Source organism: Xiphias gladius, chromosome 13 (assembly GCF_016859285.1).
Source record: "Xiphias gladius isolate SHS-SW01 ecotype Sanya breed wild chromosome 13, ASM1685928v1, whole genome shotgun sequence".
NCBI classification, from domain to species: Eukaryota; Metazoa; Chordata; class Actinopteri; order Istiophoriformes; family Xiphiidae; genus Xiphias; species Xiphias gladius.
In genome coordinates, this window is record NC_053412.1 from 11,465,355 (window position 1) to 11,537,443 (window position 72,089).

At 40.8% G+C, this 72,089-nt stretch overlaps 2 protein-coding genes across 3 annotated transcripts; both read right to left on the minus strand.

Moving 5' to 3' along the window:
• Positions 1–20,792: 20,792 nt before the first annotated feature.
• Positions 20,793–59,689, minus strand: LOC120798291 (transmembrane protein FAM155A-like). Of its 2 annotated transcripts, none has more exons than XM_040142487.1 (3): positions 58,526–59,689; positions 29,617–29,788; positions 20,793–24,941 (listed from the first exon to the last, which is right to left on the minus strand). In XM_040142487.1, exons 1-3 carry the CDS (start codon positions 59,183–59,185, stop codon positions 24,643–24,645), a joined length of 1,131 nt encoding a protein of 376 aa, XP_039998421.1. In that variant the 5' UTR covers positions 59,186–59,689; the 3' UTR covers positions 20,793–24,642. The 2 variants fall into 2 exon arrangements, with proteins under 2 accessions (XP_039998421.1, XP_039998420.1); XM_040142486.1 differs by having other exon boundaries at positions 58,499–59,689.
• A 1,712-nt stretch (positions 59,690–61,401) lies between these two features.
• lig4 (ligase IV, DNA, ATP-dependent) lies at positions 61,402–68,642 on the minus strand. The gene is made up of 3 exons (XM_040142483.1): positions 68,449–68,642; positions 65,346–67,413; positions 61,402–65,174 (listed from the first exon to the last, which is right to left on the minus strand). Exons 2-3 carry the CDS (start codon positions 67,403–67,405, stop codon positions 64,505–64,507), a joined length of 2,730 nt encoding a protein of 909 aa, XP_039998417.1. The 5' UTR covers positions 67,406–67,413; positions 68,449–68,642; the 3' UTR covers positions 61,402–64,504.
• Positions 68,643–72,089: the final 3,447 nt, after the last annotated feature.

Consider the following 72,089-nt stretch of genomic DNA (forward strand, 5'->3'; position numbering starts at 1 on the left):
TCAGATGATTAAGACCAAAGAAATCAGCAGATCAGACTGATCCTGGCGGTAATAACAGAGACTGTGGCACTTCTCTGTGCTTGCGTCACAGCTGATATCTCTGTTAATGGGAGAGCTGGAAAAACATGCGACTTAGTCATGCTGCCCACAACTCCTACATTTCCTCTGCTTTTTCTGATTTCCTTTCGGGCTCCGTTTGCCAAGGCGCTGCACCTTGGAGTCCAAAATCGAGGAGGAGAGGAGAGATATCATCTGTCATCCTTGCCGACACCTCATTATGAAAAAACGGTGGCATTTCCGAGGCCACATCGCATGGCACGGCGGCACGAGGCTGCCTGCTGCTGGCTCGGTTCACCCGGAGAGTCTGAAACCCAACAGGGGCAGGCAGACGATACTGCTTTGGCTGGGTGAGAAAATGTGTGTGCGATGACAGTATCAAACATAGAGAAGGAGAAGAAAAGTTGAAAATGCTTTTAAACTATATATCAGACTGAAATGACATGGGTTTTGGCTGTTACATAAAAATACATACAGACAGTACTCGGGCACAGAGGCTGAAAATACTACACATGCCTCACAGCTTCGAAAGGATTTCTCAGATCAAGTGCAGCCCCTTGGGTCGAGATTGCTTACTTTTTCCCAGAGATGACTGTGCCCTGCAGTGTCACATCAAAGCGGCGGGATTAGGTATTGATTGAGCTGGACATAAACAGAAAAAGAAGCTTCACTCTGAGAATATTGGAGTTGGGCAGAAAAATATGTTCGTGGATTTTGCACTGCATGCACTTTTTGGGGAAATCGATATTGTTTAGAAAGCTTGCATGTATGAGACTGAACAAAAATGGCACATAGGTCACTTAATGTATGCACTATAGTTGAACAAACTGTTTATGTTATTCAGTTACTGGCAAGCTACGTAATTAGGTACTGGACATTTCAGATGTATGAAAGACCTTATTCAAACCTGGAGGTGATGTGACCCATACGTGTCTGAAAAATTGCCCTGAAGCTTGGCAGGTACTAGAGCCAGAAAATCCAGGTTTTGTCAAAGGGGAGGAAGATGAGGTCAGATTAGGAGGTGCCACCAACCATAAATGACTGTACAGGCTGAGATACAAGAAAATATGCAACATGGAACAATGATTATTAAAAAGAATCCCCAATGCAATGGAATTTGAGGGTTTTTTTTTCAGCTGATGACTAAAGACACTTCTGCATTGGCTTAACCACTCAGCTGTGGTGGTTATGGTTTCAGCAGGTAACTTATTAAGGCATCGACATTACCTAAACACACAACAAGTTCATCTTTCACTTAGATTGCCAAGCTTTAAATTTAAATCGACAAGCTTTTGTAAAGTGTTGCACTATATAAAGACAAGTTATAGTGTGTTTTGTCAACTGAGAGTCTTTTATAAATAGAACTCAGGTTGAAAAGGTTTTGTTAAGTGAAAACAATAATTCAACTTGCTTATGTCTTTTTTTAAATTACCTGCTGTTGTTTTGATTCTATTCTTATCTTTGCTTGCATGGAAAAGATGAGATAATGGCATTTCAATTAAACCCAGTATTTTTGCCCAGCTTCATTTCTACTTAAGTAAAATGTCACAAATATTGCACAACGTCTAACTGATGATGAGAGTTTGGTACTGTCTTTGGAGTGGCACATGAAACATGACACATAATTTAAAATCATTCTTTGACTGATCCAGCAGAGAGTATTTGACATGAGTTGCCTGACGGGATGCTTTCAATCATCCTGACAGGCAAAGGGTCCAAGGGACTGAAACTGAGAAGAGACAGAAAAGTAAAAGGTAAAAGTGTTTCCTGGGCTGATGGCACCTGAAAACATGCATATAAAGGAGGAGTAGAAGGTAGAGCACTCCCTCTTGGTTCTGATGTTCATGGGACACCCATTTATTTACAAAACTGTGTATGTTCAGTATCTCACCTGTCCTTGTTTGTTCTCTCGGATGAAATAATCAGTAACTGCCACTTTGAGAGACTAATTGACAAATGACAGGAGTTTATTTTCTGTAAATGGGAGTGAAAAAGCAAAGGTTGGCTAAAATCTTTTGGCCAGAGTCTGGAGAACATCCACCGAGAATCAACAAAGCCAAGTTGCTGGAAGCCGAAACCATTCATCAAAAAGAACAATGACTTTGATGATACAGACAACATGCAGAAGTTTATTTGAAAGAGGAATTATATATTTAAAGTTAGGGCTTATTCATTTGCCAGCAAAGTATAGCCTACATCCACTGACAGTACCCCTAAGCCAAGCAAATGCCTATTGAGAAACTTTCCAAGGCTTATTTAGCAAAATATTGGTGATTGGTTTGCAAGGTCAAGAATGAACCTTCAAGCTCAATTTTACAGGGCTCATTTGATAGATTGCCAATATGAACCTGATCCTGGCGAATAAAATGTGAAACACTAACTAATGGCTAGACCTTTATTAAAGAAACAGCTTGACATCTTGGGAATTATGCTTATGTGCTTTCTTGCCCAGAGTGAAATGGGTAGATCAATTCCACTCTGTCTGCCTGTTAAATCCAAGGCTACAGCCAGGAGCTGGTTAGCTTAGCTTAGCATATAGACAGGAAACAGGGAGAAAGCGCTATATATATATATACACGTACATACGAACAGGATGACAGGAGGAACCAATTTATTGGAATACAGCCTAACTTTTCGTTGCTGGAAACACATGGTACAAAAAGTAGCCCAAGGTATCACAACTCCCCCAAACAATGTTTTCCTGCACAATTAAATAAAAAGTAACCCAGTTGGGTGAAAAATATCCAATCTGGCAACACTGGTCGGGTGCAGTGACATCCTTGAAACTCCATTGGCCCAGGATACTACTGCACCATCCAAGAAATAGCCATAGTCTCAACCCCCCTTTAAAATGTTAACTTGTCGTCTTTCACTTTGGGTTAAACTATTTGTTTATATTTAGAAATGCTGGTCGGCGGATATTGTTACATACTGACAGAAGAGGGCTAGCCGTTTCCCTGACTCTAGGCTTTATGCTGAGCTAATGGTCAGCTGGCTGTAGTTTTTTATATCTAACAGGTATGGGTGTGGTATCAATCGTCTCATCTAACCTGAAAGGAAATGAGCATATTTCTCAAAATGTCAAACTATTCCTTTAAAGAAAAAACCTTTCTCTGCTCTGTCTGCTAGTTTCGTCTGTTTTTCGGTGAACTGCTGATCAACAGCTCCTTATAGCACTATTAGCATTTGACACCTGACGAGTCACCTGCCAAAGCTCTTATTTCATTGTTCAAATGTTTTTGTGACTTTTGCTAAAGGTGAAGTATGAACCTACAAACATTTGACCTATTTTATTATTCAACAAGCAATACAGTAGATAAATGTCTTGAGATAATTAGCTTGGTTTGCTTAAAAGATTTGTTCCACAGGTCATTGCACCGATTGTGCGATTGTGCGTCCATGTGCGATTCTTCACAATGGCCTTGCGTTTTTTTTTTTTAATAAAACAAACACAGGATGTGTCTTACTAGGTAACAACCACAGCTGTTAACCCGCAAGGTGTCACACAAATGCATGTTCACAAGATCACAGCTCCAGATGGAAGCACCATATGTACACAAACTACTGTATATGTAATATCTCTTCAGTCAAACTCATACGAGACACTATAAACCAATTTTGGTGGTTGGGAAGAAAATGGCCAGAAAATGACTCGTTACTTACCAAGTTCAAAGAAATATGATCATTTACTGAAAGTTCAAAGAAAAGATAATGACTCTGCTTGCAATGTTCACACATAGTTTTCTTTGAAAAAGAGAGAAGACAGTCAGATAAACAGACTGTATGGGCCTTTTCACAGCCTCATAAATGAGCATCCACAAACAGCTTGAATGCTCTTGGATTAAGTAGCCTCGATGTGATTTAAAGCTCCTGTATTCGGCTGCTTTCTTTTTCTTTTTCTTCTGCTGTACAGCTTTCCGTCGTTGGCTTCTTTTCAGCGCATCTTTGATGAAACTGATTATAATCACCAAGTGAACTGAAACAGAGCAGAAACCAGTCGAGTCAGAGGCCTTGTTTTACCATCACTTGGTACCCAACCCAAGCCCCGCTCTCTGGAAGAAATCCCATCTGAAGTAAAAGTAAATGCCATATTTTATCATTTAGCGTTAAACTTTAATGTCTTTTTCTAATTATTTTTCCTCCCTTAGGGGAAAAAAATCCTGAGAGCTGATACACCTTGCTGGCTGTATGACTTTTATCGCAGCATTTCACTGATAGGACATTCAGCAGGCAAGCATGAGAAATCTCATAATTTAGGGGATTCTGGGAAAGAGTAGGCAGGGTTTGAACTTCTTTCTCAAGCTCTCTTTTTTTTTAATTCTTGGAGAATACCTTGTCCATACCAGTTCTTTTCTGGTGTAACCCGACCGTCATCAGCACTAAAGACGGTGGTTTCGGGTTGGCTTATGCAACCTGTTTTAAAAGAAATAAATCCTGACCTCTTTACTGCAGAAACAAACCGGAGACTCAATATCCTGCAAACAGCCCTGAATGTCATTGCAAGGAAAAGACAGTCTGAAATATGTTAACAGCTGGAGAAAATCAATCTGACCGCTTCAAAAGAGCCTGACAGGAAAGAGTGAGGACGTGACTAGGACTTTTGTTCTGCTGAAGTATTTCACTTGTATTTCACAAGCGAAAAGGCTCCAGAGGAAAGGACCCCCTTCTCTTCGGACTATTCTCTTTCTTTGGGAATCTAGTCTGAAAATGTTTCGTATCTTGAAAAAGTCCTTTTCTAACAGCTGTCTGAAAAGGGGAGGTCGTCCTTTGGTTGTCTTATATTCAAGTTGATACAGTTATACTGGATCGTTTTAGATGTCATTGCTCTTACACTAGATATTAAATCATAAAATCGCACAAGTGACTTTACATTTTGAAGTTTCCGCTTACACAAATAAACTGTGTAATGCTGTCATGCTTCTGTGCTCACAAGATGATAAACCCTAGTGATATAAAGATGAAAACAAATTCTGGACTTCACCTTTTATCTCACAGTTTGGTTTTCCTTACCTTGAGTATCCCAGCCTCTCAGAGGCACAGGCGTGGCTGTGGACTCTTGTTTTGTTCTCTCAGCCTGTTGGATTTTCGCACCTTGCATATGTGGCCTTAATATTTTATGTTTGTTACCAACAAACCTAACTCTGAGCATCTCTAACCATCTGGCTGTGAACCACAGAGGAATTTCATGACAAAGTCCCACAAGGGGGACGTGAGGTTTAACTACACTGAATTCTGTCGCCATCTGTTCAGTGTGTGACTATAGCTACTAGCACTGCATAACTTACAACTGTCCCATACTGTATGCGTAATTGTATATTTTAATTTATTCTAATTTGAGAGTTTTAGTTGTGTGCTACGGCTCTACCTTGTGTGTGTGTGAAATGGATGTGTGAGTGTGTGTGTGTGTGTGGGTGGTTTAGCTTCCTGCACTGTTTTTTTGATTTTCTCTATTGTGAAACTAAGCTCACACGAATTGAATTTCCTTTTTGGCTAATAGTTAAACCGACAACAAATGATTCTTCAGATGTAGTGGAGATACACACGGCTGACATATTATCACCTTTTCAGTTGATACGGTGAACAATTACTTATTTATACTTATATAAGACGCTAAGGCGCACTTGCGTTCATTCGAATTCCTGTTTCTGGCCACCTGGCCAATGTTAGTCCAATATTCACTCTAACTTTAACTGAGTTTCAGTGTAATGCTGATGAGAGCTGTGAGAGTGAACCAAAACAGTAAAGCTGTGGGCTGAGTAACCTGAGGAATTAAAGATGTGAAAACACCGTAGAGCTGAGGGGGTCTGCAGAGACAAATTGTCTGTATGTTCATCGCTGCGAGGGATTACAGCTGCTTTAAGCCAAGTTCAGTTTGACTTAAAGTAGTGTTGTACATGTTTGGGATGTAGCCAGATTCGTCAAAGACCCCTATTAGCGCTGCTGCCGCTAACCCAACCCTGCAACAGCTCCTACAATGCAGCAAAGACACACCAACGGGAGGGGACAGAGGCATTTTTCTTAAATGCTTACACCTATAAACTTAACACCCCTATTCACAAAGAGCTTTATCACAATACTAGCTCTCTTCAAACAGCATCACCATCATGATAATAGCCGCTATGTCAGGCACCATTTAACCTGCAGTTTCAACTGTATTACTGGAATTTTTTGTCTGGGAGATGCAGGACTTCTCCGAAGTGATGGATCAAGCTGATGTTCTCGTCAGACCTCTGGCCTTCTTGGCTTTAACTCTTCTCACAAGCTGTTTAGTTTCACGTGTGTAGTTGCACCTTCAACAGGGTTTTTTTTTTGAAAATCATTGCAGCTATAACCCTAACACAACAAAAAGCTCAATCCATTAAGACGCAGCTGGCTTTTCAAAGAGTGCTTTTTCCTCAATGTATTCACACCACATAATTCCTAAGAATCGCCCATTTATGGAAATGAGGCAGAGTGGAGTTTTTCCCCCTTTTTTCCTCCGTCACTCCACCTAACTGGTAAAGATTCTGGTCTGAGAGTTGAGCGTGAATAAATTATATTCCACTCAGAGAAAATACTTTCAACCAAAAGTTTGTTAAGCATTATGAGTCCATCAACTGTCTTTCTGTCTTTCTGTCTTGTCTCTTTTCTTGCTTAATTGTCTGTCTGCCAGGCTGCTTACAATTCTGTAATAGAAAGAGAGGAGTAACATCCCCTTGGTTTAGATGTTTCACTCGCACAGTTTGTTGTATGATGATCAACTTGCTCCCACTAGGAGACTAATTACAATTTATTCATCCTGTAAATTGACTTTTTACACGCTTGTTAATCTGTTTTTATTGCCTGTGTTTCATGTGCGTCTCTATTATTCTCTGTATCCTACAAATGAAGGTGCCTTATACTCTAAGGATTTTTTTTAATTTCAGTTATTCACACAGGGCTCCAGAAAAAGACTAATTCCCAATGTGGCACTGATGAGTTATAATTTAATCTCATTCCTTTTTGTGTCTTTCAACACTGACTTATTTATGAGAGCTGCTTTGGAAAGAATCATATTTCAGATGACGCTAAAGACTTCATCCCTCCGAACCTGCATGCCTGCAGCATTGCCAGTGAGCTTCCCCCTGACCACTGTGCTGGAAATGAGACCGTCCTAAAATGGTTGTGAAATCATATTAATTCAAGTTAAGTGTGGCGTATGTACTGATGAAGAGGGTTTGTTTAACAAAATGCCCTAAAGCCTCAGTCACCTGCCTTAGACTGAGGAACCCTTTGGACCTGAGTGAGGTACTTTGCCACTTTCATTTTGTACCTGATATTCATTGGAATTTTAATCGTAGATGTGAAAAACAGCAAATTAGTGCAGGCAGGCTTTTTCTTGAGCATTAATAGTCTTGAGAAGTCAACTTTCTGTCTGAAGTGTGAGTCCATCAAGTCTTATTTTCTTAGAGGAGTGATGTGCCAAAACATTATGACCATCGCTGCCTAATATACTGTTTGTCCTTTGTGTGCCGCCAGAAAAGCTGTGACCCGCCGAGGCATGGGCCCTAGGAGAGCACCCGAAGGTGCATCTGGCACCAAGTCCTTTAAGTCTTGTCAGTTGCGTGTTGGAGCTCCCGCAGATGGGACTCATTCCGGCACATCCCCCAACACCCTGTCACCCGGTTCGTGGTTTGTCCCCACCCGGACCACTGTCGGTAGGCGCCTGGCCGTAATAATCTTGCCCTCGCCAAACTCGCTCAGGTCTTTACACCTGCCGGTTTCGCCCGCATCCAACGTGTTCACGACGAGAGACGACTGTTCACTCACTGTCTAATACATCCCACATCTCGCCACGACACATCGTTTTTATGCGATAAGCATCATTATTCTCTTCATCTGCGAGTGGTCATAATGTTATGAGCCATTAGACAGTGCCACAAAAGCGTGCAGTGATTATTTTGTAGTTTAAGAACCATCTTCTCCATCTCCCTCGAGGCCAAAGAGCTCATGATTGATTTAGAGTTGAATTCATTTTAGCACCGGAGGAAATTCAAATTATTTCAAGATTAACGGGTAATTTACCACGAGCGATTATCTGGCGAAGATGTCGTGGTTGTAGAGAGGGAGTGAAGAATTTCAGTACATGCACGTACTTCATTATATTTAAACTTGCACACACTCCATTGTACTTTGAATCACAGAAACAGCAGCAAGGCTGTGATTCAAAAGAGCTACTTGACTCATAGAAACAGAGAGGAGCTTTGTTTTTACATGCAGACCGGGGCCCTTTTTGTTTTTCTTGTCTCTCCATGACAAACACTCTGCTCGCCGCTCTTCAGCTTCTCCCTTATTATAATCATTGTTTGTGGGTGCTGTGGGTTTTAAAGTGTGTTAGCACCCCCCTATTTCTCCATCCCCTCCAGGTAATCAGGTAGGTGACAGCCTGGGCTCAACCCCGGGCTCCACTCTTGACGCGGTCCCGCATGCCACGTCACACCCACTGTGTGGGAGGAACGCATTGATTTGAAATGGTCGATGTGTGTGTATTTTTGCCGGTGTGTTGTTGCTACTGTAGCACACTCAAAGAATAGTAATTAGTTTCGTGTCGCCATTTTGGAGACATTTTTCAATGTTCATTCTTTGTGGCATTTCTTTTTTTCTTTTATTTTCGAATACTTTTTCTCCAAATCCCCCAGAGGACCTGCAGGAATATAATAGCTGTAGTTGCCACTGAGTAATAGCCAGCTTGTTGGCATTTGATTGGTGTGGACCTGAAAGCAAAAATTTCAACCAAAAGTCATTACACCTCAATTTTTGCTCAGCAGATTTCACGTCTAACGCAGTGTGGGTTAAGGGCAACTACGTCAGTTGCTAATGTCAGCCTCCTTTTACTGAACGTCACCTGGAAGTCTAACATCGGTGTAGATTTTCCAGAATGAAACACCACGACTACAGATTTGACACCAATGAACAACCCTTGGCCATTGAAATGATCAGAGAGACACCTCACTTTAAACCAGGATATGACAAACTTACTGCGCTGAGGTAAATTTGTGAGGAGTTTTGTTCGTAGACAGACAGATTGACAGTAACTGTGTAGATTTACGGTATTCTTTGTGCCAGTGACAGCGCCAGAGACTGTTAATAACAAAAGTAGAACGTTTTTCCCCATCTCTCCCTCGCCTGCTTGGCAGTGCCTTATTCCAGATGTTTTGGATCTGGATCTTCGTCCAGAGTCCCGGCCTCTTCCTTCTTTCTCTCTCTTCCTTGTGTTCATGTTGTCCTTGTTTCTCCCCTCTGTGCGATTGCTTCCCTCTCCCACATGTGTGAATGGTGTGCCTGAGTCTGCCTCTTGTGTGTTGTGTAGTCTGTCCTCTTCCGATATTGGGCTATATAATTAAAGTTTGACTTGACTTGACAAGGCAGTAATGTACTGCGGGCCAAGGCTGAGCTGACAACGTTGACAACAGAGCAAAGCAAACTTTCCCCTTGCGTCACTTTCACAAATTTGGCTGCTGCTTATTTGTGTTTATTCGCCCCAGACAGCCAATGTACCGACTTCAGCTGGTAGCTATAAGTTAGCTAGAAAAAAGACGGGTCGACCTGATGTGTGTTTGTGTCACAGCTCAGCCTCTGACTGATCTCAGAACTCTCCAGACATTCCACTTCTTTCAGTTACTTCCCTCTGGGGTCTCCCTTCTTTTCCTCTGGCGTCTGAAATAGATTGACCTTGCATGTAATTGCGCCAGCTCTGAAATTCACCCCGCGCTCTGTGTGAACACGCTAAAGCTGTACAATATATACAACACAAAACCTTAGACAAGGTACCTTATTTGTACCATTATTTGTGCAAAAGCGTCCAGTAGTGCAATTCTGGTAGCCATGATATGGAACTATTTGTCAAGGTATGAATAATAATACCCATATAAAGAATAAAAAGTGAACAAATAAAAAATAATGTACAATATATATCATAATCTACACACACTCTACAGTAATAATACAATACCATGCTGTAAATAAAGTAGATATCAAAGTGAATAATGGTAAAGCATATGGTGTGAGGATATAATAATTTTAGGGTCACCGTTCTAACACCCCAGGGTGCATGAGGTGGGGTAATTGGGTGTGTTTGTTTATGTGCATTTGATTATGAGAATGCTGGTGGTGTTGGGGAGAAGCTGCTAAGGCTGCTGGTTAGAGGTTTGATTTGAGCTTGTCAGCTCTTAAAACAGTAGAACTGTGTGGCACAACAATTATATAAACAGTGCCGCCGACCAAATATGTTCTGTACAAGGTAACCTGTCAGTGAATGTGTTGAAACCAGTCTGGACCCAGTGTTTCATTCTGAGCCTGTAACAGAGGACACCGCTGGAGTATGAATGCGTTGGATAGCTTCTGGAAAATGAGAGGAGGTCACAATTGTCAAGGATTTAGAACAAAGCTTATGTAAGTGGGCTTTTTGACCTGCCTAACACGGCGTCCTGAATGCTGAAAATTAAATTGAATGTCACCCTGCAAAGTCATCACCAGATCAAAGGAAATACACATCGTCGTCCCTGTCTGGCCGGTGATTTAACTCCCTGTGACCGACCTTTATGATGCACTTCTTGCCGAGTGCCCCGATTGTGATTATGTTCCACTTAATGCTGGGATTCACTTTCCTCAAGTGGTACTAAGACGGTGATAATATCAGCTCTAATCAAACAAGATGGCAAAGGCCAAAGGCCTTAATGTCCACAGCAGTGTTTTTTAAGATTACTGAAAGTCACCCTGCGTTTATAGGAACAGCCACAGGTGTGTGTGTGGAATATCCCTCGCTGTCATCAGTGCATGTTGAAGAATGGTTGTGCTGCATGCCTCTGAGGTAGCCCGTGTAGACCTTAGAGACACTTTCAGAGGAAGGAAATAGAGGAGATTGATAGCTAAAAGAAAAGAAGGCAACACATGTAACAGGCAATTAGACAATGTGGTGAGTCTGCATTGAAAGAAGGCTCCAGTGCAATCGGTCACTTATAGCCCAGCGACACAAGGCATGCTGTCACGAGCGGGTTCATGTAGGGAAACTCCTTAAAAAAATACAGAGGCAAAGAGTGCAAAGAAGCTAGAGGAGGAGATCTGCAGTGATCGATATCTGCTAAATGTCTGGTGCAGCCGGGAGCTTCTCACGAGCCATCTGGCAATTGTGACTTTTTACAGATTCTTGGACACAGAATAAAAAAAGAGATGTCCTTATGTCCTTCCTGCATTACTCACCTCCCATAGTGTCAGTTTTTTTGCGAGGAGCTTCAGATGGAGCAGTTTGCCTCAGCAGCCTGTGCCAACAATCCAAAAGAGAGTATTTTCAGCTTGCCAGATTTCAGTGAAGTCAGCTCCGGCAGTGTCCCTGTATCTATGTCTTCTTCTTTAACTGCTATGCAATGAAAAACCTCTTAATTCAACATCCAGACTGATATTCGTTCTCGAGCCGTCAGGGAATTAATGCCAGCCTACATTTCTCATAATTCCTGCTTTAAGCCATTGTCCTCTAGAAAAGAAAAAAGGGGGGTTCACTTTGTCACCTGTCGGTATTTTTGCTCACTCATCAATGCCAAAAGTCATTACAAAGAAAATGCAACCAAAACTTCCTCCCTCAGTATTGTGCTGCTCACTGTAGGCATCGAGACGTCACCGACAGCCATGACTTCCTTTGACTACATAATGAGCATGGCACCGGAGGAAAACCTGCAGCTAGAAAACTGAGCCACCTGTGAATCGACACTGAAAACAAACACTCCAACAACATGACTTCCATCTGCTGCAAGACTACTGTTAACTACATTGCAACAAACGGGAAGAGCAGGAGCCCAAGGCTGAGGCGTCTCTGGGATGTCAACAGTGTTTCAGCACAGGTGATCACTTTGTATTTATTTCCCTGGATCACCTGGAATCACAAATATAGAGAAATTAAAAATACTAATACTTTATTATCAGTATTAACTTGTTCAATCTACTAATCTAAAAAAATGGTTTCAGGTTAGCCTGGGTTGCAGCTGTTATAACCAGGACCGTGCCTGAATTTATTAATAATTGGTATATGATGAGCATTATTTGATTGTCAAATTGAACAACTACTGAATACTTATGTTGAAATTTTAGGGGAATACTTTGACATTTTGGGAAACACGTTTATATGCTTAGTTTAGCTAAGCATACAGACTGGGAACAGGGGGAAACAGCTTGCCTAGCTCTTCCACTAAAACCCTCCTATCAGCTCCTCTAAAGCTCACTAATTACGACTCCAGAAAGTCACTACTATTGGCCAAGAAATAGTCCAGGACTTAACTACCCATAAAACCACAATTCGTTTTAATTTACACTTAAGTTTTTGTACAGATTAAGCAAACAAGATATAACGTGTTGATTAGTGAGCTGTGGATTTAGCTAAGTTAGCTTGCTACTTGTGTGAGTTTCATTTTTAGCGTACAGATTTGACAGTGGTATCAAATCCTCTCATCTGACTCTAAAGCAAGAAAGTATATTTCCCAAAACAGTGAAAGATTCCTTTAAATACTAGACTGAAATATTTCACTTTGAAAACCATCTCTCTGAGTTTACAAGCTTTGAATTCTTCTCGTTGAAATTCCCAGAGAGCAATTTCAAGTGCTGCAAGTTGAAGAACTTGTTGTTTTAGGGTCCTAGGAAATTCAAGTGTCCAACGTCCAAAAAACATATATTCATGTTGCTCAAATACAATCAGTCAAATTCTCAAGTAAAAAATTTTAAAAAAAATCAAGTTACTCAAGTTTTTCCAAATGAAAACGTCAAACTTAAACATTCAGGCTGCAAAGGATAATCAGCGGAGCCTGAATGGAATCGATCAAACCAGATTACGCTCATGATCTATACATAATCTAATCCACCTCAAATTTAAGAGAAGTATTATTGGTCACCCGGATTTTAAAGGTTACATTTTTCATCTTGAATTTCACCGATCCAACTTAAGCAGCCGGAATTGTCATTCTTGACTATAATGTTTAATTTCCTATTTGACTAACTGAATTCGAGCAACTTTAATGTTATGCTTTGACCATTGGACATTTGAGAGTGAATATTGGATTTAGATTCATCAGGTGAACACAAACAGGACTCTGAATGAATATGAATGTGGCTCCGTGTTTGCTGGATGTGTAAATAGGTATTTGTTTGCTAACAAATTTGCCATACAACCTTAAGAAGTTTTAATATTTCATTGTTGTGTTTAAAGTTTGTTTCTGCTGCCTCCAAGTGGCCAAAGAAAAATCAGTTATTGCAGGTTTAAATTTCAATTTTAAGTCTTCAGTAGTGATACATTTTTTCAATTAGGTATTTTGGCCCTTACTTAGTTCCATAGAATTTCTCCCTGTAAGACAACACAGCAAGTCTATTTTTTCTAAAAAAAACTCTTATTATAGCATTTAAAATTTAATGTGGTTCTACAAGATCTGTTTGTTCAGCCTCGATCGAAAACACAGTGGCTCCAGGAGCTTGTTCGACAGAGTTCACAAGACAGATGGAAACATGGGTGACATGTGTGTCCAGAGGGCACATCGCAAGACTGCAGAGTCACTGGGCTTCAGCAGTGTTTGTGTGTGCGGCACCTTTTTTTCTGCACCTCCCTCAGACAAAAAGGATCATGTAAACACATTCTTCTTCCTCACTCTGATGTCAAGCTGCCTAACTCCTCAAAGCTGCTTGTACAATGGGTCGCCACTCTAACTTGCTGCCTTTGATGCAGTCGAACCCGGGCGTCGGATGGATGGTGTGTTGGGCGATGGTAGCCCGGGGTGTCAAGCCACTGAAGCGTTTGGCGCGGGTCGGACGCCAGTTTGCTCGATAAGTGAACTCTGACTGAAGAGGAAAGCGGGGCAGATAGAGGACGAGTTGTGGGAGGGATGCTGGCATCTCCGATTCATTGAGAGCATGTGACAGCAAGAACAAAGACTGGGCTCTTCGGCGTTGGTTGGCGGTGGGCTGGTTCATCTAAACAAAAGCGCTGGATGTACACACATACTCTATGTGTTTTGTGTGTGTGTCATCCATCTTGGATCTCAGACCTTTTGTTAAGGGACAACGGACGCTCTAAATCCGTTTATTGACCAGGTTTTTCATCTAGTTCAACATCTGAATTCTTAAAAATGCAGACGGTCCAGTCTGCAAAAGCCACACCAGTGAATTCACTGCATCCGTTATAGAGTAAATTCAAAGGCCCTAAAAAGTGTTTTCTCTCGCTCTTCCTCTTTCACTTCTTACTATGAGCAATGGTGTCCTACCAAACAACACTTTTTTGCCAAAGTCAGAACAGTTTAGGTTATTTTACATGAGAGATTTCAGTTGGGAAAAATGTGATGTCACATGCTTCAGAGCACCAATCAGTAATTAATATTTGAATGAGAATGTAATGAGGCAGATGGCCGTAGTTTAGTTTTTTTTAATTGTTTACACTTTAATTGTTACTTGAAAGAAATACTTGAAATTTAAAGACAAATTCTCAGGAGCATTAACACTAAGTAGTGTTAGTGGTTGGTGGTGTTTAGTGCTCTAATATGTAATACAATAAACAGTATACTTACGGTAAACTATGCTAAAACAGAGGCCGTTGTTTTTGCGTTTCAACACAATTCATTGAAAAAGGCATCACATAAATATTTTCAAAATATTTAGTGATATTTGTCACAGCATGCAGACATGTAAATGTCAATACGTGTAGTGACATGAGTGTGTTTCTAAATTTAAAAAACAAAACAAAAGCATAATAGCATCGCAGTCCTAAACAAAACAACCCTCCTTAACATGTGCATTTAAAGATGTGTGTATATATGTAGGTGTGTGTTCATGTGTATGCAAGTATATGTGGGGAAAAGTACACTTACATTAGAGGCTTGTATGACCATATGCCAACTGTATGCATTGCGTGTGTCTGTATGTTTTTATACATTAAAATGTGTAGCCTGAGTGTAATAGAGTATATTCAGAGATGGTTAGCTTGCTGACAGGAAATACAAAGTAAAAATAATGAACATGACCAAATATCATGTCTTTCTCACAAAAAATTAACTACCAGAGGCGTTGCAAAGGGGGAACACTTCAACACTTTTACTATCATTTTAAAGAACCTATGAGCACAGATACAAATACTATTGTTATTCCTGATTCAAAAGATACAAAGACAAAGTTCTGCTGTCCAAACACCGAATCTAAAGTTCCAAATATGTAGCTTCACTGACATTAAAGTATGAAAATTTTAGAAAAGTACATGCAAATGGATTGTTGTAGATTATACTTGTAGTAGGCAGCAGTAGGCTAACAAAAATAAGGCTAGCTTAAACATGGGAAATATCAGTCTATGGAGATCAAAAATAGAAAACAATAATGGAAGCTTCGACATGCTTTTGACTACAGCTGGAAGTATTTTATCTGATATGTATATGGTATATTGGCATACAGTATAAGCTATACAGCTGTAGTGTTTAGTTTGGGCGTATGGTACGACCATACCCCACTGTTAAAACTCAGCTTTTCTTGAAGCTGGATTGTATTCTGGATAGGAGGATTTTGTCAGTGGAGAAAATGGTCTCCATCTCGTCCATATTGGATTCCACACTGTATGATTACTGGATATTAGGGGAAAATGGTGCAACATTGCGGCTGCCAAGAATGCGGTTTGGAGAAAAAAAATACCCTGAATAACAAGATGTAGGGTTCATCTCCAATCATGTGTTTTTCACAGTATTAAGGGTGTTTAAGGTGGATTTCTGCTGTGTCCAAATGGCACCAGCAGACATGGACATCAACCCCCAGAAATCCTTTTTCACAAATCCTTGTGAAAAAAGAGATCCAACCAGACTTCACGTACGAATGTTTTACAGCCTTGACAGTAACAAAAAAAGGGCCCCGGAGATGGGGAAATGTCAGGTCAGTTAATATGTGGTTGAGGGGAAAAAAAAAAAAAGGGGGGAAAAATACGTGGGAGATGTGTCTGCTCTGCTGTGGGAGACTGCATTAAAATGGCAAAGGCGCAGAGAGGAAAATACAGTCAAACCACTGTAACAGCCAGACCTGCTGCTGGAATCATTTGATGTTCATTTTGATGTTGCATCCTAGGTTGAGAATCAGGGCATTATATTATTGTGCTCACAATAATATAATTGTGAATTTATTTGCTTGTACCATCTCTATAGAGTATTTGTTGTTATAGTAGATACATCCTGTAGACACACTCTGCCCTCTGTAGAAATTTTAATGTGACTATAAGCAGAGTGGGGAACATCATATTGTATATATAGTGTACACTGTTATTTTTACAACAGTTTTATCAGTTTCAAAACGTTTAATTCTTTTGTTCCCCTTTTAGGCTGTAACTGATGGTATTTTCTGCAAACTCTCAAATGTTGCAATATTTTTCATCTATACATTTAAACAAGACTCGTGTAATCGGCTCTAAAAAGAGGAAAATCCACGGTCTACTTAATCCTCAACACACTTGGATCTAAAGTGGTCCTATGGCACCACCTTGTGGCTAGAGTACTGTATTGGTTAGTTCTTGTTTTCATGGCGGGGTACATAGATATTATTATTTAATCATTAATTTATTCGTCCCAGAAGGAAATAGCAGGTCACATTAAGCACAAAAACAAATGAAATGGGTAAAAAGTTTTTAAAAGCCAAATATTATGCAATTACTAAATAGACTACATTAAATTTAAGATAAGCTGACAATATAAACTACATGTAAGACTATTTTCTTAACTTTAACATATATTGAATATACACTGTAAAATAATACTACCTGGTAGTAAACTGTATTTTTGTGGTACAAGTCAAACAAATAATGCTATATGCTTGGAACATCCTAGTTTGGTGACTTTGGTGGTTTTTGAGGGAGGTACTTGAACTTAGTCCAGTGATAAAATGTTGGAACTCTTTGGCGGTCTTTTAACTCCAAAACTTTTGTTCCGAGTAATTTAACTACGCCTAAAAGCTCCCTGCCAGGCAGCTTTCACTGTTACTTACTTATCTGCTGCTAACAATGCTCTCGGTTCAGAGAGACGATGGGTTAGTGATCCACACGTGGAGTGGTGTTTTGTATTAAATGTCAGGAACAATCTTACTCTTTTTTATGTATTTTCAATCAGTATTTACTAGTTTTCCCAGCACAGCAGCTTTACATCCAAATATCTTTATATAACCAAACCTCTAGTCTGTGAGGAGCATTTTAACATGGCCAACAGTTTGCGTGCACTATGTAGGCCAGTCATGCCATGGCTTGGTCAGTCAAGACATTTGTATGGCTTTACAGAAGTCCACTACCTTGTATAAAAATTCACACATGAATCACATGGCCTCTGAAAGTCTGATCAGGACCTGGAAGCATGAACAACAATAGGGATAATAGTTAGTTATTCATACACAATACAAATGAAGAAAATTTTACTTTAAAGCAAAACGATGTACCTCTTGGATGAATAAATAACACCCTTTCTCAAATTCTGTATATGTGCCTAGTCTGGTATTATCATCAGCTTATCGTGGCTAATGTTAGCAAATATTAGCAAACAGTAGAGAGGTATTGCTGTATAACTGGCATTACTGAGTCAGTTTGCTGAGTTTATGACTTTAGTCTTAATGTGCTACTGGTATACTACGTTTTAGCCATAGCATTTTGCCCCTTAAAATTCTGTTACCTCAACAATTTGGGAATCAGCTTGTTTACAGTGTTGAGTTGGTCTCTATGCATTCAGTTTACAGACTGGTCGTAGACATTTTAGCTTGGCTAGCCTACCAAAAGTGGAGAAACGCAACGCCGGGTAACTACAAGGTTGTTGTAATTATGTTGTTTGTTCTTAGCTGTCTTGCTAACATTACCCACCTCAGGAAAGCTTGTTTCGTTCAGAGTTGGACGGTGTACCCTGTAGCTTCATTGCAAGGACAGGACTTCTCTCATATCTAGCTTAGCTTAGCATAACGGCCGAAAGCAGCTAGCCTGGATGAAAGGCAAAAAAAATCTGATTGCCAGCACCTCTAAAGCTCACTAATCAAAGGTGTGTTATGTAAATTTTTGCTATTCCTACACAGCCAACATTAGCATTAACAGTTGTTTACTTATCAGCCTAGAAGAAAGGATGCAAGTTCAGCATCAAACTTTATTCCTTTACTCGTCAAGAGCTGTCTCCAGCTATGGAAAGCAACACTAATGTTAAATCTTGCTTTGCTTCTATTTATGTCACTTCTTTTCTTCTACTGAAGTTAGCATGCTAATAAGCTAGCCCTGGCTCATACTGTCTTATAATACCACTTTGTGATAGTGAGTCACTGCAGCATCCAGTCTGCCCTCAGTCCAACATGAGATGATGAAGAAGTAGCGCTGCCCAGAGGGTGTATTCTAACCTCTTGTCTTGTAAACGCAACGATGGCTGAAACTTTTGGCACCTGGTCCTGGCAGTAAACCACGTTTGGCAGCAAAGAAAAGAAGTGATAGGAATAGAAGCAAAACAAGAGTTAACATTTACGTATATGTGTCTTCTAGACTGGCAAGCTAAAAGCTGTTAATGCCAACGTTGCCTAAAACGTCTAAGTAACAACTTACATATTGCACCTTTAGGGCGTCTAAATCTGTTTAATCTGTACAAAAACTGAAGGTTGAAAGCTTGTCTTCACCGTGAAACTGCCTGGCAACAAGTCATTGGACCTGGCCACGAAATAGACCCAGGAATAATAACCCAAATAAATACAAAACATCGGGAGTGGATATAATGAATTAAACATTGGGCCAAAATTTTACGTTCACTCACAAACCAAATCTAAGCAAGACAGGTTATTACTGAAAGACAAAAAATGTTTTTCTCTTAAACATTAATTTGAAAAAGCCTGCAAGCAACATGAGATCACTTGATTTAATTCCAGATGCTTTGACTTTTTGCAGAGGCATCACGACTTCATCAAATTGATGATTCCACAAGTGAATAATCAATGTTCGAGACTCTAATGATCTTTTATACTTGATGTAACACTCAAGGTGAGAAAAATCTCCTCTGTGAAGAGAAAGAAAATGCCCTGTTTTGAACTGGCCTGATGGAAAGCAAACGGGATCAGAGAGTGAGTGGAAATGAGATGTGACTAATATTCAAGTTGAGGCATGACAGGGTACACAGTAGCTGTTCATAATACCACGAGCACATATTGTGGCCTGAATACTGAAATCTGATGCTATCAACATGAGAAACTGGATTATATATGCCTTCATATGCTTCATGGAGCCCCAATGTGTTCAATATTAGATTCTCAATTTTTAAATAAATCTTTAGATGGATAAATTGTGTAAATTATATAAATGAAACAATAATTTGTTAAATAATTTAAATAATTATTAAAACCCATCTTATTCTTATGAAAAGCTATTTCATTATTCCTATTTTCATTATAAGACTTTTAGACATTATAGACATTTTTATTTCAAAATGCCATTTTCAAAAGTCTTTCCCCAATTATTTCATGCCACTTTCTATGTCATAATGTTACTTTTCATGACACTGGTTTTGTCGCCGCCCCCTCACCTTTAAGCCAATGACATGCCCGCGTATTTAGCAACCTCAACAACAGCTGCCAGATTTAGCCACTTAGCTCCTGTTAGCAAAGGCAACGACGTCAGTGTACAAATAATGGGAAGAGCAGGAAGGACTCGGAATGGTTCACACAACATTCCAAGGTGGTTAACCTTTAGTATTAACCTTCACACCAGATAATTAGCCTAAATTAGCTACATTTGTAATGTATTGGTAGCAGTTCGTTAAGTGAGACCAGATGTAAATAAACAGTGTGTAGTGCCTTTTAGATTAGCTGAATTGATATTATTCGTGTTAATATTTTATTTTGGTGTACCTGCCAGTGGTGGTGCATTTGCAGCCATTCTGCCAACAGTTTGTTGACATGTCTGTTGTTGTTTTCACCAAGTGGGAGAAGTTCTTGGTATCTCTGACTCAGAATTACAAGTCGGAGGCTATCGTTTTTCCCTCCTGGCTGCTCGTAATTACAGTTTAAATGATATGACGTGAATGCAGTGACGATTAATTGGTACTTCTGCCGCATTTTCATCGTAATAACATGTTCCTCAGGACACACAACTCTGTCAAGAGCAAAAGACAGGAAGACTTTCTTTGTGGTCCCTCAAGCCAACAGGAGCTAGCTTACACTGCTAACTCTGGCTCATAAGATAGCCCAGCTAGTTTTCCAGCTAGGTAGGTAGCATGGACAACCTTGTTAAGGTCAGGCTTAAAAAGCTAAAGAATTGCTTTAGCAATGTTGTTGCTCTAGCAAACAAGAGCTAACTGGTTAAATTTGGTAGCAGTTGTTGAGCTTGTTAGCTTAAGAGGCAGGGAGTTGAAATGTGAGAGGCTGGTGACAGCCAATTGAAATCTAAATTGTGTCATTATGACATGTTACATTATGAATTTAACCTTGACATGAAATAAAAGTCTTATCGGAAAACATGCTATTATGAAATTAAGACTTTTTAAAAAGGGAATTTTGAAGTAAAAATGTCTGTTATGAGTTTTAATAATGTCCTCAATTATTTCACAAATTGTTGGATTATTTTCATATTTTACATTATTTATTTATATGATTATTTATTTTGTTCTTATATATTTTTTTATAATATTGAACACTTTTTGGTTCCACAATTATCCTTGTCAAAGACACTCAGTGAAAAAAATACAAACACCAGTAATGTTTAACATAATTTATATTTATTTTCCTTTGAACAAAATGTTAATAAATGTATTTGTTTTACGTCCAAAAAAGATCATGACTTGTGGGACGCATTTTATAAATAATTTCATCCAAGTCTTTTGTAGAAAAAAAAGAAAGTAAATTAGCAAACTAAAGCATCTCTAGTATGACAATATGACAACTTTATCATAATTTTTTCTCTATATTTGAACCCTTTTCTCAATTCAAGCTTCATTTTTTTTGTATATTTTTCTCAAGACCTCTTTATCTCATCTTTTTAACATCCAACTTAGTCCTACTCATCAACTCACACCACTGCTTTAGACAACAGAAAAATGCGGCAAAAATCTCAAAAAACAGACAAAAACCAAGGAGGCGAACAGAAAACACTGAGATTCCAACAGTGGGGGGGTAGGGGAGGTTTGGGAAGGGGAGGTGGCCATTTTGGGATCCCACATCATCAGGACATATTTACAACAGAAAGGACAAGGGGGTTTGTGGTGGTGGTGGTGGTTAGGGGAAAGTGGGTGGGTTAGTTTGGGGTGGGGTTCATCTGCATAGATCCACAGGACTCAGAGCATGGACAGCTAGAGATTGAAGGGATGGAGCACAAAGTGTGGGCCTGTTACATCCGCTGCTGTCTTCAAGGGAATGTAGTTCTCGTCAACACAGTTTGTCAAGGAAAACAAACGAACAAAACGACACATCACACGAGAATATCAAGCAAAAAGGAATCAGAGAGTAAAATCCAGAGGCAAGCTTAGACTGGACTTCCATGTGACATCCCACTCTGATGCTCTGTGGGTGTGTGTGTGTGTATGTGAAGAGCAGGTCAATGGTCATTACATGATGTGAGGCAAGGTCAAGCTGTTAATGGGAAAGGGAGGAGGCACTGATACCATCTTTTCACAGCCAAGAACAATTTGGAGGTTAAGTTAAAACTCCAATTTGTCCGTAACTGATCATTAGAGGCAACCAGGATGGAGGAAAAACAAACAGCTTCATTAGTAAGATTTAGCATCCTTTGCTTTCCTTTTTGGCATATCACTAGTTGCTCATGGTATCAGATAGTAGCATTAGATAAATGTCTTTTTCTTTCCAATCTACAGCTAAAAAGGGGAGTTTAAACTCTTCCTAATCCCCGCGTGACCTGTCCTCATGTCAATGTGCACTTTAGTAGCATTAGCCATGCAAACAAAAAAAACAAACCAAAAAAACAACAAAATCGAATGGATCAGCCCTTTAAAACTCCTCACACTCCTCGCACGCTGACACTAACACAGCCCTTTGCTAGTCTGTGAAAGATAGTGGTTGATCAGCTTGTCTAAGGGGTGATTTAAGAGTCGACAGATTGATTGATTGATTGATTGGGTGGTTCTTGGTCACTTGCACAACTACGATACCGAAAAGTCGAGGCGACAGTAGTGTAGAGGCCACAAAGTAGGACGCTGACATCAGCTGTTTTTTTTCTCTATATTGCTCCATTGCCAGTATCTGCCTCACTGGGCTTGCGCAGCAGAGAGGCACTCAAAGATCTGGGGCCTCAATTATCAAACCAAGCGCAGGACGAGTTTCTAAATGTCGAATTACGAAGAAGAAAACTGGTATTTACTGAACAATGTTTGATAACACCTCCCTATAGCCTTGTGAAAATACTTCTCATTTCGCGTTCCTACAGTGTTTATGGTGTTATTTTATATTTGACTGTGTTCCACAACATTTACACAATTCATTTGTTGTGGTCGTCAATTGCGATTGCAGTTAGACTGTAAGTCATGTGGTGTGCACAATTCATGAACATCTCCCTACAGTCTGACAAGTTTGTTTAGTTGGAACAATATTGTGCCTTTGGTTACCCTATAAATATGCTGTCTACTGACAACCTTTCTCTCCAAAAAACATTTTGTAGATAAAATCCTAGATTTCCATAGTACTACATGAACTTCCGCTAAAACCAAACAGTTTTATTCGACGCTTCTCCGTGTGGCTTGGCCTAAAGTAAATTATGACACAGCAAGTGCTAAAGGTAAAAAAATGATTTGACTTTACATGATGATCAAATAATGAATTGCAATACAGAAAATAAACATTGGCTGTACCATTTCAATGTAATTCAAAGATCAGAAATTTTCTTTTTAATTGTTGCACTTAATAAACCTGTCTTAGTTAAACCAATTAAAATTAATGGTACTGAAACCCAACAGTTTGTAACTTTATTAATGCAGATTGTTTACTACTGAATGTCACTGACAGATCCTCCGGATCTCTTATGCGGAGCCACAGGTGCTCATTAATGCAGCTCTATAGAAATCAGACAAAGTATCCCTTAAAGACAGTAAAATGAAAATCCAAAATCAAAATCAAAATCCATCTCTCTTCTTTTCCTGTAAAATGTAAAAATATTTTTTATTACTCATCTTGTATTCAAGGGTCTAAGGATAGAGGATGGTGTATCCTACACAGATTATAAAGCCCCTCCAGGCAAATTTGCTATTTCTCATATTATATAAATACAAATGACTTGACCTAACTATTTGCTAAGCCACGCCCCCTTTTGTGCGATCCAATCAAATCTGGAGAATTTGATTTAAATCTTGTAACTAAGCTACAGTTGAAGCTATAGACTCTCTATGATTGCATGCTGAGTTGTGGTTTGTGTGTTTGTAGTGCAGGGAGCAGTGATTACACCTGTGTACCACTGGGGTTTTGTGGGTCCATTGGTCAGGAGTGGTCCTAAACGTACACACTTTCTCAAGCATGAAAAGAATCTGATAAATGGGATTGTGTGTGGAGAAACTAGCTTACACATGGTCGATAAGTGAGGCCCCTTGTGTTTTGATTTCACGCGACTGTCCTCTTGTGTCCCTGGGATGTCCCTGCAGTCAACATGTATGACAACTGTAAATATTCACTGTGGCATTAAGGCGAGCCACTGGGCTGCCTGTATGCAACACCGACACTACCGTCTGAGGTAAACGGGACACTTTAGCAACCGGAGAACACTACTTCCTGTCCAGAAGCACTGCATGGCGACTAAGCGCAGTATCAACTCCTGCAACACCCAGTAATCATGAGCTGAACCGTCACTATCTTCATCCCTCCTAACTTGCTCAATGGCCCAACAAGTTAGAAGAGAGAGTGCACCAGTCTGAGAGCACTTAAGGTCCTAAAACGTGTAGGCATGTACCGTCGTAATAGGTTGAGAAAAGATCTAGTGGGACAAAATACAAGCTGAACATCAGAATATAGAAGAATCACAAACATTTTGTTTTCAGAGACCCATATGACGGATGGATGAAATGGTCCTGGCAGGCCCTCGAGCAACATCACATACAAGTTAGTTAAGAGGATGCCTCTAAGGTGATGGAGAGCAGGAGGTGGAACACAGTTGATATGTCAAAACATTCTGGCACCTGAAAATAATGCAGCAAAAAACTAAGGTTAATGATGAGAGAGAGAGCACACACTTCATCAATGTCCATTTCTCCTGTGACGTGCCATCCACACACACACAACGAAAACGGAGGGAGAGGTTGGAGGGAAGGAAGGGAGGAAGGAAGGGACGGAGAGGAGGGACAATATGCTAGAAAACATTTGGATGGAATAGAAACAATGAGCAGGTTTCAAGTGGCAAGAGGTCAGTTCTTTAGTGGGGCGGTTCTCAAACATCTTGGTTCGTCGATGTCCAATCCCAGCACCCTTAACTCCAGTTAAAACCCTCCCACGTCCTGTGGTTGATGGTTCATCTGTGGCAGATTGTAGAGGCGTTCCAGCATGTCTTGCCAGATGTGTCCCTGGCAGCCATGACATTGTAAAAGCCATAATCCTCTCGAACGACATCACTCTTTACAAACTCCAGCCTTGATTCAAGCCCAAGGTTCACTCCTCATTAGAAGCACTCTCCTCTGGTGAGAAAATGGCAGCCATGCCCACCAACGTAGAATTATGGGAGGCTGAAATGATGATGACAGTGTGTAGGAGGACAAGGGCCAGCAGGCAGATCTTCAGTCGCCCGCTGCACAGTCTCGGGCTGGCAGCGGAGGTGACTGAGGCCCCCTCGGGCTGGCAGGAAGAAGCAGTCCTTTTTAGTGTCCCGCCTGTAGGGTTGTCCATTTTGGAGTCCCATCGGACATCACAGCACTCCGCCTCACTGTCTGATGGATGATCTCCCAAAAGCCCTGAGAAACAGATGACACGGGTTGAAAATGTTGACTTTTCCCATCTGTATGTACAGTATATATATTTATAACTAGGGCCAAGGTGATGTGGTTTTCTAATGGCTGATACCAATAAAAACACTTCTTGAATGAAGGTGCCAAGAATCAATAAATAATGCTCACATTCTGTAGCTTTGATTATCTTTAAATGTGTTTTTTTTTTCATTTTATTTTCTGTTGTCAGCCTTTAGATCATGGAACATTAATTTCTCCAGGGAAAGATTTAAAGATTGACTTCTTTCAGAAAGGCTGAAGCTCTTTAAGGCAACACGATGTAACATTTGAAATACAAATTAACACATTATTTTTCTCACAAATTTAAAGTTGAATTCATAACCAACAAAACAACCTATTGCTCAACTCAATACACTCCGGAGTTTTGCTGCTACAGTTGTACTTGGTCTGGTATGACCAGTAGCTTTTGGTGGCTAATGTTGACAAACTTTAAATAGATAATAGGTAAGTTTACCATTGTCCTGTAAATGTCACTTGTGGCCAAAGTGCCTTGCTATTTGGCCAAGATTACATCGCCTCACTTTAAAGCCCCTGGAAACGTGAAATTTTAAGTATTTCTCTATAACATTAAATACAGTATTCATGTCTAAATAACCGCCAATTAAAGTTAACGTTCGGAAAAAAAACATCCTTTGAAACTGATCTGCTTTATCAAGACTGTGTGTGTGTGGTTTGATGAGATTTGATTGATTATTTGAACATAATTAAACAACCTCATGACTCTCATCACATTTTGTTATTGAAATTTTATTCAAAAGTTGCTGAACTCTGATGGGTGCTTGTTTAATAATAATAATAAATAATAAAAATGTTGTTTAATAATTCTCAGTTCCTGTTTTTACTTTTCCTGCTATAACAGACAAAGCCTTTTGAAACAAATTTATAATTTTTGGGCAATATAAATAAATAAATAAATGGTTTATGAATAGAACCTGCCTTTACTTAACTATTGAAAAGCTATTCCTAAAATTTAAATTTAAATTATGAGTAATTTAAATGGGGAATGGGAGAATAGGGTGAAGGTACAAATGGCCATAGTTATGCTGTAAAACAGGTTTAGACAGATTCTATTGTTTTACATTAAAGGATAAATCTGGTGATATTTTATATTTTTTCTTATTGTCAACAAATCCCATGATAAGACCAAAACTAACAATGAACGTGTCCTACTACCAAGTACTGTCTGTGTATCCAAAGCCTGATCTTATCTTAGTCCTATGTGCCATAGACCTCCATTGTCATTCAAAAAGTCCTCAGCGAGCCAAACCTTTGACGTGGTCCTTAATCACCATGAACACACACTGTAGTTTAGTTTGCCTCGGTCCCAGTAATATCAGTAATATTTACTAAAACGTTTAAAGAAATTACTGAGCGTTTTTTAAAAAATGAAATTTCAAACTGGCCTGTTTTTAAAGATTTACGTCTTTAGTGGGGACCAGTGGGCTCGGGGCTGAGCTGCCACAGACAGAGTAGGGAAGTCAAAAAAGTACTGAGACACGGACTAACGCATTGTTGGTTTGTTTTTTTTGACAATAAGAACAATATAGAAATACAACAGCCTTTAACCCTACAAATGAAAGCACCCCCACATCAAAGCACACTGGGATCATGTCTCGAGATAACAACCATTAAATGAGAGTCGAACAAATTCCTCTGTCATGCTATATTTTATTTTAGATTGTGAATACATATTGTGGTATTGTTCATTTTCTGGGAAATTAATTGAGAAATTGTTTATGGATTTTGACTAATCCAGCAAATTAAACACCTGACAAATAAAGATACTTCATCACAGCATGGCAAAAGTTTTAAAAGGTTAAATAATGCCATAAAGCTGTAAGCATATTTAATTTATGACTTGATAATTTAGTTACAGTAAAAGGAAAGTATCAGCCTGATGAATAACCAAACTGATACAGTGCAGGTATAATTTAATATAGCCCCTCTACAGGAGAAATGTTAGGATTAAATGGAAGTAGAGCATCTGAATGAAGCCTGAAAAACAGTTCTAGTTCAGTTAAAAACAGCATCTGTTAATAACAACAATCTAATTTGTAGTTAATAGTTTAATTGCAGCACAGTGATCGTTATTTCATCAAGACTGACCCCCCCCCGTTTTGGACATCTTTCAGCTCGCGATATGGAGGACCAGACACAGTGACCCTCAGCTGAACTCAAACTTAAGTCCACAACCACACAGGGGATGATGCATCACTGCATCCGTTGATGACTCTGGAAACTTGCTGGCGCTTAAAGGGAGCTGTCACTGCACTCATTTGCACAGGGAAAAACTAGACTGCTGAGGGAGAAGCTCACGTAGTTCTCACTGAACTGAGGCACAAGGAGAGAGCAGTTGATGGATGAGAGCAGATCTGGGACAGGCTGATCTGGCATGGATAAAGCTTAGTTCTAGACCAAATACTTATCAGGATTTTTTTTTTTTAAATGGCTTTGGCTGAACATTGAAAGCATAAACGACTTGTCACTGACTTGTTCAAAATCCCTCAAAATTATTTTAAAGCCCTTGCCAACATCTCCCAGACATCTCCCCGACTCCCCTGTTGGTTTTGATGCACCTGTAAGGGCGAGATTAAAACTGTAAGGAAATGATGCTGGGAAGGGGGGTTACCCGATATTTTCTTTGAGCCTTCCTCTTGAATTGAGAAAAAAACATTCCTATTAACAAAGCAGCTGTGAAAAATAAACCCCTAAAAGAGTAACGAAATTGTTGTCCACTGCGTATGATAAAGTGCACTTTTACGACCCACTGTGCACCTTAAAAGAGACAGACACATCATTTGCGATTTTTTTTTCTCATTCATTTTATGTAGGAAGGCTGAAATATGGTGGCAAGAAAAAGTAAGTGAACCCTTTGGAAATAGCTGCATTTATGTAGAAATGTGTCTTAAAATATGGTTTAAAAGAACAAAACCATCTATTTTTCCCAATAACACACAAATCATAATATTATTCTTGTACATGTTGAATACATCATTCAAACATTAAGTGTATGTTGTAAAAACTACGTGAACCGCTCAGCTAACGACATCGTCTAAACCTAACTGGAGTCGGGAGTTAGCTACCATACACAAATCCTTAAAAATGACTGTGTACATGGCAGGACACTGTGCTCCATGTTGCTGCTCTCTGAAAAAAAAAAAAAAAAACAACGAAAAAAGAAAAAAACACATCACTGAATGCCTGAAAAGTTTGCCAAACAGTACATTTCATCGGTTTTATGTACTGACGAAACTAAGGTTGAATTGTTAGGGAAGAATACGCAGCACTACATATGGTGTTAAAATGGCACTGCATACCAACATGAAAACATCATCCCACTGGTGAAGTACGGTGGAGGGAGCATCATGAGTTGGGGCCGCTTTGCTGCCTCTGGGCCTGGACAGCTCGCCATCACCGAGGGGAAAATGAATTCCCAGGTTTATCACGGTATCTTAGAGGTTAATGTCAGGGCGACGGTTCCCCAGCTGAAGCTCAGCGAAGCCGGGTGATAGAGCAGGACAATGAACCCAAACAGCAATGTAAATCTACTGCAGAATGACTTCAGAGGGCCCAAACTTTGACCCAACAGAGATGATGTGAGATGAGCTCAGAGAGCCGTTCACAGCAGACATCCGAAGAGTATGGCTGAGCGGAAGCAGTTCTGTGAGGAGGATTGGTCCAAAATTCCTCCTGAATGTCGAGCAGATCTGATCCAGAGCCACTGGAAGAGCATGTCTGAGGTTGTTGTTGCCAAAGGAGGTTCGACCAGTTCAAGGGTTCACTTACTTTTTTACAAGCACTGGGAATGTTTAACGAGTGTGTTCAATAAAGACATGACAAATTAGATTTAAGCAGATGCTTTTCTATACTTGTGTCTTAGATGAGGGCCAGAGCACATTTTATGACCAATTAATGCAGAAAACCAAGTCATTCCAAAGGGTTCACATACTTTTTTTTTTAAGGTTGAGTAAAAGTTACTGTCCTAAAAAAGTTACACTACATTGTTGACAGTACCCTTTTCTGACGACCACTAATCATTTTTCTGCAGTCCTTTAGCTCATTAATTCAAAACATTGTTCTCCCAGCGCAAGTCCATCCAGTATCAAACAGAGCTGTGGTCTTATTAGCCAGAAATAATGAAAACAACCTTTGTGGGTCTATAAGCTGATGCTGATATGTTGCTCATCTCTTCCAGATAACTTGTGTGCTGGCATACAACCAGCGTCTGGTCCTCTGAGGCAGAGTCCTCGGTGATTACTACTGTATAAACTGCCGTAAATATTGAGAGCCAAATTCAATTCATAAATGCACTGTTAAAATGTCCTTGTGTGAGCTTGTCTGTGCTCAAACACACCACTAGATGTCACTGGAAAGCCTTTAGAAAACACCTCTCTGTTTTCCTGGAGGAATACCATGCAGTCAATATGGAGACACACATTCTGGATGAATTAATATTGTTCACCCTTTTATAAAATGCGATTCACTAACAGTCGTTAAAGGATGTGTTTTTTTTTTCTGACGAGAATGCAAGGCACATGCACGTGCAAACACGCAGGCAGGCCACACTTATCGGTTGCTGTTATAAACAGAAAGTATTACTGCGCAGCGAGTTGCTATTAACCTGTGCAGATGAAGCTGGGGCTGCCACCATGGATCAGGTCGTCGTTATCGGGCAGGATGAACGGACAGCTCTGCTGGACCTCCAGGCAGTACTGGTGGCACGGTACCTTCTTCTGACAGGACTGCTGGCTGGTGGGGAAATACTGAGCACACAGCCAGGGCTTGTAGGCCGTCTGAGGGGGAGGAGGAGAAAAGAAGATGACATAAATATATTCTGGTTCATTATCCACGTTGAGGTTTGGTGAAAAGTTATTTGGCTCTGCTGGGTCTTAGGCCTCCCAATGTTAATAGTGGAGGACATTCATGAAACAAAACATCTGCTTGGTAGTTATTTATCATACCTGCACCTTTTCCTGCAAAGTAATTACCTGTATATTCAAACCACCCTCCAGCAGATACAAAGACTTTTCTAAAATAGTAGCCAGCACTCGATGCATTAATAAAAGCTCATGAGATGTTAGGCAAGGCTAATCTGCTAGCAGAGCCACTGTGATGCACATATTTTTATTGTTGAGGAATCTTCCGATTATTTATCAATTAATCAGTTAATTGACTGGTTTATAAAATGTATGATATTGTGAAAAAAAGGGCAAAGGTATGTCTTCAAATTGCTTGTTTTGTCTAAACCAACAGCACAAATAGAAGGTATTACATTTACTATCATATAAGACAAAGAAAAGCATCAAATCTTCACATTTAACAAACTACAACCAGAGATTTTTTCTTTTTGCTTTTTTGCATGAAAACAGATTTAATAATAACTAAATTTAATTATTTATCAAAATTATGGCTGATTCATTTTCCGTCAATCACTGAATCTTTTAATTTACTAACAGTTTCAGCTCTACACTATACAATTATAGAGTGGCTTGTCAAAAATCCCAAAAGCCATTTTTTAACTTAGTTTGGTATGTTTGTCCAGGTGATAACAATGCCATTCAAGTGGCACCAAATAACCTCTGTCTCTGTCCTCCTCCAAGTTAAATTATCTGTGTTTCACTCAGAGACAGGATGCAATACAGAATGCACAGACTTATGTGCATAAGGAGACAGATGGTGACATGTAATAGCCAAAGCCTCAGGCTTGGAAAGCTTAGCAAAACAAAATGAACCAAGGGCAAACCACAGTCTGGATTCATTCTCAATTTTAGCTATTTCTTCATGTGCTTTTTACTGGGATTAACACTAGAGAAGGGAAATTACAGCAAGGAGCGCAGTCAATCCATCACATAGAGACTGTAATCGGATCTGTTTAGAACCCTCTCCTGCTGCCAAAACTCTAACCTGGTGGGATGATATGTCAACAGAACTTCTGATGAGGCCCTGTGACTTCGGCTACAAGGGCTGGGCTGCTTGTAAATGGGCGGCGTGAGTTTAGTAGTAGTTTTATAGCATGAAATGGGCAACAAACGAATCAACAAAAGATCAACAAAACCAACTTTAGATCAGAAAAGTGAAAATAAACTCCTCTACAGTCGAATACATAGAGTACTTTTTGTTCACTTCTAAAAAGTACAGCCAGACTAACACTTGGTTATTTAAACCAATACCGAAACCAGCTAATGATATCAGTCAAGCTGTGGACATCGCTAGCGTGGCAAAAAAGACGACTTTTCTATGAGCTAAATGCTAACATCAGCATGCTAGCGTGCTCGCGATGACAAAACTAACATAATAATGTTTAGCAGATATCATTTTTACCATTTTCACCATCTTCTTATGGCACATTAGCATTAAGCTGATGGGAATTATATCTATAAATTCAAAGGTATTTTGTCACAAACCGAAGTGTTGGACAAAGTGAGTGATTTCCGTCTTGACCAACCTGGACAACAAAATGACTGTCACCGTCACTAGTAGAGGCCACAATGATAGCATGGCTAAAAAGCCTGTCGACAATGACTAATTCAACTTTATGTATTAATTTATCTTTCATTTACTGCTACTTTTTTTCCTTGTTATGCAAGCAACAGTAAAGTCATTTCCAACCATTATTTATGCCAAAAGATTTAACTTGAAACACATTTCTGTACTAAAATTTCTTTTTACCTTTTGACTGGCATACTATATATGCATGCCAACTGCAATAATATCTGTGAAAAACAAAAGATTTTGCTGATAATATCAGCCGAGCCCATATGATCAGTGACCTACCGTTGTCTCCTGAATGTCACATGTTCTGTCTCATGTTAGCAAGGTTATGGTAAGGTCTTTTCAGGGTTTTCACCCACTGAGGGAGTGAACACGTCATTCCGTATTACCAACCATTGGCAAGTCACGTGCACAGCAGAGCAGTGCCTCATCATGTGCAACCCACACAAGGTTACTCTATTGTTAACCTGAGCAACTTGGACGGCAACACAGTATGTCACCTACAGACTTGCAGAAGTCAGTAAGCGGTGCAAGGAAAAGATCTGTCCATTAAATAGTTGAAGACATGTGCCGCTATTAATTGATGACAGATAATTTGATTATGTGACACACTTAGGCAATAGAGGTACAACAGCCATTTTCAAGTCATGAATCACAGACAACCAAAAACAACCAATTAGCAGCAATCAGATGATCACAAAGTAGGGGAGTAATACAATGTTTAGGATTAACAGTTTTACACACACAAAAAGACAGAAAAGAAGTGAGGTCACCGGACCTCTGTAGCCCACTCCTCATCCCAGCTTGAGGCTAGAGATTCGAGGCTACATTAAGCCCTGCTAGCATAACACACTCAAATCTCTGACCGAATTGGTGGCCGTTGTGTTTCACTGTGGGTAACGTATTCACTAAAGTCTGACTGACGCAGTGAAATATGTGACGTCACCTTTTGTCCCAACTGAGACCCGCCTACTTCAAAAAGTGAGAGAAGCGTGGACAACAACACAAATGAAGAGATCTCTTACATAAAATAACTGCAACTGATTAAACTTTGCCAAAACATTTTGCGTTCATGTAGGATCTTACAGCTCATAGTTAAAAGATACTTGGGAGAATGGGGTTTTAAGGCCTTTAAAGTATTGCCATGGAAAAACACATTTTGTCTTGCAGTTTTCCTACGTTTCTTTGTTTCTTTCCTTGGAGGTTTCTGCATTTCAATCACGTTCGCTACTTAAATTTAGCATTTAGCATGTGCAATTATAGCCACCTACAGAAACGTCATCACAAACAATAAACCCAAGGAGAGGGATTCCACATCAGAGAACACACTGCGCTCACAGTTAATTAGCCCCTGTGTTTTTTAATCACAGGGGAACATCTATGGCTTGAACAAGGGATAGTTAACTGTCACTGTGTTTTTTAAAGTGTCGAGCATGTTTGGTTAAATTGCACCCAGCACCTCCGAAAGGCTACAAGGGCAAATCTTTGCCCCTCTTCCCTCCTCCCTTCCATTTCTAAATGCTGAGAAATCACACAGGGGGTCTGATTCCTTTTCCTGTTTGGACTGACATACAAAGATAACAAACACTGCACAGGCAATTATAATAATTATAATAATCTGATTATGGTGATGCTGATGAGAATGATAATGATGAGAACAACCTAAACCTCAACGCTTCGTGAAATCAAATACATTCCAGACACCTATGACTTTATGTTGATATTGTATGTGTGTTGAACATACTGTACTGTATGGGTGGAAGCCTCCAACATGTTTTCCAGGAAATAACTCCAAATAAACTTTGTGCAAATAAACAAAGGAGGTCAACAAAGGAGGCTTTGATGTTTTTCATATTTTGATGGTAGAACTGTCTCCATTTTAATCCAGGTTATGCTCAAATTGCAGGTTGCGCCGCTTTTCTGTGGATGTTCTGTCATAATAAACATGTTCGTTCAAACAGCAGCGACTAGACCTATTTGTATACTCGAGGGTAATTTGGATAAATAACACTAACAGTTTAATTCCCATGATCCTCTGCTTTTAGCAGCAGCGTTTTCCCCATAGAAAGGCTCTACAGCTGAATGCGTAGAGAAGAAACTGGCTCAAGGCCAAGATAAGATCACTCAGATCATTGATTACACGTGTGTTTTAGGACTTTGGAGTGTTCTGTCAGAGTTGGAGGTTGTTAAATCCATGATTGAAGATTTTCAGCGTGGCGGCTTCCTGTCTGCGCAAATGGCTGCTGTTTAATTCATGATGATTTAGCATAAATTCTTGCCAGCGGTGAGATAATCTGTCTAGGGATGCCGCGGCTATCAAAAGAGAACCAAAACAATACGACCGCAGTCAGACAGGAAATCTGGGTCCTCCTGAAGATGTATGCTGGCAGTTGCCAAGGTAACGGCTTTTTCTGCTTTTCATTAGAGCTCAATGGGTACTGCCCCTCTCTCTGTTGGTTTTCTGTTTCTGTGCACATGTTTAAACGTGCATCCAGGTCGGCGTGTGCGTAAATGTGCGCGTGCGTGTGCTCAGCGTGAAAAGGGAAGCGTATGAGAGCAAATTGAGTTAGTCAGGAAGCAGGCCTGGAGTCTGATTTGATCAGTCTAATGTGTGATCAGTGTGAACGGGAACCTGGCACTCAAAAAGCCTCTGTCGCCATGCAGCTTAGTCTGCTTCAAACAATGTACTGAAGCCCAGAGACACAGACAGGAAAGACGACAAGCTGGCAACCGTTTCCACCGGGGCTTTATGCCTGCAGCTGATTTCAGCCCCAGCCTGGCCATTTGTACACACAGTGTTTCACCCCCGATAGGTGTTACATCTGTCAACACTTGAAATCTTCAGTTTCGGAGATGAAATCAAGGAGAAAGGGGTCCTGATGTTGTGGACATTTACACTGACATAGGGATGTAAAATATGCCAAGACGTAAGACGTTCTGTCCCAGTGATTACATGCGAATCTTTTGAAGCCTAAAAATAACATTTAAAGATTCGAACGCTGACGCTCTGGCAGATAAGTGTCAGCAGCACTGGCATCTGAATTTCACCACAGTGATTACAATTATATAAGAAGAACACTGTAGAGCAAGTCATGGACTGCTTCTTATTTTCCGTAGCATGGGACCAGCTTCTACAGCAGCCAGAACATACTGTTCAGAACTTTATTTAAAGAGCTGAATTAGTCTTAGTTTGCACTTACAGTATTCATTACTTTCCTCTACTACTAACTTAAATTCATGACACCTCTTTGTCCAGAAGCAGATTCAGAAACCCCCCTAGACCCTCTCCTTCTAGATACAGATGCATCAATCAAGGTAGTCTTAATACATAAATGTGTGAATATATATATAAATGATACTACTGCTGTAGTAGTTTTTTTTTTTTTTTTTCCATAAGGACAAAAATGTGTGCTGTGTCATGGGCAATCATCATCTCTGAAAAAAACATTCTCAAATTGAATAGTGGAGCAGCCACGTCTCAGTGAGGAGTGTGTATGTGTGTATGTTTGTGTGTGTGTGTGTCTTTGGGTGTGTGTGTGGTGTGTGTGTGTGTGGCATTCACACTATTTCATAATGTACTGACGTTACAACCAGCAGGTAGCAAGCTACATGTAACAGGATGAGGGGAATTACTAAACTATTTTCATGCTAAATATAATTTAAATTAGCAACCGCAGAGAGAGAGAGAAGTCATGTTTATGATGTAATGAAATGACCACTGGTTAATACTATGATTTTCTCTCTGCTTGGCTTCAGGGGGATCCACAGCTCAGCTCAGATGGATATAAACCCCCCTGTGATTTGTATTGTCAAACCGGTTCAGTTCTGGTCACTCCAACAGTTCGCAGGAAGCAGCCATCTCAGGCTGACAGCTCCTGTAAATCTGACACGCAAAGCCGCTCTTCCTCCATTCTGCTTCGCCTGGGCGCAGGGCTTCCCCTCGCCATTCCCCTTTCACATGCCTGTCATCTGATACAGAGAGGGCTGTGGGCCGACCACTGGGCTGCAGAGACATTGAAGTGTTTGCTGAATTCAGTAGCAAAATTACCACCATGTCAAATGTCAAATAGCTATGATAGTTTGGCCAACTTCCTGTTAACACAAGTGTGTTTGAAATTGTTGAGAATAATTGCTGCTATTTTTGCCCTGCTAAATCTGACCCTACAACACAACCTGGACTTTGAACCACAACTGGAACTGGACCAGGAACAGATGAAGAACCAAAACAAGAATTATTCCCAAACAGCACATCAACATAAAATCATTGAGAGATGCAAAAAACACAGTCAGATCTTTAGTTTGGTGGTTTTCCTAGGTTCCAAAATGACTTTAATTTCCTGCTGTCATTTAAATCAAAGTACTATGTAATTTGAAAAGACCGGAATTTATTTATTTTATTAGGTGTAACACTTGATGAAATAATGGGCAAAATGGACAAATATTTACTTAGAATACTGAAAATAACTGCTTTAAAAGTAATTACTAGAAAGGAAAGGAGAAGCTCAGTTTGGGTAAAAGGAAAGAACTAGTGGAACAAATCAAAATCATGGAGAAAATTACAGATAAAATCGGAGGCAATGTTGACTGTTTGTAAAGGATTAAATTAATGTATGTATGTAGATGTATACATGTAAGGATTTGTATTTTCATACAGGTTTGTATACATGCATAGGACAGTCGCCTGTTTGTACCTCCAGCAGGCACAGAGCAGCATTAGCCTCCCTTTGGAATCGCATTTCTGGCCACCTGACCAACGTAAGTCTGACATTCACTCTCCTTTTAGCTCTGCTTTTTGGGCTCTGATAAGAAATATCTGACTCTTAAGCTGACTGGTGACCTCTTTAGCTCACTACTTAACACAATATATCTTGTCTGTCTACCCATAGAAACCCAGAGCGCAGACCGAAGCTAGCTGTTTCCCCCAACTTCCAGTCTTTATGCTAAGCTAAAATAACCATCATGTCCACCACATATAAGCTATTACTGAGCTTTACAAGGGGGTAGGGGGATTTTATTACTTTCAGACAGAGGCTAGCTGTTTTCCTCTGTCTCTAGTCTTTAAACTATCCTAACAGACTGCAAGGTCCAACTTCAGATTTAGCATAAAGTCATGATTGTGGTGTTCATCTTCTAATCTAATTCTTTTCAACAATGTGAACAAGTGTTTCAGAAGCTCTTCAGTGGAACCCTAATTTCAGTCCTTTCTGAAGAATAGGTTTACCAATCCCTTTTTGGATGCAGCTGTTCAAATTCAGAGCATTGTATGACTCAGATGGTGCTCTTCTGTTCTTTAATTGACTTTGTAAGATGCTCCAAAGTACAGTAAAATGTATTTATTATTAGCCATAATGATGTCTAGTGTATGTACTGTGATATAGTAGCAAAACAAAAGTCATAAAAGTGTGAATTGAACTAATAGTGGCCTATTCCTGAACCGTTCTTCACAAATCAAATGCCAAGTTAACTGTACTCGTGTAGTTTTAAGCTCCCGGGTATGTAAAAACTTTAACTCAACACGCCGTGAAGTATTGACATTCTTTCTTCTCAGCGGGACGGTGTCGTCGCGCATACACACGCGCGCCCACACACACACACACACACACACACACATCCACGCACACGGTGGCTATAAAGTGGAATGACAGAGACAGTTATAAAAAGCATATGAGTCAGCTACAGAGTGAGATCCCAGTTAGAAGCTGAATGACACAGATCATTACCACTCACACAAATCATGGCGGCGGTAGAACAGGAAGCAGCTCTCACACTACCTGGGCTATTTTCAGACGCGTTTCTTCGTTTGATGAGAGGCATTTTTTTTTAGCACTGTAATGTACTGAGCGTGCAAAATATTAGATCCAGATTCGTCATACTGAAAACCCCTCAAATTAGGACATTTTTAAGGTGCAAATCAAGACAGGGTGACGTGGGCCATATGGAAAAATACTAGGTGGTCCGAAAATTGAAGGAGCATTTTTATATACTACACCAACAACTTAAAAGAAACTTCATCAATCCTGACAAAATGTTGTTGACAGGACTTTGATGCACATGCAACTCAAATCTCAAGCGACTGCCTCAAGTCACCAACGCAACCCTTGGATAATCCAGCAGGATAGGGATGCAAACAGGTGTCTGTCTTCCTGCATTGATATCCACACTTATTACATCCCATTTCCTCGTGATATAACGTTCCCAGGCGCTGTATGTGTGCTTCTGGAAAATGACACTCTGAGGCAGAGCGGTCTCATCAAATTAAATGGTCTGCAATTTCAGTGCAACCCGTGTTTGTACATCCACTGTGTCTTCTTCTACCAACAAGCACTTTCTGGCTGCAGCGGAGGACTTCGAATTGGGCTAAATTTAAAAATGCTTTGGTAATTTAGAAAAATCAGTTCCAAGTCATCATTTACCAAAATTTTCTTTTCTGAATGAGATGCTGGCAGCCCTATAGATCAGACAGAATTTGAGTTCACAAATCTATTTAAAAATTATTGTTTTTCTCAATTCTAAGCAAGTTATTTAATAATTTTAGTTTAAATACTTTCTTACTTTTTACTATCAAAAATGAAACAGTACAAACAACACATTTAAAGTCATTATCCTTCAGATTTTCATTTAAAATAACAATGTTTGATAACATTTATGATTGGTATCTATCCTACAATATCAATTTGTGTATTAACATTCAGTAATTGTCCCTCAGTAGAGTGGTTTTCATTGTTAGAGGCAGAGCTCGCCATTCCCGTACTGGGTTCAGATTGACTGCAAACATGAGGGTTTCACTTAAAATGATGCAGCGTGTCATCCAGATTGCAAAGTCCAAGTGCATTAGTGTAAAAGACATGTATAACTAGAAAGCAATTGGAGAACTCATACCTCTGCCAAGGTTTGATTTTAATAATATAGAATCAAATATTAAATTAAATTAATGATGCACAAAATTTGCAAATGAAAATCTACAAATGTGACTGGCGATTTGTGACAAAATTATGGCTTTCAAACATCATTATCCATAATCAAATACTTTGACATTTAAACCAATTCTGCAAATGAACCCAACCTGAATAAATGCCAAATAAATGAAAAAAAAATTTAGACATATTTTTTAGATTTTCAACACCATACTTGCGAACACCATAATTTACTCACAAATTATCATACATTTATAAACATTAATATTTTGAAAGATCCTTTTGTGATTACTATAGAGACTATTTTCTCTCCATACATCTGCATCTGGATCCAGATCTACATCAAAATAAATATGGTGACAATCAGGGGATCCAATGCAAGAATGAAATTTCCTAAACATTTCTGCGCAGATGTGTACAGAAGTGGTTCCATGCTTTGGGAAAAGCACTTCTTCACTTTCCCGCAGGGAGCTAGATGAGAAGATTGATCCCGCTCTCATGTTTGTATGCAAAATATTGAGCTGCAGCCCAGCAACACAAATAAAGCCATAAAATCCTTCATTTTTAACATATTTTGAATTTCTTTTCATAAAATGGAACAATATCTGTGGTTTTAGCTGAATAGAAAGCACTTATTTTTCATAGGCTCCCATCACTGATATTTTTTTTGTGTGCAGTGGTTATGAAACGTATGTTTCACTGGCTCTAGGGTACTATAGCCCAGTGTCTGTGCAACACAAAAATGTTATTTTGTTTTGTTACAAATTGCAGGTTTAAAACACTAATCAGATCTTCTGTATTTGTGCAAAGTGTTAGAAATGAACAAATGTTCATAACGCACACAGAAATGCAAAAACACTGACAGAATGCTAAGAGCCATGTCAATTTCTCAGAAGCACACCTGTCTGAAAGAACAATGTTTAAAGGTGAAAACAGTAAACAGAGGGCTTGATTAGTGATCCATCAATCGCATTGACAGGCTTCCAGAGGCTCCCGGAAACCTTGAACCTTTTCACTGGAAATGCCCTACAGAGCTCACAGCATTATCGGAAGTTGTAGCGTGAGGTCTAACTAACATGATCCAGGAGATTTTCATGATCTCTGTCTTCTGCGTCAGCTCCTTATCCACGCATGGACATGTAGGATTGGATCCACCTATCAGGACATGGAGACGTAGGTTTCATCCATTTCCCTGAACTATGTTTTGTAGATTAGTTCTGAGAAAACATGATCATGAATGTGTATGGCGGCATTTGTTTTCAGCCTGGTTTAGCACGCAGGCACAGCAATGAATCGGTTAGATTTACAAAACAGGTAGATCTAAGAATTGGCTTGTAAAAATCCCACCTGCTGTGGGAAAGAAACCCAGATTAAACTAGAGACGAGGTTGTTTCCCAGGTTTGGTTTCATGTTGAGTACATTAAGCTGTGCTCCGGTCATAGGAACCCTGTTGGCTCAGCGCCAGCTCTGCAGCGCTCTTCTCCAAAGGTTTAAAGAATTCATTTTCAGCTAGATCAGAGCTTGGGGAGGCTGCTGAATTGGTCAGCATGGCTCTGCTTTCTCTATCGATGCATAGTCTGCTGCCTGCAGGAGGCTCGACCTGTGCCTGGGACATATTGACTGATACCCTCCCCCCGAGATGTCGCTCCTCGATAAACAGAGCCGGATAAATGCTGAGCGGGGGCTTTGACGCTTTGACACACAAGAAACAAAACAACCTGGACAGAGCTCAGCTGTACGGCTCGTGTTACACATTTTGCTAAGTGACCAATACTATTATTGCATCCATTCATCCTCAATTCAACACTACTTTCTAAAGTCCACAGGCTCTGATTCAGGACTGGCATATGTACTGTAAGTTTTGTGCCTGCCATTTTAAAGGAATAGTTTGACATTTCGGGATATACTCTAATGTACTTGAAAAGATCAATCCCGCTTACGTTTGTGCGGTAAGTATGGGGCTAGATCAGGGAGTTGATTAGCTTAGCATAAATACTTTAAGCAAGGGCAAAGAGGTGGCCTGGCTCTATCCAAAGTTAAAAATAAATGCGCCTGGAGGGATATAATTACAGCACACAAGGCCTTATAAAACCACACGTTTTATATTTCCATTAGTGTATGAATTAAACAAATAAGATATAACATGTTAATTACTGAGCTTTGGCAGTGCTGAGAGGGCAGATTTTTGAACTTTGGAGACAGCCAGGCTAGCTTGTTCCCCCTTCTCCAGGCTTTATGCTAAGCTAGGCTAACAATCTCCTGGCTCCTATTTTAGATTTCATGTATAGACATGAGGGTGGTGTCAGTTGTCTCATTTAACTGTAGGCAAAAAAGTAAAAAAAAAAAAAAAATTTCCCTAAATGTTAAATTGTGTGAAAACTGTATGAGAGAAGTGCTGTGTTTCAATACCATACATTCTGATTGTATACAATATATATTCGAAGATAAGATGCACCCTTTGACCAACTCATTTTAACTTTGACTGAATCTTTTCAGGGCAAGTATGGACAGGAGAAATTATTATAGCAACCAAAAACTGTTTTGATTCATATACTATATGAGCATATCAGTACTGTTTTAATAAAGCCACTTAAATAAATGTAAACCTATCCTTCAAGGCAAAAAGGAAGCAAAAGTTTTCCAAAAATTTAAAGTGAATAGCTGAACTAATAAGGGATAAAACGCACCCTAGTTAAAGTCAATATACTATAGGGGTTTTGCTGCTACTACCTTACCTGGTCTTGTATGACTAGCAGCTTATGGTGGGTGGTTAGCTACTGTTAGCAAACTTATAAAGACATTGTTGTTTAACTGACATTAATGAGTTGGATCATTGACTGTACACCTCATCTCTACTTGTGCCACCGTTACTCTATGTTTTAGTTTTTAGCATTGCACCCATAATTTCCAATAGTGATCACAGTGGCAGCTCTTCAGCAAAGGTGACACAGACCTGCTTTCACAGAAGCACCGTAGAAATTACCGTAGATCAAACAGGCACACAGCTGTTTATAGTATATTAGAATAACATAATGTAGCTGGTTACCATATCGTATCAGGACTGAGGAGAGCGTTAATGTAACCTGAAACCCAGCTGAGACGTAACTTTTTGATGTTTTGTAAAAATGTTTCACCACAAATATCAAAACCTTTACGCTCACAGCAACTTTACATCGACCCGTTGAAGATTAGCAACAGAAGACTTGATGTGGATTGGCTTTAATTTATGGCAGCATGGATTTATTTGGAAGATTTACATGAGGAAAATCAAATCTGAAATAATAAGAAGCAGAAATTGGCAGGAACATTCGGATACAATATGAATATTTGTGTTGAACAATTAGTGCGTACTGCAATCCCTGATGAATTGCGATTCTTTAAAACTGTATTATTATTTAATGTTTTGACTTTTTTGTGAATTCAGATACTTTCAAATACTCTGTGGTATCTATTTTTTGTCTTTAAAACTTTGTGTGTTATACAGATTTAGTCACTAAGCTTTGGTTTTTCTGTAAAATCTTGAAAACCAAAACAGCACCAGATCCACAAACAAAATGAGGGAACAGACTGATATTAAGTCAATAAAACCTTTATAAATATTTATTAACTCTACTTGAGGATATCAAAATTAAAGCATTGGCGTCCATAGAAAATATAAGATGAATGACATCACTTATGATCATCTTTCAAGGTAAATACTTTAAATGACAGTCCTTATCAGCCAAGTGTTGGCAGTAATGAAAGTGAGAGAATGAGGAGGAATGATCAGCCTGAGGAAGGAGACCGATCAGCATATAGATTTGTTAGTGTAAAAGGTAGTGAAAATGTGAAAGGTCACTGCGTGAGTGATTGAGGGCAGATAACTGCGGTGAAGACTGTGATCCTTATGTAACACTGTCAATGTGAACATTCACCTCAGTCACTGCCTAAGAAAGGTCTATTCAAGAAACAGGAATTAGGTAGAATAAAAAAAAATAGTTTAAAGATTCACTAAGAAAATGAAATGTGTATTTGATACATTACTAAATGTAAAAAAAATGTGACATCTAGAATGGTATCGTTTAGGTGACCCTAAGTGAGGTTTCTGTTAAATGTTCATGTATTAGCAAGACTTTCAACTGCATTTCCAAGCTGTAATATTTTAAAAGTGACACTGCTGATGAAACCGTGAAGAAAAAAGACCTTTGTTTGGGTCAAATGAAGTTCCAGAAACCGGGCAGGTTTTGTTGGAAATTCATGAGTCGAAAAACAAGAGTCTACAGTCATGTTAGTACCTTTGTGAGGTTGTACTTAGGTACAGTAGAGCTTTGAGCTAAATGCTAACGCTAACATGGCAACATGCGCACAGTGACTGTGCTAACATACTGATTCTTGGCAGGTATAATTTTTTACCTTTGCTCACCATTTTAGTTTAGTGTGTTAGCATGATAACATTTGAAAATTGGTTGGCTGCACCCACAATTCAGCTAAACTCAGTTTCTGGCTTAAACAACCGTGTCGAACATAACCAGGGTTGTTCCTGTCAGCAGTAGTACAGTTTGTATCTCCTACAAACAGACGACATGTTTTGTGGTTATGTGTTGTTTATTCTTGACAATATGATGTTTTATTGGTGACAGCATTATATATCCCCCTACCTGAACTGTAAATGTGTTCAATATAGGCGAAAAATGAATAAATAATGCTTATTACGCTACTGTACATTATCCGAGGTGACTTCTTCATGTTGTCCTCCCATCCCTTGGTGTGGGAGGCTGTGTTCTTACATCATTTATTTCCCAAAAAGCTCTAAGAGATAAGGAAGATACGTGTAGCATAGCACTAAATCTCACAGACAATGCTTCAGTGAAAGAAATAAGGGGAAGTCGCGCTCATAATTCACACATGGGGCTAGGAATAACGGAGATTCATCAAAGTAAAATGTACGCCTGCTGGTTGGGCTACAGGAATAGTCAGGAGTCTAAAAGCAATAGAGCTCAGACATTAAACCCAATGGCATATTACACTTCAGAAATGTCACTAAAGCTATCCAAGAATATGAGGTTAATATACAAGGACAATATAGAAGTTAAACAGCCAAGAGGCCTTCAATTCCACCCACACCAGGAGCCTGACATTAGCTCCTGCAGTGATACCCCCCTCCCTGTTGTAACAGAGCTGAACACTTTTGAAGAGATGGGAGAAGGGCTCTAGGTGTGACAGTGGTTCAGCTCCTCAAAGCTAAGCAGAGCAGCTCTCAACTCAGGTGCGCACTTGGCAGATCAGATGTGAGGATTTGGAGGGGAGGTCATGTAGGACCGTCAGGACTGTGGGTGTACCAGGTGGCTCTCAAATTGTTTGACATTCTCTAACTCTTCTCTATTCACACTAAATGAAGCAGCTCTCGTAGACAGATCACTGCTGATCATAGAACCCTATCACAGGACAACAACTTCGATATTGGACCTTCTTAAAACCCCTGGATTACGTTCAATGACAGCGTTTTTTTTTTTAATGTCCAATAACATTTTTAAAATTCTGGCTTTCTATAATATCTGTGCATGGTAGTTATGGTATTGTTAAGGTGAGGGAGAGATCGTGGTTGTGGCAAAATAAAGTGTAGCTAAAGTATAATTGGGGTTGGCAACTAAAACACTTAACAGAAAAACAAACTTTGATGCTTGCCTTAATTATCAGGTCATCAACTCCTGAGAGTGTGAAATTGCAAAAGCAATCTACATGAAATTCATTTAATGGACTGATACTGCCCTCATGTCAATTACTGAAAAAAAAAAACAAAAAAAAACAAAACTATAAATGGCAATTCCAAATATCACTCAGTTGGGGCCATGTTTTAGCTATTCAATGAGCTGAAACTAATTTTTGGGACTAACAACACGGGTTTCTTGTAGTACATGCAGCTAACAACATATTTAAGAAGTTTATTATACCGAGAATTGCACTTGAAACCAATACCAATATGTACTATAAATTGAAAGATACTACGTCTCACCCTTCTGTTACTGGCATGGAGAATATTAAAATGGGAAAAGGATTTGGGTATACATCTGTCTTCAGAACTTTTGGATTCAATTGTGCAACATTCAATTTACCTATCAAATTGTGCAAAGTATAAAATTATACAGATTAAAATCCTTTTAAGAACACATGTAACTCCATGGAAAAGAAAATGAGCTCTACCCTAGCTCTCCCATTGGCTAGCTTGAAGAACTTTCTGGGTATTTCATTTTTATGAATTCGTACTGTTACATCTTTAAATAAAACCACCACACGAGGTGTTAATATTTGCAACCTCATCAAAGTCCTCACCCTAATTGCAAGGGCAAGAGTGGGAGGTAGGTTATAAGGTAGCTGTTGCTGTTAGCAGTTTGTTGGCTGAAATGTTTGTAAGAGTTTTCTTTGAATTTGAAAAAAAAAAATTACATCTTTACTATAAGCAGCTCCTATGAACAGATGTAATAGGTAATGGGTCAAAAAAATGTGACCTGGGTGAGAAACGTATTATTGTATTTAGGAATTAATGTATATAGGGATTCTGACGAAATATGTCCGTATGGTATATAGTATAGTTCTTTTGGTGAGGTTGGTTGCAGATGACATGTAGGCCATGACCATGTGACCAGGCTTCAATTAGCGCCTGACGCCGACGGCAGCACGCATCGAGAACGCGTGGTTAGTGACACGTGAGGGCACTAAAAGCAGGCAAAATGTGATACCGGTGGATACCCACGGAGCAGATAGGTTTCCATTTTATCATATATATCAGTCCACACTCACTCCAAAACTCACACTTGAGACACGTCACCCTAGGACCCTCGGATCCTCTTGAGCGCTTATTGAAGAGTAATCTCCACAGACAGCTATTGAAATTGCACAAATCTCCTGCTGTTTATATGTCCTGAACATATTAATGGTGTCTGTAATGATTGAACAGTGCTCCTAGTGGCACAATGAGTTTTCTGGTTTTACTGTAGGCACTTTCCCCCCACTCTCCGTAGCATGTGGGGGAATCAATAAAATCAATACATAAGAGCAATTCTGATTTCTTCCTGCTGAGCCTCCTTGAAAACTATTTTTTTAACTTTGGCCTAGCTGCTTTCAGGACCTCAGGAGGTGCGCTGACAGACAGCTGCTTCTGACAACAGAGAGGGCTGAATGGAAGTCAAAGTCAGTGTGGACTGAACGGACCGGATGTCACAGTACCTCTTACATGCAGGTCATGTCTCTCTTGTAATGAAGTGGATATATATAGAAAGTGCAGCATCAGGGATAGCTAATGACTGAGCCAGGACAGAGCAGCGTTAGTACAAACTAACACACGTGACTGCTTCCAGCCAGTCTATTTATCCATACAGTATTTAGGTAAAAATATGACTGACTGGACACTGGCATAATCTGAATATATAGATGGACAGCAGAGAAGTGGATTATAATGCAAGAGTGACTGTGTCCTTTGGTACTTTTTTCCCCACCATAAAAACTTTACACTACTGGAAAGTCAGTGAGGATTCTCCGTCATCCGGGTCATGTTATCTTTTAGTGCTATATGAAGGCAACTGCACTTGCTTGAGGTTCTTGGAGACGTTTCACCTTTCATCCGAACAACCATTTCTTTCCATTTAATATAAACTCTGTTAAAAAAAAAAAAAAAATCAATCTGCTCTTGGGAAGGGGCAAGCTTGGAAATGAGCATCTCGAGCCACGGCTATATTCTGAGCCAGTTAGCCTGAAAATTGTCTTTGGACGGCCGCTTAACCTTAGTAACGTTAACGGTATCTGTCTGCGGATCCTGAGGAATAATGTTGTTAATGTTGACATCCCTGGTACTGCCATTTGCGCCAGGGTAAAAGTCGGTCTGTCAGATGCAGAGCTTCTGGCCAGTCGTCCTGCATTCCACATCCGTGCAAACGGTGGCTGAACATAATTAGGCATCGCTGTAACTGTGTGCAGGAATTTCCCGCATTATAAGTGATAGATCTGTGGGAATCAATGACATTATGCGCAATACTTGCAATCCTGCACCGAAATTCATGCCCTATATTCAAAGGAACAAACTACAAACATTTTTTAACCCCCTTAGCCAACAGGTCTACAGGGTTTTTAGTGAGTTTTTCATACTTCAGTTATGGTTTTGGATGGAACTTTATTTTGATGTATTTTACCATGGCATGTAAACCTCTTACTGAATTTAGTTTTGGCTTCAAGGAGCAGTATTTGATATTAGATATTATACTTCTGTCTTCTAAATTACATCAAAAGCAGAATGTTTGATTACTTTTGCCTTCATCATTTTTTTGTTTTTTGCAAGGGGACTTCTATCTATGGGCAGGATACCACAGATAGAGAGGGGTTTTCTGTTAGTAGCAACAATACTCAAGGACAATATCACAGTTACATCTTATCTGAACAAGAATATAATTATATTTTCTCCAAAACCCATCAATGTTTAAGACTACACAAAGGCTTATTGGGTAGTATCATTCTTACAGAAAGCCCAATTTAACATAGATAATTTTCAGAGTGTGATATGGAATGATATTTCAAACACAAATGCAAGGTTTTGGTTTGGTTCCAACATAATCTCTCTACTGCAAGTCTCACAGTCTCCCTGCTCAAGGAAAGAAGTATAATATTCATGTTGTTATACCACAACATTATGGTCTAACTAGAATAAATAGAATCTTAAAACACTGTTTTCTTTATGATGCACTTCGACCTCTTCTGCAGACTCACCTTCTTTTCTTTTTGTTTTTCTTCCTTGACATAGTGTTACAAAATATTATATTGGAGGAATGATGTACCTAATTACTGTGTATCAACACATTAATAATTATATTAAATTATTAAATGTAATGTAATTAAATTTAATCTAAAAATTTTACTGGTTGAAGAGTGATGTAACAGTGATGTAAGGCCAAATTACAGTGATGCATATTACTGGTTTTCCAAGGAGACCGAATCATTTGTTGGAAATTGCATGTTTACCTTTGCCTTGTTTTAGTGTCACACCTCCTTATCTCAGGTTGAGTGATGATATTGATGAAAGTCTGTATGAATCTAAAACACCATCCATTCCTGTGTGTGTGTAAATGGTAAATGGACTGCATTTATATTGCGCTATTCTAGTCTCATCGACCACCAAAAGCGTTTTACACTACTGTCACATGCACCCATTCATACAGTGCTCTTTCTATACAAACAGCACATCATCCACACACCAAAGACACATCGGGGGTAACTGGGGGTTCAGTATCTTACCCAAGGACATTTTAACATGCGAACTAGAGGAGCCAGGGATCGAACCAACAGCCTTACGGTTAGTGGACTACCTGCTCTACCTCCTGAGCCACAGGTGCCCCGCAGTGTTTGTGTCCAGTGGCTGATATATCTTATTCCTCTGTGCTATAGAGCTCCATTGTTGTCCAGAAATTATTAAAACCACATCAGTGAGCCACACTGTTCTTTCATCACCATGAACACACACTCTGTAGTTTATTTTGACTCAGTCCCACATACACCGTGCTGCTGCCAGAAATACTCACTAGAGCACCAAATGTGGATTACTCGCACCTGAAAGTCCCCAACAAATGCAACGTTTACTCCTGTTTGAGTAACGTTAGCTAAAAGCTACAGTACCCAGCTGTTTTAGGAAATTACTGAGCCTTAGTGTAATTGTGGACTGTTTTTAAAGATTTACGTCTCTAGTAGGAACCAGTGGGCTTGTTGCTAAGTGTCACAGACAGAAGATATCGAGAGAGGGACTAGCACATGGGGCCTGTTGACATATTGGCTCTGCTGGGACTGGCATACATAATAGAAATGATCCCAAATTTTAGTGTAGTGCCCAAAATTATACCTCCAGGTCATATAGTAATTATGGGCCCAAAACTTGCAACAGACTAGACTAAAACCTCCATTACAAAAGGGCAATTAACAAAAATTGAACCATTAGGTCGAATTTTTTTTTAAACCCCTTCAAAAAGCTCAACTGAGCTTTTGGTCATTTGGGTCATTCATGTGTGCCTGCAGTCAATCACGCAGAGGAGGACAGTAACGCTTATGTCTCATGGCCATGGAAATAGGCACCATGGAGCAGGTTAATTGGAATTAATGGACTGCCATGTTTAGATACCCCTTTTGTCCAGGTAAACACATTTTACCTCCAAAAACACCTTTCAAGCCTTTTCAAAGCCTCTTCTAAAGGAATGGATAGAAACAAAGTTGACAAGGGGAGAAGACAACCAGCTGCTGACATGGCTAAAAAAAACTGGTCAAAGGCCCGCTCACAGCAGTATTTAAAACAAAAAAAATCAATTCATTTCAATGAAATCTCTGTTTGACATGTAAATTCTCCCTTCCGACCAATAGCAAACCTTCTTGTTCATTTGCTGCATCACCAAGCTTCTAGAAACAAACTTTTCTCTTCTACTTAATGCTCTTATTTTCCTGCCTCTACTTTTTATCCTCGGCCAGCTCATATCATGCAGAAAACATTTCAGAGCAGAGAAGGAAGATAAGGTAAATCTGGAAATTCTGAATGAAAAGCTGTTGATTTTTATTAAACATAATGTACTACGTTGCTGCAGACAGAACACAAGTTAATTTGGTTTTACAGTATCCTAGAGGGATACTTTTTAATAAACTAAAAACATTATACAATCCTGTAAATAAGCTGGCAGAGCAGTAGACTCTCTCATACTGTATATCAACTTATTCCATAAAACAGCAGTATACAGTATGCAATGGGCAATTTAATGGAGGACAATGTACATGTAGCATGTTTTTTTTTTCTGAAGAAATAGTGCTGTTAAGCAAACAGTCTTGCTCTCATAAACAAAACTTATGCCCAGTGACTGACAATTCATGGAACAGGACAAACGTCATCTTCAATCATCCTAATGGGCAACACGGAGCTTAACAGAGATTCAAATATAACCTTTTACCTAGTCCACTGTATACATGTAGACGTAGTTTGAAAAGGCTATCTAAAAAGGGCATGTGAAGAGAGAGGTACCTCACTGGGATAATAAGGGGAAGGTTTGATAATCCGGTTAGTGCCAAGTGGTGGGGAATTTAGATGTGATCATCTGAAGGCAGCATGCGGGATATTTGGGCTACCTAGTCATCAGTTTTCATATCTGACACCACCGGCTATGGACAATGCTGCTGATTTGCCTCCTAAGCAAGGGCAAAAAACCTCCACCCTGCTCTAAAAAAGCATTTCCTACATTAGTTAAACACTAAAATTTAATATAGCGCACAGCGACTGGGATATGCATTCAGCCTTATATCTGTCCTTGTAAAAATAATCCATTCAAACACCAATGCAGACTGCTGTTAGACCAATAGATGTCATGGCCATAAATGAGGGGAGGTATTAATCTGGTCCTTAGGTGTTTCACAGGGAAAAACCATCCTGCTTGCAACATCTTCATTTTCTGACAATTATGAAGCCAACATAATGAATGTTTTCATAATTAAATTTTGGTTGTTCAATTATTGCCTAAACAGGAGAACAGCATGGCAGCTAAATGGAATTCATCTCCAGGGAGGATGTTTTAAAGGATGTTTCATTATAACACATCTGTGCATCTTCTTTAGGACTGCACATACTGTATTTTCTAATCTTTACGCAGTAACCGTGCATGTGTTCAAATCTACTGTGTTTAACATAGAGTCAATTTGAATTTAAAGCCCTGAAAATGTGTTCAATATTTCTCTATATTCAAATATTTTCAAAGTAAAAAAAGTCATTTTTAGGCATTTATTTAACGAGTTTCACCTTCATATAAATTCAGTTAATCTTCTTCATCAGGACTTTGCGGGTAATCCGATGTGATTAACGGTGACCATACAACCAACCAACCTAGACCAGATTCTGATTCAAATGTTGCTAAATCAGCTCGGTGCACAGAAGTATGTGACATCCCCTTGTCCAGCAGAGCCCCGCCCACTTCAAACCATTCAGAAAAAGCACAAAGAGAAACAATTCAGAAATCTCTCACGTGGAACACCTAAACCTCTTCCAGCTTTGGCAGAAGATATTGTGTCAGTTTGGGTTCCAGTCACTCAGAATAATAAGCTGAGTGGAAGAGTACATTTTAGGGCCTTTAAGTGTGGCATGCGGAAAAAATGCGTTGTTCCAAAGAGGGCATAAACACAATTCATCCATTTTTTGGGAGAATACATCTTTCACCTTAAGAGATAGTTTAGACCTAATCTGGTCAACATACTCATTGATGCCTATAAGATTAAAGACAGCTATTAGCGCATCTAATCATATGATCAATAATATCATTTGAATAATAAATGATTAAGCCAAGTTAAAACTACTACCTAAGTTTTCGTGATTCCATTAAAAATGGTCAACAATATGTGCCTACATGATGCTACACATTATATATGACACTGAAAAACCCTTTTCCTGTAAGACTTGCCCACATCATCCCACTGATTTTCCTTGAAAACATCAATGAAAAGAGACATTTTGGGTTATGAGATCCCTATTGACAGGAGGATATTGCATCTTGGTTTGATAACGGAAGAGTGGTATTAGTGGTATTGTATCGCCATCATTTCAGTCTGGACCACAGCGGTGAACCAAACAACACAGCCATCCCAGGAGCCCTGCCGCAAGCTTGGGTAAAAATCAAACAGCTCATTAGATAACTGGTGTTGTAGTGAATTTGGGGTTTATTCAATAATGCAACCAAAGCACAAATAAATTTAGTTTCTTCTCTACAGATGCTGTCTAACTCGCTTCTGAACAGTGTCTTGGCAAATTTAGATTAAATGTCTACACAATTTATCTGGCAGGGAAAAGAGTCAGCATGAAAATAGGTACATTTCAGTAACTTAACAAGGTAGTCTGGGAGCCCCAAACATACTGTATGGCTATACTACCGGGCACAACAACCGAGGTATACTGTATATATGACCGAGTGAATCCAGATAATAGAAACACAAACTACCACTGGATAAATAAACCTGGGTATCCAACTACATGACAACAATTCTGAAAATGACTATTGCCGACCTCAGTAACTTGACTGCAATATCATCAGCCTGGTGGGGTTGTGTGTCTGTATGCGCTGTTTTTTTTCTTCCTTTTTTTCTCTGTCTGTGTATATGTGCAGTAGTGTCATACCTGCTGTGTTTTTGTGTATCTTCAGGTTGGTAAGATGAAAAATGTGGTTCAGTATGTATTCTTGACTGGATGGATTCAATTTGTTAAATATAAGAACCTTAATAAAAAAAAATATTGTTTCCTGAATGGAATCTTTCCTATAAGAGGAGATGATGTAGCTGTGATTAACTTCACCCTTGATTGACAACGTTACTGTATGTCAGAGAAATTACTCCACATGTCATCGATAATGGAAATACCGCAGAGGTTAAATGAGGCATATTAAGTTGGTAACCCGCTTTAACCCCTTCTACCTGGTGCAGTTTCCATCCCTCCTCAAGCCCCGCTGATATCTCATGTGGTCTGATTTGCTGTCCGTACAGCGCTGCACTGTTAAAACAATATGGAAGCACTGCTGTGCCCTGCAACAGCTAGCCTCCCCTCTCTCCTCTCCCTGCCTCATTAGCATGCTGCTCAGGGATCTGCCCATTCATAAAAGAGCTGTCGTGGAGTGGGGCCAGGCATCTCGAGGGGACAAAGCCCTCTCCAAGGTCAGCATTCACAACCGCTGCAGGAAGACACAATGGCGGAAATCACATGTGAACGCTTCCACGTGCGACTCTACTGCAACCTCGACAATCCGGAGCAATGCAATGCACTGCAACAATCTTCGTTCATTACAGGTACAGTGGCACCTGTATGTGAGCCACTTCCATCCCATATTCACTGCTTGTTTAATGTATACACACAAAACACTGCCATACAAAGAATACATCTGTGAACTTAATCAAAAATAAACTGCAAAAACAACACTGATATTGATGGATCTGCATGGCAACATTGTCTCTTCACTGATGAAAGGAGGTCAGGTATTGTCCCTCTGATGTGATGCTGTGTGCTGCTTGATCAACTGCATATTTCAGGCTTGTCAATGATAAATGGACTGTCTTTAAAATACTATATTGAGTACAACATTTTGACCATACAAGTAAGAGCCCGGCGGATACAGGATTCTTAAGGTCGATGCTGATTTCAATATTTTAAAAATCTGATATTGATATATTGGCCAATATTCATTCTTTAACAGAAACACATGTAATAAAGATTTTTGATATGAGGAGTGCCTGAATAATAAAAAATGATAGGGCCATTGCTCATTTACTCACTACAGCTGTGTCACTGACAGTTTCACAAATTAACACATAAAATCTATGCTACTTAACTACTTTGCTGTTTAGTGCATGACCATAGTGGCTTGGTAATATGTCATGATATAGTATAATTTCTGGAAAATCAATTGAGAAACTGTTAATGTATAGAATGACCATATAGGAATGTCTTTTTCTGGCTAATCCAGTGAATCAAGTAGTAGTAAAAAGTATGCTATTATTGATATTGATTTGCATGCCCAATGCTAATGCATGCCTAATACTAAATTATTAATCCATTAAGAAGACTTACAGCCAGTCTCTACAGCCAGTCTTAGGCATGCTAAAAGCTAGCTAGCTAAGGACAGGACATGCTGCTAACTTGCTCAAAAATGCAAACATACATATTGGTGAGATGTTTTTTATTTTTTTTTTTTTTTTTGCAGCATTATTATTAGCACCATAACATAGCAATGCAACTCTGGCTGAGGACGTCATTAGTTTTTTGCAGGTACCCAAAACCACCAAAGCAATTTAACATTACAATTGATTGTGAGCATGAACACACATCTGATTTTTTTCAATTTAAGCCCAAAAATTTTTTTTTTTTTTATTTTATATTTCAGCAGGCCACTGGCTAAAAAAAAAGACAGATTATCTGATAATGAAAATAATCACTAGTCGCAGCTCTAACTTGTTTACATGCTGATCTTGAAAGTGACATTTCAAATGTGAACTTGTTGCACATTGTGAACCTTTTGGTCAGATTTTGTAAAAAAAGGACAGATTTGTTCTTCCAAATATAGAGCTCAAGCCTCTTCCAAACCATAAGAGAAGATGCATTACTTTACAAGGTTCCATCAGTGTCTATATTTTGTTTCAGGGCCTCCCATCTGAGAACTGCTTTCCTTGTTGTCACACATCATTTAGAGCAGAATTACATAACTGTTCCTATTATAGGTAGTGAGATAACAGATGAAGAGAGTTTAACTTCAACACTGGTCTCTTTCTAAACTGTACATCCCCTCCTCTAAACACACACACACACACACACACACACACACACACACACACACACACACACACACACACACACACACACACACACACACACACACACACACACACACACACACACACACTCTTCCAGGTCTTATTGCACAATCAAAAAGGTCCAGATGACATGATGTCTTCTTTGAGCTCAGGCGCTGCCCTATTTTGGTTGGAGGAGCTGCCCACTATCAAATGAAGGACGAGTGAACGCGGAGGGCTCAGTGCAAATCAATAGGGATCAACCTCTTGGTAATGCTGCCACCCATCCCTCCGGCCCAAAAAGAGCTCAGATCAATGCAGATGTGTGCGGTTGACAAGGATCTAAAGAGGGAGGACGCTGTCCTCCTTTCCACTTGCACACAACAGCAGCTAAGATTAGACATTCAATTGGACCTGGAGGGTGGGGGAAGAAGACAGATTTGTGCACAGACTTCTCAGGGACTGTGTTTTGAAATTATTTCATATCATGTAGTGAAGTATTAGTAAAAGCAGGACAAGAAGTAACAGGATTTAATTCAGCCCTCAAACTCATCATTTCTGGTGGCAAACCCTAATGTTTCTCTGACCTCAAATGTCTGACATGTAATTTGGTAAATCTAAAATCATCACAACGGCAACTATAAACCCTCTATGGAGCCCCATTGCAAAGAATGACAGCCTGTTGACCCCCAAGGCTCTCCCACTGTGCACTGTGTATGTATTAGCAAGAAATTTAGTAGTCTTAATGAAATTATTTAGATATAGACACCATGTAAGCCCAAGATGAACTGGGAAAACAAACAGAGCTTTGTTTTTTTTTATAGCAAAAATGCCAAAAATTCACTGGTTCATGTTTCTTAAACGGTCTTGGGAACTTGGCTTCAAGTCTTAAGCATTTCTCTATAGCATCAAACATTTGTAACTAAATAAGCAACAAACAAAAACATCTTGAAGTATTATTTACTAAAAGTTTAACGCTCAAAAACTTAGCTAATCTGCCTTGCTAGAACTGTGTGGCTGTGGTTTGATCAGATTTGAATGACAGTGATCACATAACCCACCAACTGTCATATCTCTCATGTGAAATCACCAAAACTGTTCAAACTTTGGCAAAAAATACTGTGTTCATATAGGTCTCATATTATGAAGCTGATAGAGAAAATACGTTTTCAGGATGTTTAAATTTGAATATTCACTGATGTTCTTCATCTTTTATAATAGTACACTGAATATGTTTGGGTTTGGACTGTTGGTCAGGCAAAACAATCCCTTTGAATATGTCATACTGGACTCTCATAAATTGTGACAAGCAGTATTTTCTGGCATTTAAGACCAAATGATTTACAGATTATATAGAATTTAATAGGCAGATAAATCACTACTGAAAATAATGTGCAGTTGCAGCCCTAATAACAAATAAACACCATAGTTTAAGGCTTTAAAGCAGACTTTCAGTGTTCTACTGGTGCTGCGGAAAACTTGAAAAGTTTGAAAAGTATCTCTTGCTCGTCCATTTAGTTCCCACCTCGGCCACTTCAACACTCTGAAGTGGGAGGAAGACCAGCCTGAGCTTTCCTATTCCTAACTATCATGAAAGCAACATGAGGACACCACAGTCGCGGCCAAAAATCTAATGATTTAAACCATGGCTTTTGGGTTTACCCGTAGTGCACATGACACATCTGTGAGCTCAAATATGTCTCATTTGAACAGGCCTTAATAATAGTTATGTTGTTATACAGGCGACTTGTAGCATCACTGGTAGGAAACCCCACATTAAAGAATGTGATTACAGTGCTGAGACCCCAGGCCCTTGAGATGCCAGGTTGTTTTGGCTTCATTGTTTCCTGTGTGAGTCTGAGATTTTGGTTCACACTAAGCATTAAAAAAAAAAAAAAAAAAGCTGGGAACTACTGCTGCTTTCAAGTCAGAATTAGTGCGTCGGCCAAGGTTTAAATGTTTCCAGCCTGGCCCTGCTGTCAAGATGAATGGTGGGTTTTCACAGAGTCAGACGATGGAGGATCCCATTGTGAGGAACAGCACACCGGCCATGTCCGGCGTGTGATTTTTCACCTCAGGCTAGAGGAATCAAAGCACCACCTGCGGACCACAGGACCCACTTCTGCACAACTCATGCTAATCTCCATGTCAAATATCCTCACTTGAAATGTCAGAGATCTTCCTCTGGCAAACACTGGCACTACCTGCCTCCCCTGCTGCCCTGCATGTTGAGATGATCCAATGAGGCAGGGATCTATTTGTTTAATGTTTTCACACTTGCTAGCTCAATGTACGCTACAATAGTGCCAAATGTACAGAGATTATTTATACATCTGTTTGAGCAGGCTCACAACTTGCACTGCTAGGCTTCTCCAAGGCAGGTAGCCATTAACTCAACAAGAGCTCGACATTATCTTTTGAGTGAAGCTGCTCTTTCCATAACACTACAAGACCACATATCCAAGACTTGTGCAAACCTAGAATCAAGAAGGTGATAGAGAGTGGTCAATGTCAAAGAAATTAGCAGTCTGACTAAATGACTGTTTCCCTCCAAATGCCAAGAGGTGAGCTCAGAGAACAGGGGACACGGCGGCCCGAGACTGCCGGCGGATAAAACATGAAATAATGCGTGGGGCTTCAGTTCAGCAGAGGAAAAGAAATAATGTCACACATGGAGGCTTGAGTGTGATGCATGTCTTCAACTGACATCAATGGGAGTGTTCCTGCAATGACTGATGGTCGATGGCAAGGCTGGCTGCTGGGTGGGCTATTTCTTAAAAAAGCTGCTTTCATTGGCAGCCTTTGGCATTTGCTGCGTAGCATGATTGTATAATCTATAGCTGGCAACCAACCAGCTAACCTTGAAGTAAGCCTCTGAAGTAGCCTATGTCAGGCTTTACCAATTCATTAGAGAAGGCCTTGGTATGCAGGGTGTTCTGAGCTACTGGTGACGGGAGACAAAGCATCTAGCGATGACGATTTATGAGAAATATCAGAACTAAGGCTCGCAACGAATGATTATTGTCATTATCGGTTAATCTGCTGATTAATTTCTCCATGAATCACTGAGTTTGTGGTATGTGAAAAAATTGCGAAAACGTGCCCATCACAACTCCCCAGAGCCCAAAGTCATGTCTTGAAATGTCTTGTTTTGTTCACCCCAAAGTCCCGAAACTAAAGATGTTCACTCTACAGCATGTCTGCACTTTCTTTTCACTATTTTTGCTTGGAAAAAGACACAGACAGCTAACTGATTACCAAAGTAGTTGCCAAATATTTTTTTTGCCTCTCGCCCTGACCGATTAATCGACTAATCATTTCAGCTCCAACCAGAACAGAAGGATAATTTCTGGACAGTTATAACTGACCAATGCGCCCTTCCGCTTGACCGTGTACCATGGTTTTTACAACTATGATATCATAATCCTCAGCTCCAAAATTGTGAAACCTGAGTTCATGTTTGGGTATAAGATCCATTAAAGTACAGCAGTCTTCAGCTCCGTTGTGTACACAGAGAGTGTGTGTGAGTGTTTATGTAATAATGTGAGGTCTACAACAATTACGAACGCTGGAATTATCTTGCCTACAAAAGGCTCTGCTGTCTCTCCCAGCATTAGGACATTGGACAGTAAAGAGAATATAAAAGAAAGTGAATCACTGTTTGATAAATACGCACACAAGGGATTCAGTTTGCCCTTTTTGTGCTTTCCTCCTCTAAATTTGAAGCTAGTTTTCCTAACTAGGCCCAGCTCCTGTGCACGTGTGTCTGTCGAAATGCACGGGGATCCGTGTAAGCAGGCAGATGGCCTGATCAGAGTGGCGTTTTTGACGCCTGTGCTTGTCTCTCTGACGCCGGCCGGGTGAATGGAGGCCATCTGGGATTGGCCAGGGCTTCTGTGAATGGAGCCGGGGAGCGCCATTCAGCACCGCGGAGCTGTCCGCGCCGCTCCGCCGCGCCGGACGCGGCCCCCCCGTGGCTCAGCCTGCTCACGGCGGCCGCCCACCGCGTTTCCCGGACACCCACAACAGCCCACTACGGCCCACCTCGGTCTGTTGCGAGCCGGTTAAACAGTCGCTGGCACTCAAAGAGCGAGTGCGGGCCTCGCTGAAACGAGGCCTACGTGCGGGCCCCGTAATAGACAAACAAGTCGAGGCGAGGCGAGCCTTCCGCCACATTAGGCAGGGAAACCACCTCTTGACTTGAATGAAAGGCTCTCGATATGGAGTGGGGCGGCCATGATGAACACCTGGCGGACTGCGACAATGCACATAGGACACACGGGCTGCCAGAGTTGTTTGCGTACGCCAGCAGTCTCCTTCCTGCTCGTTAAAATGTTATAAACGCAAGGCTATAAAAGCTCGGGCAATTCTAGCAGCCCCGTCTAGGTTATCGATGGCCGATCAGGCGGATTATGAGCCGGAGCAGCGCCAGGCGGTCTTCAATGTCAAAGACCAGCGCGTGAACTGGAAGGGCAGATAAGAGGAATGGCCCTGGACGCTGGAGAGACACTGGCAGGGCCTCCATCTGCACATTAGGACGGGGCCTGAACACAATGAGGAGATGAATGAACATGAGGCCCCGAGCCGGGAGTCTCCTTGAATCTGTCATCCGTCTCCATGGCGACAGGAGGAGGAGGAGGAGGAGGAGGAGGAGGACCAAAACTGGCATCTATCCGGGCCCAAATCAACAGATGGCCACCACATCACCATCCCCTCCAACCCCCCACCCCCGAACCCATTCCCACCCCCACCCTCAGCGACCCCCCCCTCTCTCTCTCTTTCACAGCCTACCTTGCACTGATCCATGCACGTCCTCACCGAATATGCCCCCGGCTCATATTTCTGAGTCAGGAGCTCAAAGTCCTCGTATTTCTCCTGGGCGTGCTGGTCGTAGCGCTGGTACGCCTGGACGCACAGGCTGCATCTATTGGTGTCGCCATCGCCGAGCACGTCGAGGCTGCAGTTCAAATTGTCCGGACTCGTCGACCCGTAGAACAAATCCAGCAGAGAGTAGGAGTTACAAAAGGAGAGGTACAAATCGCTCATATTTACAGCCCGCGTCCCCTCTTTGTCGGAAAGGCCCCTGCACAAATGGTCGGCGTCTGCGAAAGCGAAGCAGTTCTTAGATAAACTATCCTGGCGGCAAGTTTCGAGCCGCCACAAATGTTTGGTAGAGTTTCCTATAAAAATAGCATATGGGTTTCCTCTGAGGCTGCTGTGTGCTGAGTGGGTCTGGGGTGAGAGGTGGTGGGAGGAGGCGAACTTGTCCCGGGTCCAGGCCAGTTTGGCCTCGGCGCAGAACCACAGGTGATCAGAGAGGAGGATGGTTAAGAACAAGAGGGATGCCAAGGACAGTCGCCATCTCTGCGCCCTCTCTGAGTCGGTGAATGGCTTTTGGTTGTCGCGGGGGGGCTCTAGCCAGATTTGGAAGCCGTCGTCATCTTCTTGCTGCCAACACGTCCCAGCACCCCTGGTCATATTTTGGGAACCGGCCGACTCCACCGTGGGGGCTCCTCTGCCGCAACAGTCATTGACGTGGGGTCCGCTTCGCGTTTTCCTCCCCTCAGGTGTCGGGTGGTGGGTTGTCCCGGCTTGCCTTTGCGATCAGCGGCAATTCCCATTAAAATGAGCGTGGGTTGGATGGCAAATCAGACGCTGGCGACCACGGGCCGCATCCTCCATGGCTGACCGGTGAAGCCGCTGTCCTCCCGTCCGCCTTGAGCTCCGCGCCGCGCCGCTCGGCTCCTCTGCGTAGCCTCGACTCCGTTTTTAGAAACACTCACCGACGCGTTTACGTTTTCCCCGGCCTCGGTCGTGCAGGGACAAGGGCGCTATCCTCTTCCAACATGGCGAAGCTGTCTGCCTTTGTGTCGGCGGATGGGCCTACAGCCTGTAACGGACCTCTTTTCTTTTTCAAGCCCTCACCGCCTTCATCTCGCTGCCGTTGTCAAGTTGCCGCCATGTTCGCCAAGAGACGGTGTGTTTGCAGGAAGCCGCGTCAAGTCAGCAGCCGTAACCGGCAGCATTTCCGGTCCTAACATTCAAATTAAAGGACACGGGCTGATTTGTGCTGCTCTGTGTCATACCTAAGGTGGTGTGGTTTGTAGTTTTTTCCTGTGTCCTCTCATCTAGGCAATGATTCACAACCTTTCTGGCATGGGACCTCTTAAATGAACCAGTGTGTATTTTTAGATCCCTCAGCGCAGGTTATGTCCTTATTGGCATGAGCTATGAGCAGTTCAACCAAAGATTGTTTCCTGCTCTGATTGTTTCACTTGAGGGATTTTAGAGGCTTGACAAGCTGAAAATTATCCAATATGTCACAGGGGAAAAGTTGGGTAAAAAAGGAAGGCAAAATAACGATAATTCTATGTAACCTTATGGCCCCTCAAATGTATCTTGAGAGCCCTTGAGGGGTCCTTACCTCCAGGTTGAGGCTCTGAACAAACAAGATCCACGTATCTCACTTGTTTGAAATAAAAAGTTTTTTACACAAAAAAACAGCAGGTTGAATATTAGCCCACTGGTGCATTTATAAATGTGCAATGTGCAAAAAGTACATAATAGTGTTTACTAGTTTTTTAAGTAACACAAATATAACATAATGAATAAGATAATATTTCATATAAAATGTAAACAAAGAAAAACAAGTTGCATCTAGGAAAGCTACATATCGTTTAATTTTGTAGGTCACATCGCCTCATATCCGGTATTCTGTTGCTCTCTCATGTTAACTTGAAAAAAACTTCTCCATCTCTGACGTTGTGCGCGCGCACCGCAGTCGCCGCATCCCTCGGTACATTGGCACGTCAAGTCAGAGTCCGCTAGCATTTCACCGGAAATAAGGTAGTGGTGCCTTCAAAATTAAAGCCTATGATGTATGGCTTAAAAATAAGTATTATTTCTACTAGTTGTTTGTATAGAATAAGAAATGAAGAAAAACACTCACTTAAGATAAAACCAAAGAACTATGTTGTTTTGTTTTAGGTATGTTAGACACCGAATAATAAAACGTGCTGACTGGCTTAGGAGAGTTTGAAATTATGAGTTTTATTTCAAAAATATATAGTAGCAGACTTACTCTAGCCTGTATTCAGGTTAGCTTGACTCTGGACCAGTCAGACAGGTTGGTACTCACCTGGTTGCAGTCTCAGGCAAGATGCTCTCATCAACAGGAAGGAGCCTGTTTCCTCTTAAAAGGACAACACCAACGCTTTTGTGTGTTAAGATCAAGTGTGCTTTATTTCAACTGTACCACCAGTTTTTCAGGCGCACCAGGCTGCTGTTGTGCTTTTAGACATCTGAGTGTGTCCTGCCCTCTCAGGCGAGCACTTGTTCCCACTTACTTCTGTGTTGTGTTCTTGTTGCATGGTAATGCGGAAGAGATGGTAAAAATCTACGAGTGCTTACAACTCCATTACCACTCAGAGATAACTTTGACAAGAATTAAAGCAGGCATGAGCTGTATCATGATGGATTACGTGACGCAAGCAGGTCTCAGGTCTCTTGAAACAGTAGCAAATGAATGAAAATGTTATTTCACATGTTGGGAAATACACATCTTTGTTTTCTTGCCAACAACTACATGAGGATACTGAATACCTGTATGAAGCTAGAGCCAGGCGATAGTTAGCTTAGCTTAGCATAAAAACTGGAAAGAGGGGGGAACAGGTAGCCTGGCTCTGTCCCAAGGTTATCAAATCCAACTGAAAGCATCTCTAAAGCTCAGTGATTAACACATTGCTTCTCTTGTGTTCAATCTAAGCTAGCTGTCTCCTGGCTCCAGCTTCAAACTCAGCATACAAATACCGGAGTGGTACTGATCTTTTCACCTAACTCTTTGAAAATAAATAAATAAATAAGCACTTTTCTGAAAATGTACGGCTATTCCTTTTAGGGGTCACGAGCCAAAAAGATTGAGAACAATAGCATTAAATATGGTCTTTAATACAGAAAAAAAAGCAATCTCAGAGTCTAGTTTTTAGCTGCTATGTATATCTTACTACAGTTATTGCTAAAAAAAACTGTTTACTTAGTGGTTCTGTTTGTTCATTTCTAATGTAAGACGTTGCATTTACTTGCTTGTACTTTGTCCAGGCGGAGAGTTTGTGTTGTCACTGGTGGCCCCTGTTCTCCACAGTGAAAAAGACTTTAGGAAAGGGCAGTGTGTCTTACTCTTAAAAACGTTCTGCAGTGAAGCAAGTGGGAGCTTTTCAAAATGTACAAGACACTGTAATTCACAGCTAAATAAGTCTTGAGTTGGATAAGGATGTGATATCTAGGAGATAAAAGACTGATTCTAACTTTTACTGGTACAAGTGGTTTGTGCATCTGATAGACGCATCAACCGTGAGGGTTTACCACACTTGGATGTTAGTCAAATGTCATTTATTTATGAACTTTATGACCACTGATTAATGAGGCCCCGCATGAAGCTTGATTTACTGGTGTTTCCGACTGAATTTCTTCATTGAGGGCGGGCCGTGCTAATTGCTGCAGACAAACCTTCCCTGCAGCCATGAGCCTGTGTTTGGTCTCCACAGGAGCTCATTTATTTCAGCTGAGTGCATGCAGCTGCTTTGTGCGTCTAGGGGCCGCTTCCAAACCAGTTGTTTTTTGCTTGTGTCCAGTGCGCTCGCCGGTTCCAATAGCTACAGTCAGCCTAATTAGAGCATTTATCCCATTAGGACCCGGGATTTCTGCAATGCTAGCTTTCAGCGGCTGTTTGCGCAGCTACCGTTTCCACCTCCAGATCCTTAGGACTGATAATCTGCTCCTGCGAGGTCCTTTCAGAGGAAACGCAGTTGGACTTTTCAAGGCTTACGGTCGCGCTGCAGTGACACAATGCTTCACACTCACAAAGCCACACAGATATAAGCACCGGTTGAGTACCTCTAATTAAAGCCTGTCAGTCACTCACTCTGCATCACCTGGAAATAGTCCAGAGTGGGCGACGGGTTACAGAGTGCTTGCTGAGGCACATAATTTTTTTTTTTTTTTTTTAAACCAGTAATTAAGACAGTTTCTCTCAAACACTTGATACTTTTGTGACATTTGTGACAAGTGCCATAACTTTTATCAGCTAACCCAGCACCTAAACTGCCACAAATGTCATAAAAGGTAAAATTTTGATGAATTTGTTTAACAATGATGTAAAAATTACAAAAATGAAAACCCACAAATCCTCCAGGGAACTCTGCAACATGTCAATGGTAGACATTATTCACACTATATGATTAGGAACAGGTACCTCATCGCTATTACTTTGAAAATGTATTCATGCGGCATTTACGCACAACAATGCCCAGGACACCACAGGCAGCTACCTGCACCCTAGCGGCCATGGTAATGAAGGTTATAACATATCAATGAGTCCCAAGGCACATTGATGACATTTTTGAAGACAGGAAAACATGGTGACATCTTTGTTGCAGGGCCTTGAGCTGATCCTGTTTTAACGTACCCCTGTGGTGTCCCTCAGTCTCTCCCTGCCAGCTGATCGCACACTACAGAGCTGAGCAAAGGCCACCGCTTCACACAGATGCTCGTTTTAAGTTAATTACCAATTTTAAAAACTAACTTGTCACTCGGACACAACAGTCGTTCCTGGAATATTTATCAAACCAAAATAGTTATTAGAGTTGTACCTAAACTGTAATTAAAACAGACATAAAAGCACAGAGGCAGAGACCACAGGCTGAGGACGCATTTTTTTTTTTTTTTTTAGGCACCAGTCCCATTGTTTTCTTATATTAAAAGGCCACCACCAATGTTACACATGATGTTCAGTTCCCTCATCCTGAGGATGACGACTAAGACTGTGAAAACAGGTGTATAATGTCTTCCATGGCTCTGGAGGCAACACTCCAACGTTAGGAAACATAACCCTGCCAGTGTCACTGTGATGTCATCAGGGTTATCTAAGTTTGGGCTTGAGATTTAAAATTTCTAACAGAAAAGGTGCATTACAAACTGGAGGTGTGAGGTTTGGAAGACGTGGGAATTTAGAGGGCGAGGAGGGATCTGACAAAGATGCTCTCCAGATGCATTTTTGGGAAATATAGGATTCAGTGTTTTTGGAGTTTAACTCATACATTTTACAATAAGTTGGGATATCTCAGCCTCCGTTGCTTTGATTTTCACCATTCTTTTTTAAATCCAACGTTAATGGAGTGCAATACTAGATCTCTGGAATGGCCCTTTAGAATGAAAGCAAAGGAATGGACCTATTTCCCATTTATGGAGTATTCCCTTGTCGTTGCACACTCATAAATTCCCCAGCATTTACTGATTTACATCAGTTCAGTGTGGATTACTGGATAAATTTCAAATCTGAGAACGGAATAGTTTAGACAATGAAAGTATTTTTAAGAAGCAGTACCTTTATATTCCTGGAAATTATATATAGTGTTTTTAGAATTAAAGCCTTCAGTGTTGGTAAAGGGGAAACCTACTCTCCTTTCTAGTAAATGTTTTACTAACTGCTCAGCTTAAAATTTAATGGGAGACAAAAACCTGAAAACAAGACTAATCAGCATCTCACCCATTAAGAACACAAAAGATAAAATTAATTACGTTTTGCATGAAACCCCCGTGAAGTAACATCCCTGTTGAGTATAGTGCAGTTTTGAATCGACCTTAAGGGTGACAGTGATTTTGACTGTTTGGAGTTTTTATTGTTCAGCTTTCATTTAATTGTTTATTACTGACCTTATTAAGATTTAATTAAAATGCTAGCTAAAAAGAGGATTTTCCTCTGGTGTCATCTTAAGTCTGCATATATCACTAGAAGACTCTTCAAACCAAGTAACTATTGTCATTCATCAGATACCCGGCTTTGATTGAATCAGTCACCCATGAGTCTCTTACAATTTTAAACTTCTTCCTAAAGTTACGCCTCAGAGTCCTCAAATCCAGAAGTCTCGATTCCTCCGTGATAATGACATGAGAGACTCCTTCCTCCAACTTCTGCACAACTGTTCCACCATGGTAGCGAAACTCCAGCGCCCTGATGTCCAAACATGTGGCAGGTATAGCAGTTTCAGGGTCCCCTATGTCAGCGTAGTTGTCCATGTAAACGCTGAAGGGTCTGAACATGCTGGTGGGAAGGTCGTCCCAGCTGTAACGCTGCTCCACCTGTCCGACGTTCACGGTCACGGACTCGTCGCCGCTGCCGATCCGGCCAAACACCCCTCGCAGCTGTTGCTCATCTGTGTCAACGAAGTAGCTGTCACCGTAGCTGTCGTACTCCTTGGCAAAGTGCTCCCTGGTGGAGGGTGACATGTGGATCATGTGGTGTGGTTGCCATGGGACCACTTCCTTCTGATTCAGGCACTCCAGCAGCCAGGAGGCCCAAACCACGTCATGCTGGTTGGCCAAAATCAGGTTCTTCACGCGCATGTTCTCCAACCCAGCAATCACGCAGTAGGTGTCCCTTCCTGGGTTTTGGACCACGATTCCTCCACACCTAACATGCAGATGACATCAGTAATCACTTATTTGTAATAGCATACTTAGAACTACATACAACTATTCAAACTTGTTCCACATTCTAGTTGAACAACAATGACTGTTGTAAGTACAACACCAAACAAGCTCATAATTTCAACAAATTACTTATTTACAGATTTCATTTTACCTGGCCACCCCCTTCTCCAACTCAGCCTTGGGGTGATCCTCAGTGCCATTCAGGATGCAGAACTCCACATCTTCAAACATATCTGTCTCCTTGGTAACCCCAGAGAGGTCCTGAGGCTTAAAGTGATCAATGATCCCCACCATCTTCTTGGGTTTGGCTACCAGCCTGCGCTTCTTTTGTGGCTCATTGTCATTGATGTGAAGGTGCCTCGAGACGAGTTTCCCCGACGCCTTGCTGCGGAACTGCTCCAGGTCTGCAAGAGTCATGCACTGGTGCCACTCCTTGTCATCACGGATCTTCTCGATCCTGGGGAAGCGCAGGGTACAGTTAGTTTTATACATGTCGCTTCCGACTATCTCAGCTGCCTTGACTTGGAGGATGACAGAATTGCAGGGTTCGATGTAGGCTTCTGGCTTCTCTGTTCCACACAGGATGGATGTTGGTGGGTCGTTTCTCCGGTAGACTTTCCAGTGCTTGGCTAGCTTTAAACCAAGGTCATACAATTCCTTCATGGTGTAGCCAGAGCCGATGCGGCATAATGTATGGAAAACTGAAGGTTTCTCGCCAGGCTTTGGAGCTTCAGCAACGGCACATAAGAAATGAGACATCATACCACCCCGTCTCCCTTTCCCCCAGTAGCCGCCAACAATCAGCAGGTCAAGCTCATCCATCAAGCCATCAACATATTCTGGCTTTATTTTCAGCCATCCCTCCCCCCGCTTGTCAGGTTTGTAGATGGATAAAGGATCCTTTACCATGATCCCCTCCTCTCTGTTGTCTATGGCGTCATTGAGGGCATTCACCACCTCTTGCACGGTCCTGGCTTCGGTCTTTGGCACCAGGTGTATTCTTCCCTTGATTGGGGTGAAAACTTTCTGAATGGTCTCGTCGCGCTTTTTCAGTGTTTCCTTGCCAAGCTTCTGGTCATTGACTAACAACACATCAAACACACAGTAGCATGTCTGTAACTCAGAGTCATCGATCAACCTCTTGATGTCGAACTTGCTCCCTTTCTGCATGAAGTTCTCTGTGGTTGTGTTGTACGCCATCATCTCACCGTCGAGGATACAGTTCACAACATGGCTTTTAAAAGCTTTGTGGATGTAAGGAGTCAGTGAGCCCTCCAATGAGGATCCTCCAAACTGCTGTGTGTATTCAAAAGCATTTCGGCTAAAATATTTGTACACGTCTCCATCTTTGTGCAGCTGAATACGCTCCCCATCCAGCTTGGTTTGGATGTAAAAAGGGCTGTTGCCCATCTGTTTCTCCACATTACGGATGTCAGCTGCAGCTGCCAACATGGGCTTGAAGGCAGAGAAGACTCCAATGGAGACTTCACTTAAAGACACCAACGGGTTGTGGAGCTGCTGGCACACCTTGTTCAAGTCTGTGTTGACATTGTAGAGCTCAACAGCATCCGGGTGATAGACTTGGAGAACAGTTTCTTTGCTGATTCCGAGCTTCATGTCCTTCAGAATCATTCTGATGAGCCATTTCTGCTCAAGAGCCGAGCTCTGGGTAATGAGGTGCAAAAGATTCTTTTTCACAAGTTCCTTCTCCTTGTTAGCATTGTTGACAGCCACTGAGTCCAGAAATTCATTGACTTCTTTGATGCTGAGATTTCCTTGGCTGGTGCACCGTTTCTTCAGCACAAAGTACGCCATGCCAGCAAAGTCTCCTGCTTCTCCTTGGGATGTAGTCGGAGCTCGGTAGTTCAACAGTTTATTGGCTTCTGGGCCATTCTTTGGGAGGCCTAATACATCGATGTAGAGTTTAGCTAACATGTTCTCCTTGATACCATATGCCATCCGCTCGCGTTCAAAAGGAGGAACTATGAGGCGCATAGCTGGGTAGAAAGAGTCTGTTGTTTTGGGCTTGTCTTTGTGGAGGGCAGAATGAAACTTTCTCCACGACTCAATGAAATCACCAAGGATCTTGGATTTATCTGGACGGAGTTTAGACTTCTGGATTTTCTCTAAAGTGGTACACAAGTGAAGGAAAGGAACCTGTGCTGCAACAGATGGCTGACCAGCAGCATCACTTTTGGAAGTTCCCTCCATGGTGAAATCTGTAATACACGTCAAAGATAAAGATCAGCGCAATAGTGGTGGATTAACAGTTCTACTTGGCAGTTTGACTAAAGCTCAACTCTTTCCAATAAAATAATAAATTTTATAGAGCAGAAATAATAAGTTATTCAGGATGATAGTCAGTCGACAGAAAAATACTCAGCTATTTTGATAATCAGTTAATCAGTAAATTTTCCAACATGTGTTGTTTTTCTTTGTCTTGTCTGATAACAAAATTAATATCTTTGGTATTTTATAAGATGGCTATTTTCAACACTAACACAATGCCTTCAATAAAAAAACAGTTATCTCAATTACAGGCTATGGTCTAGTGTTATGTAACCAGTTGATCAATGAGTAATTTGCCCTGGCCAAATAACTTTCTCTGTCATATGAAATTAGCCAGAAAAATAAATGAATCTATGTTTTTAGTTTTTGTTACACAGATGGGTCATCTTCAATGGAGTTGATCGTTATAATATAAATATAAAACTGAGAATTGTGTAAAAGTTAACAAGTTTAAAAAGCCAGAATGTCCCCATGTAGGACAGATAAACTCGGATTCTGATCCTCTCCCAGAAATTTCATCTAATACTAAACATTTACATTAAACATTTACATTAAACGTTTACATTTAAGTGTAACATCCTCTACTTTTAATTCTACGTTTAAACGTATTTAAATCAACAATAACATGAACTGTTGTCGGAGAAAAAACTACAAGTACGATTCCGGTTAATTTTCAAAATAAAAGTATCTGTTGTCATTTGACGTGTGTGTTGCCCGGGCATGTCTGTCCAGATAAGTTACTGACATTTGCCGACAAAAGGTAAAATTTGAGATTATTTTTACGTTTTTAATGACATCTTAGCCCGATATTCTGTGATATTCACATAAAACAAAGCGTTAAACGCTCACTGCTCTTTCATTTTGAAAACAGACCGCCAAAGTAAGAGGTATTATTCCCCAACTGTCTTTGAAGAGCAGTAACGATATATATTAGCAGAAATAATGAAAAGAAATGAAAGATTTACCTGCTACCTTCTTCTTTATATCCTCAAAACAAAAGGTAGTGAATGTTAGACTTCAAACAGCGAGCTTTATGTTGTGCACTTCCTCGTACTCAAAGTAGGGACCTTAGAGGAAAATGTTCCCCCGGAAACACGAGCGGAACCTTTAATTCTACACAATGTTGTTTCGTGTTATTAGTAAAAACGTTTACATTTACGAGCTCAACTGGAGTCACCTCACACTTCAAAGACGTCACATTTTTTAGATATTTCATCTGAAATGAGTTATTAGGGCCGTAATTGATACAAGCATTGCGCTCGCAGGGGTGATTTAACGTAACCTTCCGTGCAGACACAATTGTTGTTGCGCTTCCTCTCACCAGCAGAGGGCGACGGCGAGGCGCTGCGGTGAGTGGGGTTGTTTACCATCCTGGGTCTGGAGCCCAGCCAGTCAGTAGTAAGCTGGTAGTACGAAGTTGGGAATGCATGCTGCACTTGTTGACCGCAACAAGGCGTCCCACTTCACTACAATGATGATTCGAGTCATCTGGTAGCAGGTTGTTATCGTCACTCAACATCCTGCAGCAACATTGCCTTGACAATAATAATGACAGCAATGATGATCATGTTGATAAGCCAGATGGGTGTGGGATCATTTTTAAAGATATTTCAGATGAGTCGTATTTATAACAGACAAATGCTGTATGATGAAAACCACATATGTTCACTCTTCTTATTTTATGGAGTAAAATGTGCTGCTTTCGTGTCTCAGTCCTCTGCGTGGAGTCTGCACGGTCTCCATAACTTCACGTGCTTTTCCCTCCGGGTCCTCCAGTTTCCCCTCTCACATGCCGCACAGATGAGTGGGAGACCCTAGACTGCCAAAGAGCGCAGTTCACGTGCTGTTTTGCTTCACGATACAAAAGCGAAAAAGCATCATTTGGGTACAGCGAGCTCTAGCTCTTGCCATACCTTATCAGTACAAAATCAACTACACATCTGCAGCCTGTTATATACATGCATAATGAATTTGTATGATTTTCAAATACTGACATATGTGACCTGGACATAGCAGTTCTCCTACTGCATTGACATGTAATGGACTGGGTCATTTGAGGCTGCACAGATTGAATTGTTACCTTCTCGTATTTGGATAACAGCTTCATGACGTTTAACCTTCTGCTTTGTTTCCATCACAAACTTGTTTTGAAACACACCATCAGCACTTGCCGTTACTTGTGCAGTAATGCCAAATCATTCCAGTGATGTCTCGCTCCCGATCAAAAGTATCTGGGGCTTGTACCGACATAGATTCCACAAAACACAGGTCACATTCCTCGCGAAGGCAGGGCCGTTTCCTCTCTGTTTCTCTCTCCCTCCCATCTCTCTGTGTATTGGTTAATTGTATAATTCCATTAGGTTCAAAGTATCTGTGTCATTTTTCACAATCTCTTTCAAGAGTCACGGGATTAAAAATCCTGCAATGTGTTCTCCATTATTTTTGCATTAAGCAGACATAACCCTAATCGTCTAAGGGCTTCAAACTCGGCCCACAAATTTATCTGCTTTACGTCACAAAGGCAGGCAGAGATAAACAAGATGAAGAGATTCAAGTGTTCCTGATAAGCTACCACTAATTTCCGATCCCCAGTCAGTGCTTTCAGAGGGATACCCTCGCACACTCCATCTCCTTCCATTTTGCCTCACATGAAATATCACGCAGAATTCTATCTTTTGATTGGGCTGAACAGTATTAATCCCTAAGATTCGGGAGAGACAAACTACCTCCCTCCCTTCTTGATGATTGATGCCTTTTACTTAATCTTTGGTTTCCTTCCGTTCCAAATAAATGGTGATAATTCGACTTTAAGTGGGAACTACATAAACTGATACAGCCGTCTAGGTAAAATGGACATTTTTACAGTTTCAGTTCTTGCACTAAATTCAGTAGGAATGCTGAAAAGGAGTAAGATGCTATTTAATTTTCTTGTTCTGAAACTTTTTTTGGACCTCTTTATAAAATCCCTCTAGGTCTCAAGCAACCTCTGGCAACCCTGAAATTATATGAAGGTTTTCCTTGTGGCCATGCACCAACCCTTTCTTTAAAAAAAAACAATAAAAACCTAAATTCCAAAGAAGTAAAATCACAGGACCCCATATAATAATTTCCCTTAGTGAGTTTTTTTTTCTATCTTAAGCATAGATGTAAGATAAGTTACCCAAGGTGATGCCTTTGGAAAAATAGCGGACTTCCAGTCTACTAGCACGACTTCTTTTTAGCTGAAAACTAAAACAGACTCGTTCTCGGTTCTCGTTTCACTTCACCAGCAGCCAGTATTAGGTGATGTCTGTTGCTTCCTGCCGCCAATAGGGGGCACCCTGTATCTGTGCAGGAGTAGCTGAGCAGCAGTGAGCCCTGAGTCACACTCCAGCCAGGGTTGTTTACTTCTCTGCTGCTGCTGCTGCTGCTGCTGCTGCTGCTGCTGCTGCTGCCGCTGCTGCTGCTGCTGCAGTGGAGGATCCTGGGATATGTGTGGGGAGGGAAGCTACCGTGTGCTCCGCCAGTGAACCCGCTGTGTTTTCACCTCACACATAATGCAGGACAGAGGAGAGGAAAGCTGGCTTAACTGGCTGTTTACACTCTATGTCTGCTCACAGTATGTGCCTGCACCTGTGCCCCCCCCCCCCCCACACACACACACACACATACACACACACACACATACACACACACCCTGCAGTAACTGCCTATCATTCTGTCAGGCAGCAGGCAGGGGAGTTACATAAGCCCTGCTGGATGTGCTGCTGCACTGCAACGAGCAGCGACCTATTAGACAGTAAACAACTGACGTCACTGCTTCCGTGGCATGCATCAGCTCGTACCGGGGGAGGGGGGGGCTCATAGTGTGCTGGTGTAGGACTGAGTGAGATTTTGGAAGGAGGCACAGAGGGAAAGAGAAAGAACTGGGCCGAGTAATAGAACTAAAATCCCCCTCGACATGGCTGATGATTAAGCAGTGCGTCAGCCTCCTCATTCAGAGAGAGCTGTTGGGGCTGTGTGGCAGCAGAGACAAGACAGACAAAGTCGTAAACACTTCCTGTCCCCTGCTGGTCGCTGACACACCGAGAGATGTGTTTACCAAAAAGCGTCCCATTGAGCATTCACACAGATTGTTCAAGTTTTTCGTAGGGGGCACTGACGTGGGGAATCCAGGTAAAAGCCTTCTTAGATCCCACACGAGGCAGACGGAAACACGTCTAGAAGCGCTTTTAAAGAGACAATCCCCTAATTTTACACATGAAGCTCGGCTCACTCGTCACGAGGAGTTGCTGCTCAGCCTGAGCTGTTGCTCTGGAGGAGCTCCGTCCAAAATAGCCCCGATGATGTCACAGTAATGTCATCAGGGCTATTTTGGACGGAGCTTGAGACCTCACTTGGTTTAACAGAAAGGGTGTCACAAACTGGGGCTGCCGTTTGAAAGGATGTGGGCAATTACCAGGAGATGAAGGGACACTGTTGAATTGCACTGTGGGAAATGTAGGATCAAGGGTTTTCGGAGCCTGACTACATACTAGGGACTAAAAAGCAGGATATTTTGGCCATTGTTTTTGTAATCTGTCTCATGTGAGTCCCCCAACTTTATGGAAGTACGACACTAAATTGG

Coding starts and splice junctions, on each gene's coding strand:
- LOC120798291 (XM_040142486.1), bottom strand. CDS start 59,185: ATGACCAGGGGTGCTGGGACGTGTTGGCAGCAAGAAGATGACGACGGC. Junction 29,789..58,498: donor CGTGCATGGATCAGTGCAAG/GTAGGCTGTGAA, acceptor CCTCCCCCTCAG/ACGGCCTACAAGCCCTGGCT. Junction 24,942..29,616: donor CCCCAGCTTCATCTGCACAG/GTTAATAGCAAC, acceptor TCTGTTTCTCAG/GGCTTTTGGGAGATCATCCA.
- lig4 (XM_040142483.1), bottom strand. CDS start 67,405: ATGGAGGGAACTTCCAAAAGTGATGCTGCTGGTCAGCCATCTGTTGCA. Junction 65,175..65,345: donor TTGGAGAAGGGGGTGGCCAG/GTAAAATGAAAT, acceptor TCTGCATGTTAG/GTGTGGAGGAATCGTGGTCC.